General features: G+C 52.9%; 1 protein-coding gene across 1 annotated transcript; it reads left to right on the top strand.

Moving 5' to 3' along the window:
• The first annotated feature begins 4,984 nt into the window (after positions 1–4,984).
• LOC114203871 (voltage-dependent N-type calcium channel subunit alpha-1B-like) lies at positions 4,985–40,585 on the top strand. Its single transcript, XM_088026243.1, has 22 exons — positions 4,985–5,052; positions 5,521–5,583; positions 6,370–6,571; positions 6,853–7,017; positions 7,334–7,444; positions 7,862–7,945; positions 17,495–17,611; positions 18,012–18,077; positions 19,433–19,524; positions 21,753–21,897; positions 23,018–23,130; positions 24,832–24,928; positions 27,893–28,001; positions 33,945–34,052; positions 34,556–34,668; positions 35,675–35,802; positions 37,159–37,276; positions 37,397–37,414; positions 37,464–37,580; positions 38,966–39,173; positions 39,407–39,651; positions 40,055–40,585. Exons 1-22 carry the CDS (start codon positions 4,985–4,987, stop codon positions 40,583–40,585), a joined length of 3,018 nt encoding a protein of 1,005 aa, XP_087882369.1.
• The last annotated feature ends 21,779 nt before the right edge of the window (positions 40,586–62,364 follow it).

The raw sequence follows: 62,364 nt of genomic DNA, 5'->3' as shown, positions 1-62,364 counted from the left end.
TACTCCTTCTCTGAACGCTGGCCTGAGTTCCACATGGCGTGTTTTCCTTCTGGGTGACAGGCTGAGTCTTCTGGTCTTGCTGGAGCTGGCCTTCGCGGACAGATCCCTCAGATGCCTCCGTAGGGTGACGGTTAGGACCTGGGGCCACGGTAGGCCTGACGTGCAAGCACTGTAGCCTGCTCGGTGGGGTTTGTTTTGAGGGCGTGTGTCAGGGTGAGTGTCAGGATCATGGTCGGCCGCCAGAGGGCGCCAAATTTGTGCATTGGCTGGGATGGGCATTCCGAGTTCTGGTGTTCTGAATGCTCTCCGCAGTTGCAAGTAGTGTGTTTGAATTCTTTTCAGCAAGCTGAGTCCTCTGGTGTCACTCAGGTATTGCCATTCCTGGGGCTTTGGAGCCAGGCTTCTGGGGACAGAAATTCAGGAGCCAATCTAGGGATAGACTTATGGCCTAGGGTCATTTCATCCCTGATCTGCCCACGCTGGGGCAAGCTTCAGGGGGCGGGCGATCTGAGTTGGGGACATGGGATTAGGGTGAGTGTGAAGCTCAGGGTTTGCGGGCAGGGGCCATTGAAAGTGGCATTTCGCTGGGATGGGCACCCAGAGTTCTCCTACTCGGAAAGCTTTGCCCCAAGTTCCCAATGGTGCGGTTTCCTTTCTGGGAGACAGGCTGAATCCTCTGGTATTGCTCAGGTGCCCCTGATCCCTGTGGCTTTAGAGCCAGACCTCTGGGGCCAGAGCCCTCAGAAGCCCGCGAGGGATAGGGTTAGGGCCTAGGGGCACGGCAGGCCCGACGTGGCAGCATTGGGGGTTTGTCTTGAGGGTGTGGGTCAGGTTGAGTGTCAGGCTCAGGGTTTGCCGCCATAGGGTGCAAAATGTGTGCATTCCTTAGGATGGGCATTCAGAGTTCTCCTGCTCTGAATGCTTTCCGGAGTTCCAAATGCCGCGTTTTCCTTTTGGGTGGCAGCCTGAGTCGCTCGATATTGCACTGGTATCCCGAATCTGTGGGGCTTTGGAGCCAGGCTCTGGGGACTGACCCCTCAGAAGCCAATCGAGGGTGAGGGTTAGGACAAAGGGGCACAGGAGACCTGACCTCCCAGCACTGCGTTGAGGTTCCCGGGGGTGAGGGTTGAAGGCGTGGGTCAGCGTGAGTGTGTTGCTCTTCTTTTCGGCCGGGGGACCGCTGAAAGGGTGGGTGCGCTGGGATGGGCATGCAGCGTTCTCCTGCTGTGAATCCTTTCCGGAGTTCCAAACGGTGGGGTTTCTCACTGGGTGGCAAGCTCAGTCCTCTGGTATTGCTCAGGTGTCCCTTGCCTTTGGGGCTCTAGAGCAAGACCTCCGGGAACAAAGCACTCAGGAGCCAATCTAGGCTTGGGGTCAGGGCCTAGGGGCACGGCATGCAGAGTTCTCCTGCTCTCAGTGCTTTCGGAAGTGCCAAATGGTGCATTTTGCTTTGTGGTGTCAGGCTGAGTCCTCTGGTATTGCTCAGGTGGCCCAAATCCCTGGGGCATGGAGCCAGGGACCTAGGGAGAGACCTCTGAAGCCAAGCGAGGGTTAGGGTTAAGGCCCAGGTACACGGCACTCCTGGGCTGCGGGAATGATGGCGGGCTTGGGATGGGCGGTTTGTCTTGGAGGTGGGGGTCAGGTTGAGTGTCAGGCTCAGGGTTTGCCGCCAGGGGGCGAAGAAAGTGTAGTTTTGCTGGGATGGGCATTCAGAGTTCTCCTGCTTTGAATGCTTTCCGGAGATCCCAGTGGTGTGGTTTCCTTCCAGGTGGCAGCCTGAGGCCCTTGATACTGCTCGTGTGTCCCGAATCCTTTGTGCTTTGGAGCCAGGCCCTGGAGACAGACCGCTCAGAAGCCAACCTAGGGTGAGCCTTAGGACTGAGGGGCATGACAGGCCTGATGTGTCGGCGCTGCGATGAGCTTCCCTGGGTCTGAGTTGAGGCCGTGGGTCGGGGGGAGTGTGAGGCTCAGGGATTGTGGCATGGGCACGTTGAACTTGGGTTTTGTTGGGATGGACCAGCACAGATCTCCTGTTCTGAATGCTTACTGGAGTTCCCAATGGCACGTTTTCTGTGTTAGTGGCAGGCTGAGTCCTCTGGTAATGGTCAGGTGTCCCAAATCCCTAGGGCTTTGGAGTCAAGCCCCTGGGGACAGACCCTCAGAGGCCTCTAGGGTGACGCTAGGGCCTAGGGGCACGGCAGGGATGACATGTAAGCACTGGAACCTGCTCTGGGGGGTTTGTCTTGAGGCCGTGGGTCAGGTTGCGTCAGGCTCAGGGTGGGCCGCCAGAGGGCGCCAAATTTGTGCGTTGGTTGGGATGGGCATTCAGAGTTGTGTTCTGAACGCTCTCCGGAGTTGCAAGTAGTGTGTTTGAATTCTTTTTGGCAAGCTGAGTCCTCTGGTGTTGCTCAGTTATTGCCATCCCTGGGGCTTTGGAGCCAGGCTTCTGGATCCAGAAACTTAGAAGCCAACCTAGGGATAGTCTTAGGGCCTAGGGTCATTGGAGCACTGATGTGGCCAGGCTGGGGCAAGCTTTGGGGGGCGGGGGATCTGAGTGGGGGGCGTGGGTCAGGGTGAATGTCAGTCTCAGGGTTTGTGGGCAGGGGACTGTTGAATGTGGCATTTCGCTGGGTTGTGCACCCAGAGTTCTCCTACTCGGAAAGCTTTGCCCCAAGTTCCCAATGGTGCGGTTTCCTCCTGGGAGACAGGCTGAATCCTCTGGTATTGCTCAGGTGCCCCTGATCCCTGTGGCTTTAGAGCCAGGCCTCTGGGGTCAGAGACCTCAGAAGCCTGCGAGGGATAGGGTTAGGACTTAGGGGCACGGCAGGCCCCAAGTGCCAGCACTGTGGCCTCCTTCCCCCGGGGTTTGTCTTGAGGGCGTGGGTTAGGTTGAGAGTCAGGCTCAGAGTTTGCCGCTAGAGGGAGCAAAATTTGTGCCTTCCTTGGGATGAGCATTCAGAGTTCTCCTGCTCTGAATGCTTTCCCGAGTACCAAATGGCGCATTTTCCTTCTGGGTGGCAGCCTGAGTCGCTCGATATTGCTCCGGTGTCCCGAATCTGTGGGGCTTTGGAGCCAGGTTCTGGGGACTGACCCCTCACGAGCCAACCGAGGGTGAGTCTTAGCACATAGGGGCATGGGAGACCTGACCTGCCAGCGCTGCATCGAGGTTCCCGGGGGTTAGGGTTGAAGGCGTGGGTCAGCGTGAGTGTCTTGCGTCAGCGTGAGTGTCTTGCTCTTTTCGGCTGGGGGACCGCTGAAAGGGTGGGTGCGCTGGGATGGGCATGCCGCATTCTCCTGCTGTGAATCCTTTCCGGAGTTCCAAACGGGGGGTTTACTCACTGGGTGGCAAGCTCAGTCCTGTGGTCTTGCTCTGGAGCGAGCCCTAGGGAACAAAGCACTCAGGAGCCAATCTAGGCTTGGGGTTAGGGGCTAGGGGCCACGGCATGCAGAGTTCTCCTGCTCCCAGTGCTTTCAGAAGTGCCAAATGGCGCATTTTGTTTGTGGTGCCAGGCTGAGTCCTCTGGTATTGCTCAGGTGGCCCAAATCCCTGGGGCATGGAGCCAGGGTCCTAGGGAGAGAGCTCTCCGAAGCCAAGTGAGGGTTAGGGTTAGGGCCCAGGTGCACGGCACTCCTGGTCTGCGGGTATGTGGCGAGCTTGGGATGGGCGTTTTTTCTTGAGGGCGGGGGTCAGGTTGAGTGTCAGGCTCATGGTTTGCCGCCAGGGGGCGCAGAAAGTGTAGATTTGGGGGGATGGGCATTCAAGTTCTCCTTCTCTGAATGCTTTCCAGATTTCCCGGTGGTGCGGTTTCCTTCCAGGTGGCAGCCTGAGTCCCTTGATACTGCTCTGGTGTCCCGAATCCTTGGGGCTTTGGAGCCAGGCCCTGGCCAGCTTTGGGTTAGGCTTAGGGCTTAGGGGCATGACAGGCCTGATGTGCTGGCGCTGTGATGACCTTCCCAGGGTCAGAGTTGAGGCTGTGGGTTAGGTTGAGTGTCAGGCTCAGGGTTGGCTGCCAGAGGGCGCCAAATTTGTGAATTGGCTGCGATGGTCATTCAGAGTTGTATTCTGAAAGCTCTCTGGAGTTGCAAGTAGTGTTTTTGAATTCTTTTTGGCAAGCCGAGTCCTCTGGTGTTGCTCAGTTATTGCCATCCCTGGGGCTTTGGAGCCAGGCTTCTGGGGACAGAAGCTAAGAAACCAACCTAGGGATAGGCTTACGGCCTAGGGTCGTTTCAGCCCTCATCTGCCCACGCTGGGGCAAGCTTTGGGGGGTGGGGGATCTGAGTGGGGGGCGTGGGTCAGGGTGAGAGTGAAGCTCAGGGTTTGCGGGCAGGGGGCTGTTGAAAGTGGCATTTCACTGGCACGGGCACGCAGAGTTCTACTCAGAAACCTTTGCCGCAGGTTCCCAATGGTGCGGTTTGCTTCTGGGAGACAGGCTGAATCCTCTGGTATTACTCAGGTGCCCCTGATCCCTGTGGCTTTAGAGCCAGGCCTCTGGGGTCAGAGCCCTCAGAAGCCCGCGAGGGATAGGGTTAGGGCCTAGGGGCACGGCAGGCCCGATGCACCAGCACTGTGGCCTGCTTCCCCGGGGTTTGTCTTGAGGGCCTGGGTGAGGTTGAATGTCAGGCTCAGGGTTTGCCGCTAGAGGGCGCAAAATTTGTGCATTCCTTGGGATGGGCATTCAGAGTCCTCCTGCTCTGATTGCTTTCAGGAGAGCAAATGGTGCGTTTACTTTCTGGGTGCCAGCCTGAGTCCCTCGATACTGCTCGTGTGTCCCGAATCTTTGGGGATCTGTAGCCAGGTTCTGGGGACTGACCCCTCAGAAGCCAACCTAGGCTGAGTGTTAGGACATAGGGACACGGGAGGCCTGATGTGCCAGCGCTGCGTTCAGGTTCCTGGCGGTGAGGGTCAAGGGCGTGGGTCAGCGTGAGTGTCTTGCTCTTCTTTTCGGCCAGGGGACCGCTGAAAGTGTGGGTTCGCTGGATGGGCATGCCGCGTTCTCCTGCTGTGAATCCTTTCCAGAGTTCCAAATGGCGGGCTTTCTTTCTGGGTGGAAGGTGAGTCCTCTGGTATTGCTCTGGAGCGACCCCCTAGGAACAAAGCACTCAAGAGCCAATCTAGGGTTGGGGTTAGGGCCTAGGGGTTAGAGCGTAGTGGTTAAGGCAGAGGGGTTATGGTGTAGGGCCTAGGGTTAAGGTTAGGGTTAGGGCCTAGGGTAGGGCCAGGGTTAGGGTTAGGGCCTAGGGTTAGGGCGTAGGGTTAGGGGTTAGGGGTAAGGGTACGGGTTAGGGTATGGGTTAGGGTACAGGTACGGGTTAGGGTATGGGTTAAGGTTAGAGTATGGGTTAGGGGCTAGGGGTAGGGGTTAGGGTTAGGGTACAGGTTAGGGTATGGGTTAGGGTTAGGGTACGGGTTAGGGTTAGGGCACGGGTTAGGGTACGGGTTAGGGTATGGGTTAGGGTTAGGGTACGGGTTAGGGTTAGGGCACGGGTTAGGGTACGGGTTAGGGTTAGGGTATGGTTTAGGGTACGGGTGCTCTGGGTTCTGCTGACACTGTTCAGAGTGTCCACAGGAGAAGGGTGGCCCATGTGAGTGCTCACTGGCTCGTTGTAGCAGATCACGCTAAAGCAGAGGGGCAGCTTGGGCAGGGAGTCTCAAACTCTGCCTCCGTTTGTGTTCTAGTCTTCCAGCAAATACACCATAGGCTCTTGCACCCACCAGGTAAGACATGGCTCTGCCTTCTAGGAGCGGGCAACCTGGAAAGTGGACGAGATTAAGACAAAGTACACAGCATAGTGATCTCCTGAAAATCATTGTTGAGTGGCTGAAGGCCAGAGGGAGGATGGGTCTATTTGGTGTCTCCCTGTGCTACCCTTCTGGCCTCAGTTAAGGGTAGACAGAGGGATGTATGTATTCAGTGCCACATTAGATGACTGGGGACTTCCTTTGGGCCTGGGAGGACCACCGCTCAGAAGGTAGGATCAGTGCTGTGCCAGGAGCCCAGGGCTTTCTAAAGGCAGGTGAAGCTGGGTATGAACTGGTGAGCTGGGCATGAGCAGGTGTGAGCCAGGAGTAAGCAGGGCAGGGCAGAACTCCTGGGCCTCCACCTGTCCTGGGGTTAGGACCTCCGGTCCCTGGAGACCTCCCCTTGATGGCCCTCCAACAGCCCTGAGAACAAGCCCTATAGGGAGGGTAGTCTACCTCAGGAGACTGCGGTCCTGGGGAGCGGCCTGGGGCCCGCAGTGTTGAGCATCCCCTTCCTCTTACCATCTCTGGGCTCAGATATGCAAGCCTCACCTGTGATACAGGTCTTGACTTTCCCATGGCTCTTTCCTCAGGGTTCCCCCGACACTTGGGGTTTGCCTTTGGTGCAGGGTCCTGAAACACTCTGTGGCCGCCACCTATGAGGAGCAGGGCCCAAGCCCTGGGTACCGCATGGAGCTGTCCATCTTCTATGTGGTCTACTTCATGGTCTTCCCCTTCTTCTTCGTCAACATCTTTGTGGCCTTGATCATCATCACCTTCCAGGAGCAGGGGGACAAGGTGATGTCTGAGTGCAGCCTGGAGAAGAAGGAGGTGGGTGGCTCCCTCTTCTGCCCCATGTGCATGTGTGCATTGGATGCTCTGCTGGGCTCCCCTGATGGGCAGCATAGGTGGAACCACTGGACTTCCCTTCCGCATGGGACTCGCTCATCACCGCATAGCTGGTGGCCAGCACAGGGGCAGGGAGAGACCGAGTGTGGCTGGTCAGGGCTGCCTGCGAGGATGGAAGAGACAGGTGTGGGGTGCAGTGGGTGCTGCAGTGTGGGTTCCCCCCAACCCCACCATGTTCTCAGTGCTCCTTTGTCCCCGGGCAGAGGGCTTGCATTGACTTCGCCATCAGCACCAAGCCCCTGATGCGGTACATGCCCCAGGACAAGCAGTCATTCCAGTACAAGGCATGGACATTTGTGGTCTCGCCTCCCTTCGAGTACTTCATCATGGCCATGATCGCCCTCAACACAGTGGTGCTAATGATGAAGGTATGTTGGCCCAGCACGGGGGACAGTGGGTGCCAGCTGAGGTGAGAGAGAGAGAGAGAGAGAGAGAGAGAGAGAGAGAGAGCCATAGTTGCAGCTGATCACGTCCTGGTCAGCATGGGATGCCTACAGAAGCCCAGTGCCCTGGGTTCTCTGTGGGCTGAGATGGTGAGAGTGTCCTGGGAGGAAACGGGGAGAGCAGGGACAGGTATCCCTACCCTGGGCAGGCGTGCAGTTCTCTCTGCTCTGGCAGGAGGTCAAGGCTGGGGTGTCTTGGGGCAGCCGAACCTGTAGCCAATGGCACTTATTCCCCGTGCAGTTCTGTGACGCACCATATGAATATGAGCTAATGTTGAAATGCCTGAACATTGTGTTCACATCCATGTTCTCCATGGAATGCGTGCTGAAGATCATCGCTTTTGGGGTGCTGGTAGGTGCCTTGGCTCCCTCTTGGCCTTTTGGTGGTCTGCATTCTGGCTCCCTCTCTGTAGGGGGGATCTTCAGGGACTTGTAGCTTAGAGCTGGGAATTCCCCAAGCCCCCAGAGCAAATGTGACATTGCGGGGGCTCCTGAGGAAGGGGCTGCTCCAATACCCTGAGCTGCCCGAGCTCTGCCCCGAGCCCAGTTCCTGGAGACAGGCGGGGCCAGCCTCCTCCTCTTTGGACACACAGCTCTCAGTTCTGCACCTGCCCAGACCCACAGGTGTTTGCTTACCCAGCTGTGGTTTCCCCCCTCGGTGGCCCATCTGTCCCTTTGCTCCTTTCTTGATTAGGGGTACTTCCTGCAACTCCTTGCCTGGCAGAACCCTTACCAGCCTCTAGCAGTAACTGCTCTTTTTTGTCTCCAGAACTATTTCAGAGATGCCCGGAATGTCTTTGACTTTGTCACTGTGTTGGGAAGTATTACTGATATTTTAGTAACAGAGATTGCGGTAAGTAGTGTTTCCTGTCCTTCCTGCAGGGCCCCAGAATGGTTTCCTTCTAGGCAGTGCTCCTCAGTGCGCCTCCAGGTCCTGAGTGTTAGCCCCTTCTCTCTTGCCAGAGTTCCCCAGGAGCCCCTGGAAAGAAGGAGGCTCCTCTCCAGAGGTGCAGTTGGGGATTGTGTATTGTCTTGGGAAATGCTTTCTCTTGATAAGAAAGTGGTTTCCAAAAGGTCTTCTAGGCTGGTGGTCTGAGAGTCACCTGGGAGCTTCGTTGTAACTGACCAGGAAGACAAGAATCTTTTAAATCTGTGTGTGTCTGACAAATCTAACAACTTGGCACCAAAGTACATGAACTAAAACCAACAAGAATTTCGAATATTTTAGAATATTAGGTTTGTTTTACGTGTGTGTGTATGTAAATAAAATGAGATACTCATTCATATCAAACATACACAGATTATATGTAAAAACTGACCAAGTGCTAAAATATGAAATTGTCTCGACAAATTTCAAGGAATCTGAATCATAAAGCAATATTCTTTGAGTACAATGCATTATGTCAGCATTAAATGGCAAAAAATCTCATCTCAGTCCTAAGGTGACTTCTCCAGGAGCAGACACTTAGGGTGGGGTTCTTGTACAAGTCATTTCTTAGGAAGCACTCCCGGGCAAGACCATGAGAGGGAAGTTTGGGGAAATGGACAGCTAAGAGAAGGGGGATCAGAAATGGATCTGGAGCCAAGTGCCGGGGTGCGTCTGGGTCATCCCCGACGGGGGCTTGGAGACAGGGTGGTCACCCCTCAGAGCTGCAGAGCTCATGCTCTGTACGGATTAGTCCACCGCTAAGGGCTGCACCTGGGGGCTGCAGTTGTCAAATACCTCCAGCCCTTCTGAGTGCACCCCACGTGCAGGCAAAGCAGGCTCTGGCACCACTGGGGAGGAAGGAATATCAGACTCCTTGGTAACAGGACCGCACTGGAGTGCACGAGTGTCTGCTGTTACCCTGGCCCCACTCAGCTCTGCCCACGTCTCACACTGGGTTCACTTCCCTCGTTCTTCAGGATGATGCTGGTCACGATGTGTGGGAGAAGAGGGTTGGTAACCAGCTAGAACTAGTCTGGGTTAGGTTGATGTTCATTAACTTATTCTTCCTAACCCCTTTTGGGGTCCCCTGACTGGTGGCCAGCCTTCTGCTGCTCTAGTTGCTGGGCGGGATGAGGCAGCCCACACTGTCACCCTATGAAGCCCAAGTCCCTGCTTGTCACACCCTTGTGTGGTTCTGGCTGCCATAGTAGTCCAGTTGTAATTAAGACTGGTCATAGAGCACTAGAAAGGCCCTAGTGAACCCCCTGATTTCCAGATAGACTTCTTCCTACCCTATGTAATGGTAGCTCTGCCCTTCTCCATTCCCAGCATCCAGTACCCTGGCCAGCCTGGACACTCTCCTCTGCCTGCTGATCTTACGGCATGAGGAGCACAAGTGACAGGGGCCCACCATGACTTTGGTGTTCCACAGTGGAAGCCTTCCCTACCCCTTGAGCCAGGACCTCTAGATTTGCCAAACCTAAACTTATGGAGATGATAACAAAGTCTGACCTGGGTTGCTAGAGGATAGTGAGAGGGGCCACCCCTACTTCCACCACTTGCTTTCTGGATCTGTGTGACAGTTGGACACCCAGTACCATCTCTTGTTTGTCAGTTCATCCTGAAGGACAATATCCCAACCCTGTGAGGTACATCACCAAGCCAGCATTTAATCTGTGTCTTTAAGAGGCTTTTTCAGTGTTTTATGAGGTTTGCACCTCCTGAATGATGTTGAATATTATATGCCTGTGGATCCCGAGTCACCTGTTCCTTTTGTACCTGCTTCTGCTTGCTCATTTTAGAGTCGATGTTATGTGGAATCCAATATAGGTAAATCCCTGGTACTGGTGTGGGCCAGGGTATTCCATGGGCAAAGACAAACCCACACCCAGAGTATGAGTGATCCCAGTAGAGACACATCACTGCCATTTCCAGGTGAAAGGATTCTCATGGAAGCAAATTACCACCAAGTGGCTGGCTGACAGCCTAAAGCATGGTGCATTGTAGAGGCCTCGTGGACTTCTCATAGTGGGCTGGGTGTTTAGTAGTGGTCATGGCTGGATCAGCCCAGCCATGGGCTCAGGCACGGCCTTCATCTCAGCCATCATGGTCACTCCATTCATGGATCTACTATGTGAACACTGGGGCTGGTGAGAATAGAGGCTGGCTGTCATCTGTTGGGTAAACCATCTCAAGGCCTGGTTTTTAGTGCCCCTACAGCTGTGGATGCTCTGTGGTGGACACTGATGTGTAATACAAGGACCTGCATGTCGCATCCATTCCCTAGGCCCATCTGGATGCCTTTCCCCAACCTTTGTTCCCTCCGGAGCCCTGGCCAAGCTTTAGCTCTTGCCTAAGGTCCTGTCATCCATACCACAGGATTGGATTGGTGATGGAGAACTTCTTTCTCCATCCGCGCCATGGCTGCTCAGGTTCACCAGCTAGAACTCTGCCTCACCACTGTCTTCCAGCTCGTCTCTGTGTGGGGTTCTAGTGACACCAACGTATTGAGCCAGCCGCTTCATGTAACAGGCTTGAGTTTTTCCTCCTGGCTTTAGTGATCATCCCATGATATGCTGGGGTAGGAGTGAGTTAAGGAAGACAGGTGCAGCAAAGGTGCAAGGCCTGGGGCACTGGGCCACCTGCCATGAGACTGTGCCCTCTATTTTGAGTGAGGTAGGAAGAGGAGTGACGTGATCTGGCTTTTCAGACCAAACCTCTGGCTGAGAATAGAGTGCAGGGCACAGGCAGAAGCAGCTAGGCAAGTTAGGGCTTAGTTGGGTTATCCCAGAAACAGACCCCAAGACAGGAGTTCAATGCAAGTCATTGATTTGGGAGGTGATCCCTGGAATACTAGGGGGACAAGGAAGTGGGCCAGGGAGGGGGGCAGCCAGTACATGGTCCTATGAAGCCAGGTACCGCTATGGGTCCTCACTGGGAGCCCTGAGCCCCCATTATCCCAGCAAGGGGCGGGGTGACGGGGGTATTTTTCAGCAAGTGCTGTTAGCTACTACTTGAAGGCTGCTGGGGAGAGGGGGCCAGAGAATGTTAATTCTCATGTCCTGGCCTGGGAAAATTCTCAGGAAAAAAAGATGTGGATGCTGACAATTGAGTATTGGGCCTGTGAGGATGGGAGTGCCACCGAATGCCACAGCAGGGAGCCCGGCAGAGGGTCTAAGGTGAGAGACCGTCATTCTGGATGTATTTTCCAGTAGAGCTGCAGATGGACCACATGTCTCTGTGAAAGTTGAGCAAGAATGGCGTGAAAGTTGAGCAAGAATGTCATCAAAGTCTGAGCACTTGGGAACGTGGATTATCATTAATTGAAATGGGAAAGACTGTGGGTGGAACAGGTTTGTTGTGGACTGTTTGTACATGTGGACTGGATGCAGTTTGTACATGTTAGATTTGAGTTGCCTGTTGGCCTCCCTGAAGGAATCATCCAACAGGCCGTTGGACAGATGGGCCTGGAGTTTGGAGAAGAGATTCATGCCAGTGTCATAGGATTGGGAACCATGAGCATATGAGATGATATCAGATCCATGAGACTGAATGAGATCAATAAAGGAGAGAAAAGAATGAGCTACTGAGTTCTATGATGCACCAACATTTAGTGACAAAGGCGTGGCCGGAGGGCAGAGAGGTTTTCCAAACCATTAGCAAAGGTTAGTGTGCAGAATGTGCAAGGCTCTTCTGTGAATCATTAAGAAAAACAAAAGCAACCGAATGGAAAAATGAACTGAAGGCATAATTGGGCATTTGACTAAAAGAATAAGAAACAGAAATGACCAATTAACATAGGAAAAGCTGCTTACCCTTATTTGTAATTAAAGAAATGTAAAGTGAAATGACATTGAGATGCCATTTCACACCCTCCGGTTTGTCAAACGTCAAACAGGAGTTCCAGGCATGCCAATGGTTAGCAAGTGGGACAGCCAGAACCTCCATGATACTGCTGGGGGTGTTCGTTGGACAACATTTTCAGAAGTGTGGCAGTCCCTAGAAAGCTGGACATATGCATGCCTGCAGCGACATAAACACATAAGCCAGAGGGTGTCTGGGCAGGTGACCTGGAGACACTTTCACACAGAGGGTCGTGGCTACCTTGTTCACAGTAGCAGCGGAACACACTGATTGTTAGGGGATGTGAACGTAGTGAAGGGCCGCACGCACTGGAGGGTGGTGGTCTCCACATCAAGAAGGATGCTTTTCAGAAGCAGAGTTTGCTTGCTGTCAGCACAAGTTTGCCCAAGTCCACGAAGGCTTCATACGGTAGCGTCCCATTAAAAAGGCTAAGAAAAGTCAAGTATAACGCATTTTAAGAGTTTGTCATAAGACAGTAAAGAAAAGCAATTATTAACAAGAATTAAGGGTAGCTACTACATCTGGGGAGGAGAAAGGGAGACAGGACGGGCTTCAAAAGTAATGGTAACATTCTGTTTTCTTTAAGCTGGGCGATGAATATATGGACATTTTATGATTTTTCTTTGAAAATGTGCATCCGTACACATATACATATTCTTTTGTGTATGTGGTATGTTTAATGGTTTTAAAAAATTAGTAATCCAAATAATGCGGGGAAAGTTCTGAGCTGCCATTTTCACACAAAAACCAAGGATGTTCTGTCACACCAAACATTGGCATTGTGGCATTGCCCAAGTGCTTCTCATCCAGAAATAGTTCGTACCAGTGTGGTTTCTGGGAGGAGCAAGCTGGCTGCTGATCCTTACAGGCCTCGTCCTTGGACACAGGCATCTTTGTTCCCTGGATAAAGGGATCCAGACAGTGCGCTCCTGTCTGCAAGGGCACAGCTCTGGGGGTTTCCTCATGTGTGTGCCTCCTCGCCCAAGAGGGCGGACTGATGAGCAGGCATCAAGGGTGGGGGTGGCCAGACATGCAGAGAGCACGACGCCCAGCTGTCTTGCAGGGAAACCTCCACCTCCAGAGAGGCCCGCACGCAAGGCAGAGACCTTCTGTGGCGCAGGTGGCTGGAGCAGCCCAGTGTCTGTCCCTCAGCTGTTGGACACGCAGGGCCAAGGGGGCTTGTGGTTGTATCAGACCTTGCCTCAAATAAGCCCTCCATGGCCGCTGCCATCGGCCCCCGATGCCTAGCAGGGCCGGTGGGAGGGCTGAGGAGCCGCTTGGCTTGGAAGCTCTGCTGTGCCCTGGCCGCTGGTGCTCTCGGAGCTCAGTCCTTCACCCAGTCCTGCTGAGAGGGGAAAAGATGAAAGGAAGTCGTCATGTGGATTAGTGGTGTCTTTATTTTTGTTCATTTGTAGTCACTTCAGATGTTACTTTGTGATGTACTTTTTTTTCCTTAGGCAAAAAGATGAGTGTCAGTTCCCACCACCAACTTAATCAAAATAGAGTAATAGTCTTAACGAGGGTCACGTAGAGATAGCATTCCCAAGCAAGCATAAAACTGACATTGATTTCTTTGCCTGGAAATAAAAAAATAAGTATGAGTCATCTTTGGATTTGCATTACAAACAGGAATGCAAATGAATGCCACCCTGTCTGCATAACCTACAGATTTCAAAAATATGTTTTGATTTAATGCATTTTAAGCCAAATAGGCAAAGTTTACTAAAATCCTCAAATTTTCCAGTGAGGTATTCAAAGTTTGAGTTTTTGCTTGTGTTGATGACTCATTTTCTCTTTTGTTTTCTGTTTTTGTTCTTGATTTACCTTAAGCTACATGCTGACTCACGCCATCCAAACAACAGACAACGCGAAAACCATGTCTCCGTCTGTATGTTGCGCACCTGCTGCTCAAACATCCCAATTTGTAAATAATATGCAAATATCCATCCATGAAAACGTCACATATAGGAAACGGTTGGTTTCATGACTTTCAACAGTTCTTAAAACTCCTTGCTTTGCTTGCTCTCCTCCTGTTCTTCCTTCCATTTCCTGTGACCCCTCACCACTGCCTTCCTGAGGGGTGTGGTCAGAGTCTGGCAGTACACCCATCCCCTCTGGCCTCTTCTTCTTGGCTCCTGGGGTCCAGCAGGGGCTTCTGAAGGCCCTCCCAGGAGCCACTGGATTCAGGAGCGGGCCTTGGGTCTAGAGAGGAGGTGTAGGGTCTTCTGAGTGAAGCTGCTAAGTGCCCAGTGTTTCTTGTCGGGATCGGGCTCAGAATTGGGGAGATTTTTGTAGGACATGAGTTTGGACCTGATCCTACAGAGTCCATGGTTTCTCTTGCACCATCTCCCTTCTGCTCCCTTCCCCACCATACCAACATACAAGGCTGGTTCTCCTTGGTGGCCTCTGATGATGTCTCCTGTAACATTCCACCTGGACATGCCCTTGCATAGGGAACCCTCTCTGGGTCTCAGGGCTGGAGGGGATTGGAGATTTTGTCTTCATGATTCAAAAAGGGGTGGTGTAAGGCCTGATGGAGTGGGCAGAGTGTCTGCCCCCAGAGACAGTGAAGCTCAGGGCTCTTGCGCCCAGGCATCATTGATCCACTTGTGCACCCTTGCTCAGTGAGCTCGTGTGGAGTGCAGGTAGCATGAACTGGGGATTCCTTCCAGGCCTTCAGGGATGTTTGCAAGGAGAGCAAAGATTCCAGGAGCAGATTAAACTGAAGCTGTGACTGGAAATTCACATAAAGTAGCAAATATTTGAGATTCCTGTTACAAAACGAACATTAATGATAAAGTGTTTCACAAGTGGAGCAGAAGATCTTGAGTTGTGAGAAAATGCCATTTGACCCTGCAGAAATTTTTGACTCACTCAGGCCTTTTCGTGGCCATTTCCCGTCCACTTGGGAAGAGCACCCCCCACCCCCGTGCCCTTCCTCATCCTCCAGAGCACACATCATCACCTGACATGCTGCGCATGTTGGGGTGTACAGAGCTTTGCTTTTCTTCATCATTGTCCCATGAGAACAAAGCTGATTAGGAGAGCAGTTTGTTGCAGCATAGACTGTGGCCCCCAGCAGATGTGCACAGGTCACTTTTCTTGACCCTGACTGGAAACAGTGATGTACTTGGATGCAGGAGATGCCGATCCGGGTCTGAGGCCTGTTGATCCCCTTTGTGGGGGCCATGTTTCACAATGCCCGGCGTACCTTTAAATCCCTTAAATCTCAGACTCCTCACTGTCTGGGCACAATGTCCTAATGTCTCCATCTTGTGGATGAGGAAGCAAGGGGCTCAAAGGAGCCAGGGACCAGTGTACCCTCAAGGTGAATCAGCTACCACATTGAGAGGTGCGATGATGCATCTTTGGGGTGCTCTAGACCTGTCCTGATGCAGAGGCAGATGGCAATAAGGAAGGGCCTGGCTTTGAAGTAGTGGGGGAAGTAGTAGGTGCTCTCTGGTGTGACAGAAACCACGGACTCTGGGAGGATGGGGCAAGCTATGTCCATCTCCGAGGGGTTGGCCGAGGCCAGAGGCGACTGTGCATAGCCGTGGGAGGCTGCCGTGTGCTTGCTGCCCCCTGCTCTCCTGCATGCGCTCGCATGGCGTTGCCTGGCAGCTCCCGCCCTGGGCACAGCCACGGAGTGCTCTGGCTGCCACACTGTGCTCGGAGTATCTGTGGCTGCTGTCGCCATCTATCCTCATGGCTCTCTAGGGCTGGCTGTCTGTTGCCACCCCCACCCCTCTCCCGAATGCCCACTGGAGCCCCGAGAAAAGACATCTGGGAGGAGGGTTGAGAACTTGAGTCTCAATAAAACGTAGCAGGTGACTTGCTGAGCTTTGCGTTCATGCACCATGTGGATGGACAGTGCCTTCCCCTGCCTTGTCTTCCGTCCCTTCTTTCTCACCCAGAGCCTCGATTTTCCCCAATATCTCCAGGAAATCTTCTCGTCTGTGCCAGTGGCCTGAGAAGAGCGCTTTGGGCTGGGCAAATGATAACTGTGTTATCACAGTCTTGGCCCCTCCAGACCCAAGTGAGCAGGTGCTTTAGAGGCCGGGCCCTTGGAAGCTCCCTCCCGTTCCTCTGCTTTATTGTCTTGTACAAAGGATTTCCCAGCACTGTAGACAAAGTCTCCCTTCCATCTCTGTGCCCATCCTCCCGAGGTGACTGGCTCATTTGAGAACCTGGGGCCCACGGGGCAGGGGTGGATGTCTCTTGGCCATCCTGTACCACTGAGATTCTCTTTCCCCAGCACAAGCAGGTGAGGGAGCTCTAGGCAAACTGTGTGCCCTCCAGGGTCACACCTCAAGGTCCACTCCTGCCTTCTTGCTGATCTGGACCACAGTCAGCACCTCCTTGTGACTACCAGACCTCCCACCCCATGGCTCCAACATCTAGCCCTCCAGCAGAGACAGTCTAGTCTCCAGCCACCCGGGTGGGAACTGAAGAGGCAGACAAGGGCTGGGTTGGGGCCACTGTCCTTAGAAGTAAGAGTGAAACCTGCCTCTCCACCAAAGGCCTCAGCCCAGCCTAGAGCAGATGGGCAGCCCTGGAGGGAGGGCGGCCAGCTCTCCCCAGGCTCCCCATGCCTCCTGCACGTGCTCTCCTACTGCTGCTCTCATTCAACACGTCGTGTTCTTTTCTCTTCATCTGACCACTGAATCTGGTGATACAATGTGTCTAGGCCTGAGCTGCTTGCATATGTTAAAACACCAAAGTGGCAGGAAGCTGCTGTCAGGCTGCGTGCGGGCACCTGGTCTCCAAGCAGACAGAGGGTGGGAGACTGCCCAGGCCCCAAGCACCCCCACGTCATGGACACCGTCCAGAGCCGTGCTCCCTGAAAGGGATGTGCCAATAACTCAAGGCGCCCCTGGGCCAGGGTGGAAGCCTCCCTCCCAGGTAATCTGTGGAGTCCAGAGTTTATTGCTTCTTTTTGTGCTTGATTTTGAACCTCTTGGATGAGGGAGCAGTGCTAGATACCCTGGGAACTCTGGAGTTGAGACCATTTGCGGATTTCATAAGTGGCTTCCGTGGTGTGGGCCGCAGGATCATCAACACTTACCTTTCCTATGGTGACTTGTCTGCAGGCACCAGGAGCAGCCCCAGAAGAGATGTTTGCCCCTCTGCCAGGTCCCAGGCAGCAGGGGCTTTGCTAGCCGTATGGAGAAGCGAAGGGCCCTTCAGAGGCTCTAGGTGAAGAAGCAGCCCTGCCCGGCACTTGGACGGCTTGGCTGTGTCTTGCAAGAGGCTGTCAGTGTTAGAGGCCCATCCACAGTTGGTCTCCTGGCTCCACCTGGCAGCAAGGAGCTGCTTCTGAGAATTTTTCTCTCTCTCCCTCCCTGTTGGGTGCAGGGGAGCCTAAAGCGGAGGGGTTTCTTTGATTTGCTGCATGAGAAGTGATTTGCAATGACAAGCTTTACTTTTGGAAGGTTTTCTGGTGGCCGATTGCTGCTTATACCGTAGAGCAGTGACGTTTTGTTTGATCTCTCTTTGTATCCACTTTTCTTCAGGACCATAGCACGCCAGGGAGAGGTAGATGGGGAGCAGCACCTGCAGTTGCAGGAGGCTGGTCTCCGCAGGTTAGAGAACAGCCTCTCTTCCCTACAGAACAATTTCATCAACCTCAGCTTTCTCCGCCCCTTCCGTGCTGCCTGGCTCATCAAGCTGCTGCGCCGAGGCTACACCATCCGCATCCTGCTGTGGACCTTCGTCCAGTCCTTCAAGGTGAAGCCCAGGCACGGCCCTCGTGCCCTGACCCTCCCCTGTGTGATGCACAGTGCTGTGGCCACCAGCTCCTCCTTGCCACCAGAGCAGACCCTCCTCGTGGAGGCTCCTTGTTGGCACCCGTTATCCTATTGTAGTTTACAAAGACATTTTAAGTGATCCAGAGAGCATCTTGGTAATGCTCACTGACTCTGAGGTGGGTTCTATGACTGATTATAGACGAAGGAACTGAGGCGGTCTCTTGGTGGAGGGGCTTCATGGTCAGTGGGGGTGGATTTGTGGTCGCTGGGGTCTGGGTGACCCCAATGACCCGGCCACCGTCCACTCTGCAGACGAGACCCAAGCAAGGTAGCTGGGCAGCCCTCCCTGGAGCTGCCCTGTCCTCTGTATGTCTCCACAGGCCCTGCCCTACGTGTGTCTGCTCGTCGCCATGCTGTTCTTCATCTGCGCCATCATCGGCATGCAAGTGGGTGCGCCTGATGGGACAGGGAGCAGAAGGGGCCCCTGTGCCCTGGGGCAGAAGGGCACTGATCATGGTCATCAAATGGTATCAATGACAGATTGGCACTTGGGGAACATTTCTATGTTTGAAGCACTTTATGAACTTAATTCTCAGAAAGGCTGTTCTACCGATAAGGACACGGAGGCTGGGCACCGCAGGTTTGGGCCTGTCACCCAGAGTCCACTAGTGAGGTGTAGCTCCACCATCTGTGGGAAAATGCTCTGCTGTGCTCCTGAGTGGAGCCCCATTGGGCTGTTAGGGTGTTGATGAGCATGTTTGATTGGGTGCCGGGCCCCCATGGTGGTGGAGCTTTTGAGCACATCTGCCTGGTGCTGAGTGGCCTGCAAAGCACCAGCTGGTCATTCTGTTAGTCCAGAGAGTTGACCTGTTCCTTTACAGGAAGTTATATATTACAGAAGAAAAAAGTCAACAGGATCACAGCAGATCACTGTACTGTCAAGTTCAGCTTGGATAAGTTAGATTGCCTTTATTTTGCCAAAGAACCTTTTGTCAGCTACTTAGAAAAACATTTAAAAGAAAAGCAGTGTTCCAGTTTTAAATCTTTGGCATCTGGCCACTTTTCAACAGTAGGATGGGAGATGGATCCAAATGTTAAATTATAGTGGGAGAAGCCTTTGTCTTAAAGGTTAGCTGAAAACTGATTTTTAAACTCTACTTCAGGGATTGAAAACGTTCCCTTCCTTTAAAATTTGCTGAGATCTGATGCTATTTAAAAATATATATATATTTGTGCCTGCTTTGGTTTGGGAATTTATAAGACCAGAAGGGTCACTGATCTTTGTTTTTGGTGAATATGTGATAGTTCATAAATTTTTCAGCCAGATTCCAGATTTTAAGCCAAGTACAGTTACTGACTTGTTTGCATTCCTAACCCTAAAAATAAATCAATTAAAATGGATAAAAAGCCCATTGTGATATTTGCACAGAAATTTAGAAAGAAACTTTCAAGTTGACCTCATAGCTATTATCAATAAAATTACTGCTTCGGAGTCATTGATGACGGGGTGAAATTTCAAATGCTTCCTGTCTTATATATAGCGCAGCCCATGTAAACTTAGCTCCGGGTGGCATTTTTACTTGGCATGCGGACTTGCAGGTGTAGAGATGCGGAGCTGGGGGGGGCGGGGCAGTGACGTGTTTGGCTGGAAGTGCTAGCCCCTCCAGCCCCTGTGCAGTGGTGGTGGCTAAGGGCAGCGTCCTGTGCCCTGTGGGTCCTCACGTGCACACATCCTCTTCTGCCTGGCCACAGCTCCTGAGGACCCAACAGTACCAGCCTGCAGCCTTCTTTCTCATTTCAGGTTTTTGGAAATATTGCCCTGGATGATGACACCAGCATCAACCGGCACAACAACTTCAGGACGTTTTTGCAAGCCTTGATGCTGTTGTTCAGGTGTGTTGTTTGGGGAGTCAGCGCAGGCTCAGAGGCTCCTCTGTTCAGGAGGGACAGGGCGTGTGCCGACCCAGAGGGCCACCCCCTCCGACCCCAGCTAGTGCTGGCTTCCCTCAGTGGGCCTTCCCAGCTTCTTCTCCCCTCTTCCTCCTTCCTTCCCTAAGGGTTCCTGGGCCTCAGGACAGATGGAAGGGAAGTCCATGAGGGAGGTCAACCTGAGAGCCCCAGGTGAGGCTGGCCTTGACCACCTCAGCTCAGATCCCTGGGGGTGGCCAGAAGGCCTCTGGTGAAGCTGCAGCCAAGGGTCTGGGAGGACAGAAGGTGTCCAGCAGGGCCTTTTTCAGTGTGCTGGCCATAGGCTTTGCATCTGCTCACCTTGTTGACTGCAGGATCTGTGGGATCAGGGCCAGGGGCGGGGGCAGGGCAGGGGGACACAGAGTGTGCTACTCAGGGACCCAAGGAACTCAACTGGCCAGAGTGAGTGCCTCCACCTGCCCCGTGGCTCACACCACTGCAATCCCCTAGGCTCCAGGCTCCAAGGCAGTCAGAGTAGCTTGTTTCTGGCTCAGGTGCCTCCCTGTGTGCTCAACAGGGCTGCATGTCAGCTTTTGTTCCGAGACGTGACACACTCTCTGTGGCCCATCCTGGTTTGGGGGCTGTGGGGAGGGGGTGAATGTGTCTCACCGCCTCCAGGGTCCCCTTCATTAAGGCAAGCCCACCACATGACCCTGGGAGGGAAGAAAGGAGCTCTTCGTAGGGACTTGTGGAGGAACGATGCTGACATAAAACCCTGCCTGGGGCTCCTTCTTGAGGTGCCCACACGCGTGTTTGTTCATGCAGATGCACCAGGATGCTGTAAGGCCTGTGCTGGGAGATGCCCAGCACGGTTAATCCCAGGCAGATGCATTCCAGGGCCCGTGGAGGTTCTTATTTTTCTGGAGGGAGATCAGACCGATCTGCTTAGCTAAGCTGCCTGGAGAGAGTTGTCTGACTCTTGTTTTTTTAATCAGACGGACAAGTATCCTTAGGCCTACACTTTCTCCAAATGACATCATTTCTCTGGACTTTAGCTATCACGTTCATTTCATCTCTTCATTTATTAATGTCCTGCCTTGTGCTACAAGAGTTGAGGCAGGCCTATGAAACCAGCCTTAGTTTTAAGTCTTTGTTCTCAAAGATCTCTTTTCCTCCCTGGTCTCTGTATCACGTATGAGCACCAGTATCAGTCAGGCCTGCTATTGGACAGCTGCCCTGCAGGAAAAGCCCCCTACTCCTAGCCATTGTTAATGGGAAGTGGGCTCCACTTGTGCCGAGAGCTGACCATGCAGGCACACCCAGTGTCGGGGGGAGGCAGGCCTCTGGTCTGCCTGCAAGTCTAGTGCACATCTGGCCCTCATGCTGGCCGCACACCCAGGGACAAAAGTCCATGAAGAAAGCTCCTCCAGGGTGGCTACTCAGGCTGGTGGGGCCGTTCTTGGTGTGTTTAGGAAACAGCAGAAGCTGGTGTGGCTGGAATGGACTGAGCAGAGACCACGGGGAAAGAGCAGGCTGCGAGTTTCACAGAGCTGTGGGCAGTTGTGTGAATGTTGGCTTTTGCAGTAAGTGAGGGGTCATTGAGAGGAAAAGTGACCTGATCTCACCTGTGTGTAGTGGACCCACTTGGTTGTTGGGTGGGACAGAGCAGGAAGATCCGTGAGGAAGCTATTGCGGCAGCTCAGGGGAGGTGGTTGTTGCTTAGCCCAGGGTGCTGAGAAGTGGTAAGAGTCTAGCTGGTTTTTGAAGGTAGATGAGCTGATGAAGCTGGTGAGAAGGAATGGAGGCAGGGATGCCTGCAGTATATTTGGCCTAAGAAACGGAATGGTGCCCCCATTTCTTGAATCAGGGAAGGCTGGGATGGCACATGCTGGGTGAGGGAGGCCAGGAAGGGCTGTGTTGGCTTTGAGGTGCCAGAGGTCCATGAAGGGGCGCTCACCACAGTGCTGACTTTTGGTGCAGTGTCTTGTTGTCAGTAACTAGTTCTTTCCGAGTTAATGATCAGTTTGAAAACCTAATGCCAGAGGATTCTTTTTAAGAAGCAGGCATCTCTTACCTAGACCTTACATATGAGTGGGTTCTCTGTGGGAGGGAGCCCAGGGAGGGTATGCACTTGAGCCAGCTCTTCTGAGATTTCTTCTCAGGCTGGCCTGGGCCTTCCTTTGTGGGTCTCATGGCTCTGCCCTTCTTCTCAGGGGTGCCACTGGGGAGGCCTGGCATGAGATCATGCTGTTTTGTCTCAACAACCAGGCCTGTGATGAGCACACCAATGCCAGTGAGTGTGGGAGCGACTTTGCCTACTTCTACTTCATCTCCTTCATCTTCCTTTGCTCCTTTCTGGTAAGTCCTGGTCACTGTGCCCATGTGTCCACCTGTCTCAATCCATCCCAGGCCCCCCCTACGTCTCTCACTGATCCCTGATACTGATTCATGTCACATTACAAGCGGATTCTGTGTTGATGGTCCTGTTTCCCCAGAGACGATGACCTCTAAAGGACCCACTCTGTAATGAGCTCCTGTGGGCCTTGCCTTTCCTTCTCAGAAAGGGTTTTAAGTTTCCACGGGACAACTGTCCTTTAGTCTTTAGCCTCTGCCATGGTGATGAGTTACAAAGAAGCAGCACTCCAGCTGGTGTGCCTGGGGCAGATGAGCCTCAGGAAACGGGTCGTTGGGGTGGTAAGTGGACTAGGTCCAAGTCAGCAGACACCTCTGGGAAACTTTGAGCAGGGGCATGACACAATCTGGTTGATACTTTAAAACCTTGCTCTGGCCTCTGGTCAGGAGAGGCTGAAGAGTGGTCAGGAGGTGGCTGGAGGTGACAGTGCCTAGAGAAGGGTGGGGATGAAGGGGGTTGAGCTGCACTTTAAAGACAGAGCCAACATGACTGATGAGTAAGCACACGCATGAGAGAAAAAGAGAAAGAAAGCCGCACCTGCTGTTTGCTGGGGTGCTGGAGAAACAGGCGCTCGTTCATGGAATTCGATGGTGGAAGAGAGAAGATGAGCCAGAGAACAGGCTGTGAATTGGGTTGGGTGATTATTGGGGCTGGGGGCTTCACCATGCTTCTAGACCCTTCGTCATGATCCTTTAGGTCCAGTGAGGTAGCAAGCACCTTGGGTGAGGCCAAAGTGGGGCTTCCTCTTTCTTCCCTCTTTTCCAGAAGTAATTTGGAGCTGACTGGATAGGAAAGAGAAACGTCAGTGTTGGACAGGGTGCCCACCCTGGGACTAGGGGGTCCTTAGCCAGGCCAGCAGACTCCAGGAGATGCAGGAGGTAGAGACGGTCAGGAGAGCCAGGCGTGGGGTCTCCGGAACTCAGGGAGCGAGAGCAGGGGCTGCCAGAGAGGGTGGGCGAACAAGACCCGGGGGGAGGCGGACCAGTGGTTCCAGTGTGTGCACAGTGGGGACTTGAGACAGGGGCCAGCACTGGTTCTGTATGGTGTGCCTCCTGCCCGCGTCAGGCTCTGGAAATGGTCTTGGGATTGCCCTGCCTCCCGGGGCTTTCTGAGCCCCAGGATTCCCTGCAGGGAGCTGCCTGTCCAGCGGCCCGGCTCCTCTTCCTGTCGCAGGCTGGGTGGGCGGGCGGGACGGGCTCATCGTGCCTTGGTTGCCATAACCTGTGACATTTCCTTTCCACTTGCCGGGTTCATTGTAAGGATAAGTACAGTTTGTTGCGTTGTATTGCGCCACCCGTCGGCTTAGGGAAGAACTGCCCTCGTAGGTTGGCCTACAAGGTTTGCAACTCAGAGCCTCCATGGGACATACCCTTCCCTGCCCGAAATGCAAACACAGCGCACACTCCCTGCCTGGTTTGGGAATGAGGACACCTCACCTCTCTTTCCTCCTGCCCTGCCCCGCCCCGCACTCCAACCTCCTGGACGCTCTGGTGCCCCATCTGATCTCCCGACCCCTCCCGCTGGCTGGGGAGAGGCCGCCTTCTGAGGCGGTGCACACGAAGCTTGCTGGCTGGGCCTGGAGGGCAGGGGTCGGCTGCTGGGTGGGAGCTGGGGGCCAGGCCCTGCCTGTGCCCGAGGAAGCAGCTGTCTTTCCCGGCTTTGCCTCCAGGCTCTGCAGGGTGGGCTAATGGTCAGACAGGCTGGAGGCCAAGGGCCCCAGAGGAGGAGCGCATGGGCACAAGCAGGCCAGGAGGAGCGGCCCCTCCCAGTCTGAAGAGCCTGACAACCGAGGGGCTTCTGGTCCCCGAGGGAGGCGAGGGCAGAGGCAGTGGAGGCCCAAAGACGGGCCCTCCTGCTTCACCTCTGGATCGATCCACTCAGCCAAGGCTGGGAACCCTGAGAGGAGGGCCAGGCCCTGGGGCAGCTGTGCCTGCCAGGAAAAAGCTGTTGCCTTTCTCTCCTGGGTGGCCTGAACCCGACCTCGTCTCTGGGACCCCAAGCAGGTCCCATAGGCAGGTGTCCCCAGGGGTGGAGGTGAGGCTGCAGGCCTGGTGGCCTGTCTACCTCGGAAGACACAGTCATCGGCCCCCAGACACCTCCCTGGATCCGCAGCCTTGTCCCGTGTGTTGGGGCCAGCCCTGCCCCTGGTGTGGACAGGAGGGTGCAAGAGTGGCTCCAAGCCACACCCCACCCCAGCTGCCCACCACGCCCCTGCCCCCTCCACCCGCCCCCCCCATCTCCCATTTCCTGCCCAGCCCTGACTCCCAGCAGCAGCCCCGCCCTGGGCGGCCTAGGGTGTCTCTGGGCTTGGAGCAGGACTCACCGGTCAAGTTTGTCTCTAGAGCCTCGGGGCTCCCCCAGCTCTAGTTTTCTGGCTTGTTGTAGAGTTTTCTCCACTTCTTTAGCCTCTAGGCTAACTTGGAAGCAAATTGAGCGTGACGGAAAGCTATGTTTCTGCCGTGGTTCTCGGGCCGGCCTCATCAGTCACGTAATTCTGTCTGCCGGCTCTCCCGGCATGGTGAAGCAGCTCTTCTGATTTGGCATTATCTGTGGTTTCTAAAAGTGTAAAATCAGAAGTTGACAACCCAAAGCCGCCCCGATGCAGCCCTTCCTCATCCCTCCATGTTCATTAGCTCAGATGTCACCCCTGCCCGCTGCCCTGCGTGGGGCTGGAGTGTGGAGGTGAGGCTGGGAGGGGCAAGGAGGGGATCGGGTCAAGCAGAGAAGTCCCTCATTTTACGTATTTTGACTTTTGGCGTGTAATCGGACACTGGTTAACTGGATCTGTTTTCTTGTCTGCTTCCTCCCCCCACCCCCTCCCGCCGCACCCCTTCCTGTGGACCCCACCCTGCCTCTGCCTCCCTGGGCCGGGTGTCCAGTGGGCGCATCAGTTACAATGACATGTTTGAGATGCTGAAACACATGTCCCCACCCCTGGGGCTGGGGGAGAAATGCCGTGCCCGAGTTGCATACAAGGTAGACCCCGACCCTGCACCCCGAGGCTGGCTGTGCTGGGGCTGGTCTCCCGTCTCCTCTCGGGGCTTGTCCGTCTGTCTGCCGCTCTGCTGTCTCACTGTTTCTTCCTTTTCTCTGCTCCAACCATGTCCTCTACCTTTCCAGACAGAGGGACACAGATACCATGATGGTGTCTGCACCCGCCCCTTGTGCCCGCAGGTCTGCCCCCTTGAGAGCCCCTGAGAGGCTCAGGAAGACGGAGCCAGAGCCCTCCACCTGCCTTTTTTCCTTTCCTTCTCTTTCCCGGAAATTAGGGGACAGGCCACCTTTCAGACAGAAGCTGTTTTTGTTCCGGGCTCAGGACCGCACTCAGCTTCTCTGTCCCATAAGCACCTGATGAGGGTGGAGGTATCCAGCCCTTTGGGTCTGAGCCTGGGGTAATAGGGGCCTGCAGGGCCTCTGGCACTTCTGAGGAACCCCCACTCAGCTCCGCACATGCAGAACTTCCCCAGGTCTGGGCTGCTGTCAGCCTGGGGAGGCAGCATCCCCAGGGCTTTGTAAGTTCCACAGCGGGAAGGAGGCGCTGTGGCATTAAGAAGGAAAGGATGCCAGGGAGAGGCATTCTGCTGTCATTCCTGGGGCTTCAGAGACTGCTGCAGGGTAAGGACAGGTAGTCCCACGCCCCCTCCCTCCATAGCTGAGGAGCCCAGGAGGCTGAGCGGCAAGGAGGTGGTAAACTGAAGGACATCTCCAGGCCTCCCTCCTTGGGGGGCGGGCAGGTCACATGACCCAGCCCCAAGCCTGCTCCCACCTGCCCCATGTGCCCTTTGGTGTGTCGGCACCTCCCATCCCTCCAGCACCACCCCCCACCCGTCGCCCCACACCGAGAGCCCTGCTGCAGCTCCCATTGCTCCCAGAAAACAGAGCCAGCCCGAGTCGTGCGGCTCCACCAGCATGTGTCTGCAGCCTCTCTGCCACCGTCTTCTCTCTGAGCGAGCTGCCCAGCAGAGCTTTCCTCTCTCTGGTTCTGTCCGCGCTGTCTGTCTCTGTGCTCTCAGTCTGGGCCTGCCTCTGTCACCTGGCTCAGCACAGCCTTTGGAAGCTAAGTGGCTCCTTCAGGCCATCGGCAGATGCCTCTGCTGTCCTCCTCAGCCCTCCCCTGCCTGGCATGCATGTTGCACCTACCTGAGGCCTGCATGCAAGACTGTAGCTTTGTTCCCAAGGAGGAGAGTTCTGTCCACACTGATACCTGGGGCCAGGCTGGGCATGCAGGGCTCTGATGGGCTAGCCTTTAGGGCCCCTCCCCAGCTGTGCTGGCCAGTTCCAAGGTTCTGGTCATGAATAGACCAGGGGAGGCCTCAGGGTGGGTAGGAATGGATGGGCTTGGGGAGCTGGGGAGGGTCCAAGAGATGCTCAGGGTGCTATGACCAGGAGGTCCTAGGCCCAGGGCAGAGATGCCTGTCTGTTTACCCTGGCCTTGTCCTTCTGCCACTTCCAGAGATCCCTGCCCTTCTAGGGCCTGGACAGGCAGAGGAGAGCCTCTGGTGAAGGTGCCCTGGACAGAGCTCTCTTCTCTTGGAAATCACCTGCTTGCTCCTCCTTCAGGCTGGTACCCAACTCCCTGACTTCCCTGGAGAGGAATCCCTCTGCCTCTCCTCCTGCCATCAGTGCTGGTCTACAGGGATCCTGGTGTGCATCACAAAGGTGATGTGTGAGGTCCTGGGACCACGATTCGATGTGCCAGGTGGGGCTTTGCCAGCATTCAGGGGGGCAGAGTCTGGGCTCGTGCCTCTAGCCACCCGGTCTCTACTAGGCCGAGGATTGGATTTAGGGCCCAGAGACTGCGGGCAGGGCTGGGGCCCCCCCTAGAGGGGAAGAGAGGCTGCTCTGTCATGGGATGTGGGCTTGGCAGAGGACAGGCACAACCCGGGGAGTGGCCCTGTGCCCCCTTCTCTAGCTCTGTCTTATGGTAGACGACAAGAGAGCGGTGAGAGAAGACAGGTGGGTCACGGTGCCCCTAGGGCTCTACCTGGTCAGCTAGGTGACCTCCCAGGCTGAGACCATGCCAGACACACCAAGGGTACTTTTCTTCCTGGACACCACCTAAGTTCTCAGAGCCTCAGGCTCTGGGCAGCTGCTGGCTATACCCGGAGGTCTGTGGTACAGACACACATCTGTCTCCCGCTCTTCTGTCCTTGAAAAATGAGGAGAGAAAAGGGGCTGTTCACCTGATGCGGAAACAGGGAGCAAAGCAGCAGGGCACTGCTCCCAGTCTGGTCCGAAGTACTTTTACTCCTGTGCAATGGCCCTGAGCCTCTCCCTACCAGCCTCCACGCTGGCCCTGTGCAGTACCATCTGTTCTGGGTCCTTCTGACTGGAAGGTGCTGGTTGCCTCTTCCAGGCCCCCTGGCTGGGTGGTGAGAGGCAGAAGCCTTCCTGGGGTGAAGGGATGCCTCACTGGGAGTGGGAGCTCAGAGCTGTGCTCTTGGCTAACCCGCCCCTTGTCCAGTGCTCCAGGCTGCCGGTGGAGGAGATGACGTTGGGCAGAACTGTAAGGACAGGGGTCTTCCCTCCTGTCTGTGGGCCATCCCAGGGTGCCTCGCCTCTGTTCTGCAGCCCAGATCCCTCCCTCTTCAGCCCAGGCCCCACGCCCCTTATTCCAGCCTTGGGCAGGGGTCCTTCTGGCTAAGCATGTGCCTGTTCTTTCAGAGGGATCCAGGCTTCTGGCTTGGTGCTATGCTACAGTCTTTACCTGGACTTCTATTTTTCCGCAGCTAGGAGAAGGAGGGACTGCTCCAATGGGGGGGTGGTCCAAGGGTGAGTGTGAATGCTGGCAAAACTCCCAGCCACCCAACTTTGCCTGGGCGCCTGCAGAAGCCACCCCCAGGAGGTGAAGCCCAGCCTCTAGGGGCCTCCAGCACCTTGTAGTCCTGTGGTGGAGGGACCCTGGTAGGCCTGGCCCTGACCTGCTCCCCTTGTCTCTAGCTCCTGGTTCGCATGAACATGCCCATCTCCAATGAGGACATGACCGTCCACTTCACGTCCACGCTGATGGCCCTCATTCGGACTGCACTGGAGATCGAGCTGGCTCCAGGTGAGCAAGGCAGCATCTGGGGAGGGCACCAAGCCAGGACCGGGCGGTCCTCAGTCCAGAGCCACCCCCAGGTGGGTGTGCAGGGAAGGGGGGTGAGGAGGCTTGTCTGGAGACGACCAAGGACAGCTGCTCATGGCGCCTCTGTTGGGCACTGACCTCATCCCCTGATAACCGCCCTGCCTTTGAGCCTTGTAATGATCCCATTTTCATGTGCGGGAGCTGAGGTGCAGGTTAAATGACCTGTCCAGGTTACCCAGAGCATGTGACGGCAGAGCATAGGTTCACATGAGGTAGCACCCTTCCAGGGTGCAGCGTCTGTGTGCCTTCTGTCCACTCCCCGTAGTGACCCCGGGCCCTGTCAGGTCCTCTCCTCAGCTAACTGATAGGACTGCATAGCCTGTGCCAAATCTAGGAGAGAATAAACCTCCAGTGTATCCTTTCCACCTTCACCCTCCTGTGAAAATTAGAAAAATTAGAGCCACCAGAGGGGATCTGCACTGTCTCTGCCCCCACACCACCCTCCTGGCCGCACTCGAGCCCTTGAGCTCAGCCATTTCGTTTGTAGCGGATGAGTCAAGGCCAGTCCCGTACCCTGCCCCCCTTGCCCTCTAGGTCCCGTTCTCATCATCTACCCAAAGATGTCATGCCAGAAATTCTGCACCCTGCTTCTTGCCCTGTCAGTTTTTTCCTCCCTATTGGATTCTTTGTATCAACTTATAAACAAGCTATGATCTCTCCCGTCTTTAAAAGGTTTTCTGCTCCCTCCATTGGCTTCCCTATGTTTATTCTTCCCCTCCTCGCGAACAACTCCTCGAGAGACTGGTCTGCATTGTCTGTCTGGTCTCTCTTGTTCGGTCTGCAGGTGGGTTTCCACTGCAATGCTGCAGGAGCCGCTCTTGCTGAGCTGTTCGGCGACCTCCGTGTGCTCGGTCCTCATTTTATCTAATCCACAGCTCAGCCTTTCCTCCGTGGTCGCGTCCGCCCACGGCTCAGCCCTTCCTCCCTGGTCGTGTCTGCCCGCGGCTCAGCCTTTCCTCGGTGGTCGCGCCCCCCCACGGCTCAGCCCTTCCTCCGTGGTCGCGTCCGCCCGCGGCTCAGCCCTTCCTCCGTGGCCGCGTCCGCCCGCGGCTCAGCCCTTCCTCCGTGGTCGTGTAGTTCTTCTTGAATCCCTTTGATGTTTCCTGTTCTGTTTTCTCATGTCTCCCACCCTCTGAATGTCACTGTGCCCCTCAGACTGTTCCCTTTGCCACGTTTGTCATTCCACCTATTTTCATGGCTCTAAATACTGGGAATTCCAACTTTGTGTTTTTAGTGCAGGCCTCCTCCTGAACTCCAGACCTGCATTCTGCATTCTCATGTGAATTTTTACTGTCTCCACTGGGAGGCGCAGGAAGCATTCCAAATTCACTTGCCCAAACTTGATCGCCACGTGTTCCCCATGATCTTTCCCGTCTCCATCAGTGGAAACTCTGTTCTTCCAGTTAGTCACTCAAGACAAAAATCTCGGGAGTCATTCTTACCTCCTCTTTCTTTCTTTCTTTCTTTTTTTTTTTAATCCTTTTCCCAGTTTTGATCCATATATGATCTCCTGTCATATCTCTTGACTCCACCTTCATAATATACCAGAATATGATCACTTCTTTGTCCTCTCCCACTGCTAGCTCCTGGTCTAAGCCACTCTCTCTTGGGTCTTGACTCGATTCTTAGAGTAGCTTCCGACTGGTCTGCCTCTGTTCTTGTCTGCCTGCAACAGAACAGGTAGAATGGTCATGTTAAAAACCAAAGCAATAAAATTAATAAACCTCTGGCTAGACCAATCAAGAAAAAAAGAGATAGAAATAACCAATATAAGGAATGAAAGAGAGAACACCACTACAGGTCCTGCTGCCATTAAATGGATAACAAGGAAATTTTATGAACAACTTTCTGTCAATAACTTCAACAACTTAAATGAAATGGAAAAATTCCTTGACACCAACTATCAAGCTCATTCAAGAATGGATAACCTGAGTGGGTTAAAAAAAGGAAGAGAGAATCTGAGTAGCACTATAGTTATTAAAGAAATTAAATTATAGTTACAAGCCTTCCAACAAAGAAAATCCCCAGCCCAGTTAGCTCCATAGGTGAGGTCCACCAAACATTTAAGGGGGAGATAATACCAGCTCTATATAAACTCTTCCAGAAAATAGAGAAAAAGAGGACATTTCTTAACTTACCATAGTGTGCTGACATTGCTCCTACACCAAGATGAGACAAAGACATTATAGGAAAAGAAAGTGACAGAGGCTGTATATATATCTATTTGCTTGATGACAAAAGTAGGGTTTATCCCAGGAATGCAAGTTGAGTTCAAGTATAAAAAATCAATCAATATAATTTAATATATCAAAGAAGTAGAACTATATGATCATCTCAATAGATGCAGAAAAAGCATTTCACAAGAATTCAGTATCCATGATTTTAAAAATTCTGCATAGAGTAGAAACTGAAGGAAGCCCCCTCAATCTGATCAAGGATATCTATGAAAAACCTTCAGCGAATGACACACTTAACAAAGAAAGACTAACCCCTTTTCCCCTAAGATCAAGAACAAAGGAAGGATGTCTGCTGTCACCATTCTTGTTCAACATCATACATTAGGTCCTAGCCATTGTAAGGAGTTAAGAAAAAGAAATAGGCATACCAATTGGAAAGGAAGAAATAAAACTGCCTGTATTCACAACTGACGTGATTATCTATGGAGAAAATCTGAAAGACTCTAAGAAAAAGTGAATAAGATGGAGGCATCTACGGGCCAAGGAATGCCAAGGATGGCTGGGAGCCACCAACATCTAGAAACAGGCAAGGAAGAATTCTTCACTAGAACATTTGGAGGAGGCACGGTCATGCTGACACCTTGATTTTGAGCTTCTGGCCTCCAGAACTGAGATAATAAATTTCTGTTGTTTTAAGCCATTAAAAAAAGTAAAACCATCCACAAGTACAGAGCAAGGTCACAGGATACAAGGTCAGTGTGCAAGAAGCAAATGTATTTCTATATATTAGCAATTAACAATTGAAATGGGAAAAAGTTCCATTAAAATCACACCAAAAACATGAAGTACTTCTTTGTTGTTGGATAACTCTAAAAAGTATATATGTGAGATCTCTATGTTGCAAATTTCAAAACATTGAAAGAAGCAAAGAAGATCTAAAAATTAAGCACTGCATCATCTTCATGCATTGGAAGATTCCATATTGTCATGATGTCAATTCTTCCCACATTCATCAATAGAATAAATGTTCCCCCAATCAAAATCCCAACAGGTTTTTAGGTAGAAATGTACAAACAAATTCTAAAATGTATCTAGAAAAGCAAAAGAACTTGAATAACAAGCAATTTTGAAAAGAGAACAAAGAAAACTTACTCTACCTGAATCAAAGACTTTCTATAAAGCACGTCAATTGAGGCGTATCATGTTGGTGACAGGACAGAGACATGGGTCAGTGGAACACAAGAGAGACTCGTACTTACATTGCCAGTGGATTTTTGATGAAGTTGTAAAGGCAATTAATGAAGAAAAGATAATTTTTTCAACAAATGGTACTTGAAAAATTTAGACAAGTATCCAAAAAAGGGAAAAATCTTGACATTTAGTGTCTTAGTCTGCTTGGGCTGCCAATAACAAAGAACCACAACTGAGTGGCTTAAACACAGAAATTTATTTCTCACAGTCTGGAGGCTGAAAGTCCAAATAAAGTTGCCAGGAAGGTAAGTTTCATTCCTGGGCCTGTTCTCCTGGTTTGTAGGGTGGTCACCTTCTCACTGTGTGCTCACATGGTCTTTCCCTGAGTGCATACAGAGAGTGAACGAATTTTCTGGTGTCTCTTCTCATAAGGACACTAACTCTCTGGGTCAGGGTCCCACCCTTCTGACCTCATTTCACCTAATTGCCTCCTTCTTGGCTTTATACAGTCACAATGAGGGTTCCGCTTCAACATGTGAACGGGGGCAGCACACAATTCAGTGCATAGCACATACCTTTTACCTCCTACAAAAATTAACTTGAAATTGATCATAGACATAAATGTAAAATGTAAAATTTTAAAACCTCTAGAAGGAAACACAGGAGAGAGATTTTGGCAATTTTGAGTTTGGCAAAGATTTTTGAAGACACCAAAAGCATGAGCCATAAAAGAAAAATTGAAATATTGAACTTTATCAACATTAAAAACTTTTGCTCTTCAAAAAGGCATTTAAGAAAATGAAAAGACAAAGCTAAAGCATTGGTGAAGATATTTTTGAACCATGTATCTGATAAAGGATCAGTTTCCAGAATAGATAAAGGTCTGTCAGAACTCAGTAATAAGAAAATAAACAAGCTAATAAAAATGGGCAAAGGATTCGAATAGACCTGTCACCAAAATATATATATGGAAGGCAAAGAAACACCTATAAAGATGCTCAATATCATTAATCATTAGAGAAATCCAAAATGAAGTCTACAGCCATACCACCCTGAACGCGCCCGATCTCTTCTGATCTCGGAAGCTAAGCAGGGTCGGGCCTGGTTCGTACTTGGATGGGAGAAATCCAAAATGAAGCCATAATAAGATAACACTACATGGTTATTAATACAACTAAAGTACTTTTTTCAGTGACAATATTAAGTCCTGGTGAGAATGCATAATATGGAATTCTTGTGATCCTAGTTTGGCAGTTCCTTACCGTACGGCCCAGCCAGCCCACTCCTAAGTGGGAAGAAAAGAAAACATACATCTGCACAAAAACATATATGCAAATGTTCACAGCTTTATTTCAAAATCACCTCAAAATGTAAGCAACTCAAATGTTCACAACTGGTGAATGGATAAACAAACTGTGGCCTATCCATACCACAAGGTAGTACTCCGCAATCAAAAGAAACAGGCTACTTAGACACTCAACAACGTGGACTGAATCTCAAAGGCACCACGCTGAGTGGAGAAGTCCTACTCAAAAGCCAATACACCCGATGACGTTGTTTGTGGGGCATTCTGGAGAAGGCAAAACAGACCGAGACAGAAAACACACTAGGGATGGGACGGGGTGAGAGGAGGCCAAGGGGTCAGCTACAAAGGGAGCACAGAGGGACTTTGGCAGCGGGGCCATATACCATGACTCGATTGTGGGGTGGATGCGCGGCTTTATGGATTTACCAAAGTTCATAGAATGGGATAACTGAAAAGGGTGGATTTCATTGTATGTACATTATACCATAGTAAACCTGATGCTAAAAAAAGATGAATCAGAGTATTTTATCCCTCTGCTTATCACCCTCTGCTGCTTCCTATCTCAACATCTGCTCCCTGCAACCCCTCACCCCCACCCCCTGCTCAGTGAGCCTTGCCTTCCTGGCTGGTTATGTGACACACCAAGGCCTTTGCACCCCCTGGTCCTTTTCTGCCTTCGGGGTCTTACACACACACCACCTTCCCATGAGACCTTTCCTGACTACCCTGTCCAAAATTTCAGCCCTCCTAATATTTCTCATCCCTCCCTACTTAAGCTTTTTCTGCACCCAACACACTAGGTTTTGAACTTACTGCCACTTTATTGTTGAGTCAAGCCACATGGTGCCACAAAGGCGGCTCCTTTGCTTTTGTTCCATCACCTAGAATAGTCCCTGGCACGGGAGGGTGCTCACTTGATAGTTTTGAATGGCTGGACGAACAGCTGGACCACCACCATATCCCTTCTCCACTCCCAGGGCCCACGCACACAGGCCTCTGTCTCTGCACGTGCCCATCAGGGACGCTCTGACAGCCGCCGTGGCCGTGCTTCTCCCCGCTCTGCCCTTTCTCCTGGCACGGTCCTTGCCCCATTACCCCTCACACCACACCTCTCCCTGCCGGCTCCCCCAGGGGGCCCGTGAGACAGCTCCTAACATCTCTCTTCCCCTCCACACCCTTGTCCTGCCCCAGCCGGCACCAAGCAGCATCAGTGTGATGCAGAGTTGAGGAAGGAGATTTCCTCTGTGTGGGCCAATCTGCCCCAGAAGACCCTGGATTTACTGGTGCCACCCCATAAACGTAAGTGAGGGCAAGAAATTCTCCTTGTTCACCCCCCTTTTGTGTCCCACCCAGAGGCAGAGCCAGGAGGCCTGGGCCAGGGTGACCTCGTCAATAGTCTAGACTTACTTTCCACCTGCAGGGAGAACAGTCTTACCAGTGGGTGTGTAGGGACTGTGGGAAGGGATTCCCTGGGCTTTATTCTGTTGACCACAGTCACCCACATTCCTGGTGGGGGTGTATACTTAAAAAAATCCAGAGAACAGCAGGGAGACTCCTACAGTTAGAGATGAGGTGCTTAAAGATTAAACCCCACATCCACTTCACTGGGAGGAGATGGAGGGCCCTGTGGAGAGTCAATACAGCTCCAGAGGACACGTGCTCAGTGTCCACAGATGCAACTTCGGCCAAGCCCTGTGCCCTTCCCTGAGCATGTCCAGGAGTCCCTGTGGTGGAGGCTGTTCCCTTGCCCCCCACCTCCCCTTCCTCCTCCACACCCCACCCTCTGTTTTCTCTCCCTCCAGCCGATGAGATGACCGTAGGAAAGGTGTACGCAGCTCTGATGATATTTGACTTCTACAAACAGAACAAGACCCCCAGAGACCAGATTCACCAGGCCACGGGAGGCCTGTCCCAGGTACCGAGTTCCAGGATTTCCAAGAAGTAAACCTCAGATTCTGGCACCGTCAGTTGTTTTGACGGCAGAGGAAACCCACATCCTTCCTGGGGATTGCACGGCGGGAAAAGGAAGATGAGAGGTTCCTACTGTAGCCTCACTCTCCGGCCCCAAAGTCAGAAACCCCATACAGCCTGCATGCTTTCCAACGGCTGGTCTCTTGCTGGTACTGGGGGCCCCCTGACATGGAGACCTAGTGTTCGGGAGCAGTAGACAAGGGGTGAGGACATGTTCCCTGGAGATCCCACTGTTTTAAGTGGTAGAAGAAAGAAGTTTGAAGAATATTTGAGGAGGTTGTTTGGGGAGGTTCGAGGAAAACCTGATTACCGTGCACATTGGCAAGGACCAGAGAGAATCAAACTGATGGGTCCAGGGTCATGATTTCTTCCACTCATGACTCTGACTGAGCTGGTTTGGGGCCCCATCTTCCTGACGTCATCCTTCAAAGATAACAACTTTCCCATGCAGCCAAACCATCAGTGACCATACGTAGACTCTGTCTAGAAAGTTGCCTGGTTTGGAGCTTACAGGGACATTCACCCATTGTGGGATGGGAAGTGTCTGATGCCCACACCACATCCCCCGTTCCCCTGTCTGTTGCAGACACCCATCATTGCCCCCCCCGCCGCCCCCCGAGCCCTGAAGTGTCCTTAGAATTCTGCTCAGTCCGGGGCTCATGCAGCCTCTACCCATCAATCCAAGTTGATGATGAGATGAAATCTTTTTAGCATTTGTAATTGGATGAGGTCCCCAGATTGTAGGTAGGGAAACTGAAGCTCCAAGAAGTGAAATGACTTTCCTGATGTCACTCACAGGCCAGGTTGGGAGTAAGCCCCCGCCTACCTCCTGTGTAGGGCTGGGGCAGGGCAGAAGGAGCACCAACCCATGCTGTGGGGGTCAGGCCAGCTTTCTGGCACACCTGTCTGTGCCCTTAGAGCTCTTCCTCTTCCCTGCGTCCCTTCTACAGATGGGCCCTGTGTCCCTGTTCCACCCTCTGAAGGCCACGCTGGAGCAGACACAGCCGGCTGTGCTCCGAGGAGCCCGGGTTTTCCTTCGGCAGAAGAGCTCTGCGTCCCTCAGCAACGGCGGGGCCGTGTGAGTACCTGGCCAGGGTGCGAGGTGCACGGAGGAGGCAGGACTCCTGGTTTCTCCCCCTCCCAGAGGGGCTCCCTGTAGGCTGTGCTGCAGGACATGGAGCCCTCAGGTCCCATCACCACTTTGGGAGACTGGCCTCTCTGTTCCACCCCGTGCCCACCTCCCCCCAAATGGTTCCCCGCGGATGCTGCCTGAAAGCTAGTCCAGGTGGGCTGCTGGAGCGGTCCATGGTGGACTCCAAAGCTAATTCCCAAAACGTTACACGGGTGCCTCTGATGGCACTGAGGTCAGTGGATTTAGACAGTCGGTGGTTCCCACTGTCACCTCCCATTGTGCGTGCCCATTTCCCTTTCCAGTGAGGGGCCTCTGCCTCTGCTTCCTCACTGCCCGTTGAGAAATGATTTGTTTTGACCCCATTCTGTTGACGGCCTGTGCGTGTCTAGTCTTCTTAACTCCTCTAAGACATTTTTCCTCAGATCTCCACTCCAGTAGTGATTTCTGAAGCAATTGTATTTTGTAGACAAATTGGTAACGTCCTTGTTACCTAACCCCTAACTCTTGCCACAATAATTCTTGGTAATGAACCACCCAAAACCAAGTGTTGCGAACTAACAGTCACCTACCTGTCTTGCACCGTGTGTTGCTGGGGGGTGGTAACAGGCAGGCTCCTCTCAGCCACTCCCCTCAGGGCCAGCAGGGTCCCAGGTCTGCTAACACCCTATTGGCTAAAGGAAATCATTGGCTGAGCCCAAAGAGGGGGGCCTGTGCTCTGCCTCATCCAGCAAGGGCTATGGTGGGGGCCTGGTACCAGACTGGGCACAGCAGGCATGTTTAGGGCTCCTTGATTTCCTCCTCATCTGTACATGTCTGGACGTTCTTTTCTGCAGCCTGGTTGTGGGTCTTGGACTGTTAATCAGGTAGGTTTCCCTGAGTACTACACTGCCCCTAACGTAGTGCTCAGGGCTTGCTGTGCACCAGCGTAGACAGGATGTCCGCCCTCTGCGTCATGCATGCTGTGCACATGTGGCCTCCCACTACTCCTGGGAGGCCCTGTCTAGGACCGAGGAACCTGCCGGGTGTCCCTAGACCAGCAAGCGGTGGGCCCAGACCTCCCTCGGACTCATGTCCGGGGGCCCTCTCTGCCCATCTGCTCTGAGCCCTGGTACTGGGTCCACATCTCTTGCTCTGTGGCCACTTGAGAGCCTGCACTTGAAGGGCCTCACGCATCTGGGCTGCTTCTAACCCAGAGTAGAAGGGGCCAGTATAGGTTCCTGGCAGGTTGGAGCCAGGTCCTTGGTGGACCTTCCAAGGCCCACAGACCTCTGAGCCAACAGCACAATCCTCTCTTCTCTACAGACAAACCCAGGAGAGTGGCATCAAGGAGTCTGTTTCCTGGGGTACTCAGAGGACCCAGGAGGTACCCTATGAGGCAAGGACACCCCTGGAGCGTGGCCACTCTACAGAGATCCCAGTGGTGCAGCCAGGAAACCCGGGGAGGGCTCCCAGGGCTGGGGAGCCAGGCTGGGGATGGGGGATGAGATAAGGATTGGGGTGAGACGGGGATGGTGGGAGATGGCAGGAGTGTGGCGGGGAGCCCAGGATGGGGGGGAAGGTGAGAGTGGGGTGGGGGCCGGTGTGACTGCGGGCTGCTGTGTGCCCAGGCTGTGGACGTCCAGATGCAGAGCATGGCCCTGAGCGGTCCTGACGGGGAGCCCCAACCCGGACTGGAGAGCCAGGGACGCGCGGCCTCCATGCCTCGCCCGGCTGCAGAGACTCAGGTGGGTGGTCTGGGAGGGCCAGGGTCATGGGAGGGTGGGGGCGTGGGGGATGAGGAGCCCTGGCTTGGGGAGGGCTTGTGTCCCGCGTGAGGGCTCCCTACCTGCACGGCGGCCTGGACACTGTCAGCCCCGTTGGGAGCTCCCAGGACGATGGTCTCAAGAGGTGCAGCCAGAGTCCTCGGAGGCCTGCCAGGAATCCCCACCACCCACCGGTGCTCAGCCTCCTGCTATGGCCCTGGGGCTTCCATCTCCCAGCCCAGGGTCCCTGACCCAGACTCTCCCTCTCTCTAAGGCATCCCTCTCCCATACCAGCCTGCATTGCCCCCCCGGCCCCCCCGCCATGCACACGGTGCCTCACAGCTTGGTCCTCCCTTTTCCCCATCGATGCTCTGGGGAGGACCTGCCCTGTTCTTTTTTTCTTTTAAAGATTTTATTTATTTTATTTGAGAGAGAGAGCACATGAGAGGGGGGAGGGTCAGAGGGAGAAGCAGACTCCCTGCTGAGCCCAATGCGGGACTCGATCCTCGAACTCCAGGGTCATGACCTGAGCCGAAGGCAGTCGCTTAACCAATCGAGCCACCCAGGCGCCCGACCTGCCCTGTTCTTTCTCTGGACTCTGGAGCCGGCACCACCTCCATCCCCTGCTCCTTCGGGGATGCTTTGAGTACCGAGCAGGAAGCTCCAGGGCAAGGGGGCTGTGGGCCCATTCACAAGGACTCAGAGAGGGGCCTGCAGACCTGAGGCTGTGTCAGGGGGCCCTGCTTTCACTTCCTGGGATGGTGAGGGGCTTTAGAGGGGCATGTCCTCCACCCGGGGACCTTCAATGTTTGCCTGGGGCTGGCCCTGTCCCTGCCTCCTTTTGTGGTTCCTGGTTCTGCACATTCCAAATGACTTCATTCTCTAAACTTGTCTCTGCCTCCCATTGGTGGTGGCTCCCACCCTCTTCCCCTTCCTGATCCTGGCCCACTGGGCGGCCAGCTTGAGGACGCCGAGTGGAGGCTGTGGGTCAGCTCCCCTTGGAGAGCCCCTGTCTGCAGGTCCCGATTTCAGCCCAGGGCAGGAGCCCCATGGCCCTGGCCCAGCAGAGCCATCACACGCAGCCACCCCTCAGGGTTCTCCCAGCCAGGCCCGCAGGCTCCCTCTTCCTGGCATCCTCCCTGTCCCCCAGGGACACTGAGGCCAACAGCTCTCTGGGCCCCGCTGGCAGAGACGGACAGCACCTTGTGCAGCGTGCTCTGGGAGAAAGGGTGGGCCTGGGTGGGGAAGAGCTTTCTGGGGAGAGGGAGGGGCCTGGTGGCTCCTGAACCCCAGGCCTGCAGTGCCGCCCTGGAGCCTGCCCCAGGCCCCTCTCTCAGACTGTGTGCCAACCCACATCCCACCCGCAGCTGGACCCAAACGCCAGCCCCATGAAGCGCTCCATCTCCACACTGGCCCCCCAGCGTCCCCACGTGGCTCATCTCTGCAGCGCTGCCCTGGACCGTGCCCCAGCCAGCCAGGCTCCGCTCCATCACCACCACCGCTGCCATCGCCGCAGGGACAGGAAGCAGAAGTCCTTGGAGAAGGGGCCCAGCCTGTCCGCAGACACAGATGGCAGTGCGTGCGGGGGTCCCTCCTATGGCCAGGGCCTGAGGCATTCCTTTCTGTGCCTCCACCATCCAAACGGCCTGAGTAGGGGGCTGTGAGTCCCAGTTCTGGGGACCAGGCAGGATCACTCACGCACCTCAGCTCTCCCCCTGGGTCCCCCTGCTGGCCCTGGGGACCGGGTCTGGGCTGGGGTCTGTCTCCCCACCTGGCTCGCTGTGCTGACTTCCTCTCTTCCTGGCCAGCACCCAGCAGTGCTGCAGGGCCAGGCCCACCCCCGCGAGAGGGGCCCACAGGCTGCCGGACGGAGCGCAGACAGGAGCGGGGCCGGTCACAAGAGCAGAGGCAGCCCTCTTCCTCTTCCTCGGAGAAGCAGCGTTTCTACTCCTGTGACCGCTTTGGGGGCCGGGAGCCCTCGCAGCCCAAACCCTCCCTCAGCAGCCACCCCACGTCACCAACAGCTGGGCAGGAGCCAGGACCCCCAAGACCGGTAAGACAGGACCCCCCTCACTGCCCCTCCTTATGAGCCCCCCCCCCCACCATGCTCCGAATCCTCCTTCATGTCCTGGTTCCCAGGCCCGAGTCTGCGCTCCCCCCTCCTTGCTCCATTCCTCCCGCACCAGCCCGATCCTCCCCTCCCAACTGCCCTGGAATGGCCTCTGGTCTCCCTTCTCCCTGAGCTGTGCCTGTCCCTTTGTTCCCCACTGGTCCCCAACCACCTCCCCAGGCCTACCGGCACCAGCGGCTTTTCCTCCTCCACCACACACCCTACGGGTCCCCTCCCAGGGTGCCTGCCTCTCTCCATGCCTCACCCCCCACCTCCATGGTTCTCACCTGCATTGGCCTCTGGTCTGGGACTTTGATTTTTTTTTCTCTGTTCTATTTTCTTGTAGGGTGGTGGTTCAGTGAATGGGAGCCCCTTGTTGCCAACATCCGGTGCTAGCACCCCTGGCCGTGGTGGGCGGAGGCAGCTCCCCCAGACTTCGCTGACCCCCCCTTTCCAGTGTCACCTACAAGATGGCCAATCTTCGCTTGTCCACTTTGCTGGGGCACAGACCAGCCTCCCCACCTTTTCCCCAGGCCGGCTTAGCCATGGCCTTTCCGAACACAACGCTCTGCTCCAGAGAGACCCCCTCAGCCAGCCCCTGGCTGCCGGCTCTAGGATCGGTTCTGACCCTTACTTGGGGCAGCGTCTGGACAGTGAGGACACTGCCTACACCCAGCCTGAGGACACGCTTACCTTCAAGGAGGCTGTGGCCACCAACTCAGGCCGCTCCTCCCGGACTTCCTATGTGTTCTCCCTGACCTCCCAGTCGCACCTCCTCCGCCGCGTGCCCAACGGCTACCACTGCACTCTGGGGCTCAGCTCGGGCGGCCGGGTTCAGCATAGCTACCACCACCCCGATCAAGACCACTGGTGCTAGCCGCACCTCCGCTTCACACCTGCTCAGTGGGCACGTTCCAGCCGATGAGTTTTATCATCCACGCTGGGCTCCCAGGGACGCGCAGGGGCACCGAGGCAGGGGCAGCAGCCCCTGGTTGGAGTGACCCCGCCTTTGGGGCCAGCTGGGGGGAGGCCCCGCGGCTCCCCCCCCCCCGCCCCCACCTCCTCTTTCGCGCTGGACCAATTCCTAAAGCCCTTTCGGAGAGGGACGTGGCTCTCTCTGTCCCCTTGTATGCTGCCTGCCTGGGTCTCGAGCCACAGACCCTACACGGGAAGTCACTGCATGTGCTGAGTGGGACCCTGTCAGTCTGAATCCTGTGTGATGGCTCCCAGCGTCTGGGGGGTGTGCCTGGGCCACTTTTAGGAGGTCTGGATCTGGTAGAGACCATCCTTTATCCACGTGTGTGGTACGGAGCCCGGCATGTTTACACGCCTGGCCAGATAAGACAGAGTTGATGGTCAACAGCAGTAACCTCAGGAGCCCGGCCTGTGGCTCCGTGCATTCTTGTCGGCGCCCACAAACACAAACACATCCAGCTTGGCTCTTTGTACTGAAACAGCAGGTGGACACCAGAAATACACTCACACACACTCTGTCCTCTCCCAGATGCTGTCAACCTTGACAGGGACCAAATCTGGAAAACATTCTTGCTGTTGGTTTTGGTTTTTAATCGAAACACCCTTCCCTCTTTTGTCAATTCCATATACTTGATCTAGAAAGAAGAGAAAAACAGAAAAATGGGGAAGGAAATAGTAACAGAACTTAAAAAAAATCCAACCTGTAGGAAGCTCTCAGCTCTTTGGGGGGGGTGGTGTCTCTCTCTCTCTCTCTCTCTCTCTCTCTCTCTCTCTCTCTCGTGCAAGGAGATGCTCTTGCGTCCAGCCTGGGTGGCCCCCCAGCTCCCCTGGCTTCTGCTGCTCTCAACCAAGTGCCTGACTTCTGAGCCCTCTTGTGCCAGGCTCCTGGGGGCGGTGACGTGAAGCCTGTGTGAAGCGTGGGTGAATCCTTGGAACTGTTTCCAGTTCCAAATATCAACCAAGTAGAAAGCTGGTGTCCATGGAGAACACTCATATGACATCCAGTGGGACGGTTGTAGTTGGAAACGAAGCGACCATTTCCCTGTTTTCCTCCCACGAGTGGAAGGGTTTCCTGGGAAGCCACAGAGCAGTGTAGAGCCTGTCCTTGTATGGGGTGTTTTCAGTCTGTTCTACATCTGAATCTCAGGGACGGGATGCCTGCCAAAGAGGGCGTGGTATCTGTTGTGAAAGTTTCTTTTCAGATAAGGCCAGAGAGAGGGAGAGGTCGTGGGAAGAGGGAGAGGTGGGGGAGTGGAGATGGACCCGGCGGGCAGGAGGGAGGGCCTGTGTCTGTGCAGGTGCGGGCACTTGGGACGGCCCGACTGAAATGAGGCCAAAACTCGGAGGAAGCGATGGGGCAAGGAGAAGCTTGGCGACTGAGGTTCAGGTAGGAGCCATCTGAAGCCCAGCACTGTGGCACAAGACACGGGAAAGCAGGAAGCGAAAGGGAAATCCAACCTCATGGCCACTGTCAAAAGGGAAACACCGTAGGTAGGAGGCTGTGCATAAAATGCCGGGAGACCCTTTGTTTTGTGAACAAAAGGAATATTTAGATGATTAGATTTTGGTGCATCCTCCGTGTTTGGAAATGTCAGATGATCTCTTCGCTGGATCATTTGAGTGTTCCCATTGGCTGTTGCCCCATGACTCACCTTAAAGAAACCTGGCCTGTGACTTGTGTGTGCGTTTCTCTGTGTGGAGGTGTGTCCCAGTGAGTGGATGTTGTTAACCCATAGGGCTATGCAACAAAAGACACACATTCTATAGAAATAAATCACGTAAGACCACCACCTGTTCTAGGGTTTCAGCATGATTGTGACCAAACCATTTTATAGAATCTCCTTACTGGAAGGCACAATACTCTGAAACTTTAAGATTACAGAGTATTTTACCGCAATAGGAAATAATAACTGGAATGGTATCTCAGACTCTGCATGAGATAGCTCTGTTCCTGTTGCAGAGCAGAAGGATGTGTATTTTGATACTGATGTTTCATCTCTGGCCCACGTTATTGTGAATGTATCCATTCTGTGCAGAACCGCAGCTGCTTCCCAGGCCATGTTGGGTGGAGAATCACTGTTCTAGCCCCACACAGCCTCACCAGTCTGTCTGGATTCTTCTAGACACTGGAATTGGTGAAAACTACAGGGAGTGGGGGAAGAGATACTGTGTCTTGTTTTCCTGACTTTGGGTTTTGTTTCTGTATCCTCTCTTCTCAGCTATCATATGTTTCCACTGAGATCTCATAGTGAGTTGCCAAATTTGAAATGCATTAACCAGTTGTCTGCATCTGGACCAGTCAAGCAGTGGCCGTAGTTTGAATAAGTTATGTGTGCATGTAAAATATATACATATATACAAGTATGTGCATGAAATGTATATCTTCGTACTTTTTGATACAATGTACTCATTTGTTAATTTTTAATTATATTTGACATAAGTCAAAGGTTTGTTGCAAAGCTTTATATTTAAGAACAGTGTTAAAAAAAAAACCCAAAAAGAAGTCCCAACCATGCAACACAACTGGGACCTGCTTTAAAACAATTCTGTGATTGACGAGTTTGCTGCCTGAGTAATATTGATCACCCAGACTTTGGATTCTGGTATTGTTTCTACAGTGACATTTGGTATGAATCAAAGTCCTTGGATTAAAATAAAACTTAGCAAAAAATCAAAACAAACCTCACCATGCTGCTGGGTGATGTATGCAAGAGGTGTGGGAGTCAGCAACCTGTGCGTCCTCAGGAGGCAGGGCCACCTCCATGGGCATGTGGGCAGGAGTACAGAGCTGAGCAGCTCTCTGGAGAAAATAACCCCCTAAAACTGATTTGGGCCTGTTCATGATGCAAGTGTGGATCAGCCTGAGAATCTGGGTGGGGTTGGGGTGAGGGTCATGGGTTGGGGTCAGGGCCAGGGTCTGGATCGGGGTTAGGTTTAAGCATAATTGGCTTTCTTCGCCCTCCTCCAACTCCCTGGGCCTCCAGGGTAGACAGGACTCACCCAGGGTCACACACGAGTCAGAGGTGAGCTGGAGCATTGGTTTTCAGCCCTTCACTCCTGGGCTCAGACAGAAGAAAAGTGAAATGTCCACCTGATTCCTGACAGTTTGAGATCCAACTCATCCCCAGTCAGGGGTTATAGGGGGACTCAGAGGTTATAAAGGGTTCTTCTGCCTTCCCACCTGGGAAGGGTGCTGCTGGCCCCACTCTGCCTGGGCAGCCACAAGTTCCAGCATGGCCCCACCCCACGAGGGCACTCTGTAGACACGAATGGATTCATATAGGACTGACTGCCGTGGCCTGCCCGCCCCCATGTACAGCCTTCTTCGGGCTGTTGGGGGGCCCTCCCCCGGCGCTGGCTAGATCCTTCATCCCATCTGAGTGATCGGCAGGAAACAGGCAGTAGACAGGACAGCCCTTGGCCTCTGACCATCCAGGGAGGCATCTGTGGCCCTCCAGCTCAGGCCAGAAAGGGTCCTGACAACCCCCACAGCCATTACTGAGCTGACTGTGCTCCTGGCAGTGTAACAGGCCCATGGGCAGTGTAGACAGCCCCACAGGATGTTTCCATTCCCAACGTCTGTGTGGTTGAGACAAGGGCTTCCTCCTTCACAGTCTCTTAACCCTCCAAATGTTGGATGTGGCCCTGTCCACAGCAGCCATACAGCCATTCGGCAGACTGACCCTGCAGTCCTTTGGCCTCCCGATTGTGATGTAAACCTTTGACATACGTATTTGTTAAGAATTAAGGTTATGGGAGTAACTGTGCCTCCCAGCAGGCAGTTTCTCAGTGAGGCTGCCTGGTTTCAGAGAGTCACATGCATGATTCAGGGACTGTGGCCTCCAGAAAGTCTGCCATGTGTGGATTTGTGGTGTGGAATAATCCTTGAGCCTCCCACTGTTTCAATGAGCGATACTTTCCTTATCATCCTCACATTTGCTCTCTGTTCTTCATAAAGGAGAGAGAAGAGACTGGAGAATGAGCCAGTTTGTTCTCTGGGGAGGAGCGATTAATGTGGGGGGCAGGTGTGAGTCCGGGGCTCCTTCCTCCCAGGGAGAAGAGTGAGGTCTGTGTGCCTTCCAGTCTCTGAGATGTGAGGACCCAGTATCCAAGGCAGGAGCCTTGAGTTTCCTACCAACAGCAAAGTTGCTTTTTCAGCAAGTAGGAGAGCGCCTTGCCGTCATGGGAAAATAGCAAGAGCACTGGATGGGCGGCTGCAGCCCGTGACCCTAACGAAGTGACCCCTTCCTTCCTTGGGCTTCAGATTCCAAAGCCGTGCAGTCAGTCACCAGTGATGCGGAATCTGCTGCTTTCCCAGCCTGGCATCTCTTCTCACGTCCAAGTCCAGCATCTCAGCTTGCCTTTGGGAACCCCATGTCACCTGCCTACCATCCAGACAGTTCCAGAGGGCAGACTCCACTTTCCACCCACTTCAGAGATGGGTGTATGATCCAAGTCTACCCAACCCCTTGCTCTATTTTCTGGGTGCTCTGATGGCTTCAAGGATGAGAGTGTGACCCAAGCCGGGCCAAAGACAGTTAAAGCCATGACTTTTCATGGAACCCAAGGGAAAGAGAAACCCTTCCCAGTAGAATGGATGGTGAGTGGGTGTCAGCCTGGAGTTGTGGGAGGCCCCAGATGCAGTGAGAGAGACTGTGCCTATGAATGGGGCCACCCCAGAGCACTTAGCAGGATGGAGTGTTGGAGTGTGTCTAGGTCACAGTGTGAGAGTGTGAGCCTTTGGGCCTGCCAGGTCCAAACCCACTCTTGTCTCTTGCAAGTATTAAGGTATTTCTACCATTAAAAAATATTAACTTCTTTTACTTTAGTAAGTGTGTCCAGTCCCTTGCCATCCAAAAAAGAACTGGGTGACACATCAGGATCCACCATCCCTGAGACTCCCCGTGCACAGTGTCCTCGCTGAGCAGGGTATGGCTGGGGGAGAGGAAGACAGTGAGTGGGGTCGGGTCTAAGGGCAGCTCCAGAACAGTTCTGTCCCTGTTCCTTTTCTGTCCTAGGAGAGGAAAACCCCAGAACAGTGAGAGGAGAACCAGCAGTAAGATGAGGCCCTGGATGGCTAATTGGTCTGCCTGTTTTTTCCTTATTTTAGGGTCCATTTTATTATTGTGCATTTTTATTAGGAAATCACCCATTTCCTCTAGGCTTCCAGTCCGATGCAATAGGTTTCCCTTATTTGACCTTTAATGTCTGTTTTTTTTTTATAAAGATCTTATTTATTTATTTGACTGCGAGCGAGCGAGAGAGAGAGCACAAGCAGGGTGAGCAGCAAGGGAGAGGGAGAAGCAGGCTCCCGCGGAGCAGGGGGCCCGACGTGGGGCTCGATCCCAGGACCCCGGGATCATGACCTGAGCCGAAGGCGGACGCTTAACTGACTGAGCCACCCAGGTGCCCCTAATTTCTCCTCTTTTTCTAGTTTTCTACAAAATTGTCACAATTAGTGAACAAATATTGATATGTTGTTTTTAGCGGGAGTCCGTATTTTATTCAGGTTTCCTCTGTTCTACCTTTTCTCGCTCCAGGATCCCATGCAGGGCACCACGTGACATGTGTTCATCATGTGTCTTTAGGCTCTCCTTGGCTGTGACACTTTCTCAGTCTTGCTTTGTTTCAGTGACCTTGGCAGTGTTGAGGAGGACCGGTCAGGCATTTTGTAGAAAGTCCCCCATTGGGATTTACTTGTTTTCCTCCTGATTAGACTGGGGTTATGGGTTTTGAGGAAGCAGATCAGGGAGGTAAAGTGCTTTGTCGTTACTTTACAACAAGGGAACACTTGTCACTGTCCATGTTAACGCTGGTCACCTGGCTGAGGCAGCATTGGTCAGGCTTCCCCACCAGGAAGTTACTCTTTCCCACGTGCAGGAAGACAACTGCCCTGAGCCCCCACTTTAGGAGAGGAGAGTTAGCTCCATTTACTTGATGAATGGTTATCAACATCTATTAGTTGGAATTCTTATAGGAGAGGTCTATGCAATCCCGCTTATAAAAAGCTATGTAATTTGTTAATAAAAAGGCAACAAAGTAATTTAAAAGATCCCAGTCCCATTGGCTTCATTGAACAATTCATGAAACAGGCAGCATCCCATTTAGCAAAAAGAAAGGGGCTCCTTTGAGCTGCAGGGAGGGGAAGGATTTTAAAGGCAGAGAGGGCATTGAAAAAAAGAAATTACTAGAAAAGGATGCACTATTTTAGGCAATGTCCCCCTCCTAAGGGGAACAGAAGGGGCCATTCAGTTCATTTTCCAGGTTGACCGGTTAAAGTTTACGTGGAGGTGAGGGTGTGTGGAACTGCAGTTAGGTCAGGTAGTAAGTCTTGGTTTGCTGGCTTGGGTCCCCTGACGTAAGTGACTCCATTTTGGCCCTGTGGTTTCTTTTTAAAAAATCGTCTATTTGGGGGCACCTGGGTGTCTCAGTCAGTTAAGTGTCTACCTTCAGCTCAGGTCATGATCTCAGAGTCCTGGGATCGAGCCCCACGTCGGGCTCCCTGCTCAGTGGGGGGTCTGCTTCTCCCTCTCCCTCTGTCTCTCCCCTCTGCTTATGCACTCTCTCTCCCTCTCAAATAAATAAGTAAAATCTTAAAAAGAATCATTTATTTTTACCAGCACGGACACCCGGGTAGGTTATGTTCCAGCACTACAGTGTTTGGTCGCTGGCTCATTCCTCCTTTGGTGATGGAGAGCACTTCCCACTGGCTCCTGCTTTCCATTGACATCATTCCATCTCTGTGGCTCTTTTCTTGGTACTTCCTTACTTTCTGATACGTCAAGATTGTCCTGGCTCCTATACTTACTGTCCAAGTTCTAGCGTCAGCAAGTTCTTTAAGGAGCTCTGGGTAGTAGAGAACGGTATTAAAGTCTTACACGGGGGAGCTAAATGTCCATGCTCAGTGGACAATGCAAGGCAATATATGCCTGTATTCCCACCTATGTCGACACACCTAATGATAAAGATTTCTGTGTGGAACCGTCTGCGTCCATGTTAAGCTAAGGATGAGTTTATACTGATGTCTCCAACCTGGTCCGCCACCACATGGAGATTGTGATCTTCTCCCTTTGCTGATCTGTAACTTCCTACTCTAACAGCGACAAACCTGGCTCTCACCACCGGCCCTTTATTTAATTCATTGCTCCATTCCAGATTACAGATGTGGTGTTTTCAGAACTGTTAGCTACCACTCTGATGGCAGAGAACTTTATCAAATGGAGTCCACTGTGTACGTACAGTACATTTTTTCTTTAATCTACGGATTCCATTCATTTCCAAAGTTACTTAGGTCAGCACCTTTTGTCATACAACCTACAGTGAGGGTTTTTCCCCCCATATGTTTCTAATACAGTTAGACTATGTGTCACGTTCTGTATTCCATTGAAGGGGAGGAAGAAATTGTCCTTGGTCCAAGGTTCTTACCGCGGGATGAAGAAAGAAATTGACATGAGACAGATAAATAGGAGAAAAAAACCTAAAGTGCAGTGATGTGCACATTTATACTTTTTGGACAAAGAGAAACTACACCTGTGATGAAATCACAGGACAAAGAAAACTTAACCTTGGGAGCTTCAATTAGTAAGGAATTCTAAACAAAATTTGGCCTGGGGTTGTAAATTAGTAAAAAGTAACAAGCGTTGTTTATACAGCCTTATGGGCTCCAAATCTCCTGTCTCTGGTGATGTCAAAATCTCTTTACCTCCTGGTACAGGGACATCCTCACATGGGAAATTGATTTCCTTTCCAGGGGGACAGAGGAGGGTCTAAGTGTCCTCATTGCATAGGCTGTCTCTTAAGTAACTTTTATTTAAAATGATCTGTATGTCAAAGTGGCAGATTTGGGGCAGCCTGCCCTTGGCCCCCACACCATTCTGTGACACTCCCACATCCTAAACAACTTACTTTCAGTAGATTATTATTTACTCTTTGGGATGTAGAAATGTTTGTATTTTTTAAAGATTTTATTTTTAAGTAATCTCCACACCCAACATGGGGCCCGAATTCACAACCCCAAAATCAAGAGTTGCATGCTCCACCAACTGAGCCAGCCAGGTGCCCCAAAAGGTTTGGGTTTAGGCAAATGCATAGTGGCAGGTACAAATCATGAAAGTATCACGGAATTCACTCCCAGATCCTTATATCATCTCTAGTTTTGCCTTTTCCAGAATCTCCTACAAATCGGGTCACTCAGTGTGCAGCCTTTTCAGACTGGATTCTTTCACTTAGAAAAATACATGTAAAGTTCATCCATGTGATTGTATGGGGTGATGGTTCATTTCTTTTTATTGCTGAATAGATTAACAGGAGAAAAACAAGTCAAAGTTTAATATCATGCATATGTCCTGTATTCATGGGAGATACCCAGGAAAATGGTGTAATTCCTTGAAGTGGCGCAGCCCTCACCCTAAATGCTATCCTCAGCTAAAGACCAAAAGATTTTGGGTGGTGGGAAGGCCAGTTAAGGGATGTTATCAGGTGAGCACAGTAAACGAGGGTATGGTTGTTACACAGCTTTAAGTCTGTGCCTTCTCTTTTGGTAAGAGTTTCTTGAGATTTAGTAATTCTGTTCCTGATACAGAGGGAGACAGGCGTACAAATGGGGCGTTCCTTTATAAGTGTACATTTCACTCACCAAATGGCAACTTTTACCCAGTTTTCAGAGATTCTCCCATGTCTGGCGTTTCTTAAAATTAATCAGCCCAAATATCCCTTGTGCCAAAGAGGTATATTTTGCATGGCATATTCTTCTTCCTTCACATGGATGCACTTAGTTTGCTTATGGATTCATTAATGGAAGGACATCCTGGTTCCTTTAAGTTTATAACCATTATGAATAGAGCTACCGTGCATAACTGCATGTGAGTTTTTGTTCGGAAATAGTTTTTCAAAGCAGTTGCTAAATACTAGAAGTGCAATTGTTGGATCTTAACATGAGACTTACCTAGGTTTGGGAAAAATGGCCAAAATGTCTTCTGAAGGGACAGTTGCTGCCATTCCTCACCTTCCAGCAATTGGTGTTCTTGTTTTTGGAGTTTAGTATTTGTGATAGGTGTGCAGTGCTATCTCACTGTTGTTTAAATTTGTACTTTCCTAATGATGATGTCAAACATATTTTTGTATGCTTATTTTGTATCTTCTTTGTCCAGGCATCTGTTCAGATCCTTACCCATTATCAATTAGGATGTTTGTTTCCTTATCATTGAGTTCTGATAGTCTTTTGTATTTTTTGAATACAAATCTTTTACCAGATTTGCGCTTTGCAAATATTTCCTCCCAGTTTGTGGCTTGTCTTTTAGTTTTCTGAGCAAGGTCTTTCACAGAGCAAAAGTTTTTTGTTTTTAAAGATTTTATTTATTTATTTGACAGAGAGAGACACAGCGAGAGAGGGAACACAAGCAGGGGGAGTGGGAGAGGGAGAAGCGGGCTCCCCGCTGAGCAGGGAGCCCGATGTAGGGCTCGATCCCAGGATCCTGAGATCATGACCTGAGCCAAAGGCAGACGCTTAACGACTGAGCCACCCAGGCGCCCCACAAAAGTTTTAATTTTAGGAAGTTCATGTTATCAATTTTTTTCATTTGTGGATTGGCTTTTGGTGTTGCTTGTTAAAGCTCATCACCGAACCCAAGACCATGTGGATTTTTTTCATTTTCTTTTTTTTTTAAAGATTTTATTTATTTATTTGACAGAGAGAGAGAGAGAGAGAGAGAGCAAGCACAAGCAGGGGGAACAGCAGGCAGGGGAGAAGCAGGCTCCCTGCTGAGCAAGGAGCCCGACGGAGGGTTGATTCCAGGACCCTGGGATCACGACCTGAGCCGCAGGCAGCCGCTTCACCGACTGAACCACCCAGGCGCCCCCTTTATTTTGATTTTAAATCTATTTTAAATTTATGTACAATTTTAAATGAATTTTGGTGTAAGTTGTAAAGCCTGTGTCTGCATTTCACTTAATTCCGTACGGTTTCTAATTAATAGTTTCTATTTCTGGAGAAGTCAGGGGATAATTGGACTCCATCTCAGTTCGAATTTCCCAAATGTAATGGATTCAGCTGGACCCCAGAAGGGACAGGTGCCTCCACGCAACTGAGCGCACCGCATCCTGCACTGCCCCCACCTCCCGCCGGGAGGCGCCCGAGTCCCGCCCCGCGACCCGTGCGGGGCATGCGCGCTCAGCCCTCCTCCTCCGGGGCGAGGACAGGTGTTCCAAGGCCTCAGGACCGACCCGCTGTGCTGACGCCCAGGCTTCGGGAGGACTTGGGGCCTCAGCCACGGTCAGGAGCCGGGCCCCTCAGGACCCGCTGTGGGGACTTCGGGAGGACGTGGGGCCGCGTCCACGCTGACGGGAGCCGGCCTCCTCAGGACCCGCTGTGGGGACTTCGGGAGGACGTGGGGTTGCGTCCACGCTGACGGGAGCCGGCCTCCTCAGGACCCGCTGTGGGGACTTCGGGAGGACGTGGGGTCGTGTCCACACTGACGGTAGCCGGGCCTCCTCAGGACTCGCCGAGGGAGGAGAAGGTGAGGAGAAGCCGCCTGAGCGGGGACTGCGGAGGGGGTGCGAGCTCACAGGACCCCGCGGAGGAAGGGCGCGCTGTGTAGACGCGGGGTGCCTCAGGGCGTGTTACCCCCGACGGGGCGCTGTCCCGCGGACCCACCACAGAACCCGACGTGAGGACGCCATCCCGGTGCCCACGTCATAACCCAGGCCACGGGCCCACTTCCGCTGTCGCCACCTGCCCCACGGTCTGACGCGTCCTTTCCATTCGGATCCAGTTCTTTCTGGAACTGCTCCCGACACGCTGCCTTATTCGGGTGACCTTGGTGGATGTAAGGAGCGCGATGGGTCCAGTGGGTGGACGGTCGTGGCTTGTAACGGGGGCTGCTTTCAGTGGCCGTCCCCGTCGTGACCTGCATCGGTCCCTCATTCCCGTGTTCACTGGGACTAAACATAGTCACAGTGACCCCTCAGAACGTGTCCGGTGCGCCGTTCCCGGCCGTAGCTGGGGTCCCGCGGGGGCACGTCGTTCTCCAGAACTTCTTCCTTCTCCCCGAGGGCGGCTCTGTCTGCGGGAGACGCCAGCTCCCCGTCCCCTTCCCCTCGGCCCCGGCAGCCACGTTCTACTGTGTGTCTCGGGACACTTCCGGTAAGTGGGACCACAGGGCGTCTGTCCTTCTGTGACTGTCTGATGTCGCTCAGCGTGATGACTTCCCGCTTCATGCGTGGTGTCGCCTGTGTCGGAGCCCCCTTCGTTTTTAAGGCTGAATCGTGCTCCGTGGTGTGTACACCGCGTTTCGTTTATCCATTCGTCTGTCAGTGGACACTTGGGTTGCTTCCCCCTTTTGGCTGCGGTGACAAATGCTGCGCTGAATAAGGGTGCTTCTCCTTTCGATTTTGGGGTATGTATCTGGGAGTATAATTGTTGAACCATACGGTCGTTCTACTTTGATCTATTTGCCTAAATGCCAAAATATTTTATACGTAGACTGCACCATTTTTCACAAGCAAGGTGTAAGGGTTTCCGTTTCTCAACATCCTTTCCAAAATTTGTTATTTTAGTTTCCTTGATTATAGAGATTCTCTTGTGTGTAAAAGGACACCTAACTGGTTTAAACCTTCATTTCCATAAAGACTAAGGATGTTTAACATCTACTCATGTGCTCTTCACCATTTGTATGATTTCTTTGGAGAAAGGTCTATCCAAGTCTTTTGTCTATTTTAAGAAATGGGTCGTCTTTTTGCTGAGGAGTTGTAAACGCTCTTTACATGTTCTGGGCAACAGACTCTTAGTAGATACATAATGTACAAATATTTTCTTCCATTCGGCGGGCTATCTGTTCACTTTCCAGATAGTATCTTACGATGTACAAAGATTTTTAATTTTTTTTTTTACATTTCTTTTTTAAGAGTGAGTGAGTGTGCGAGTGGTCAGGGGCAGAGGGAGAAGGAGAGAGAACCTTAAGCAGGCCCCACACTCAGTGCGGAGCCTGACGTGGGCTCGATCTCATGACCTCGAGATCATGATCTGAGTCAAAATTAAGAGTCGGACGCTTAACCAACTGAGCCACCCAGGAACCCAGAACAGATTTTTAATTTTGAGGATATTATTTTATCTATTTTTTTCTTTGCTTTCTTACGCTTTGGTGTCAGATCTGATAGCATTGCTAGATCCAAGGTTATGAAGATTCATCCCCACTTATTTCTTCTAGAGTTTATAGTTTTACCTCTTACATTTAAGCCTTTAATGTATTTTGAGTTAATGTTTATATGTGGTGTGAGGTAAGGGTCCAGTTTCATTCCTCTGTACACGGATAGCCAATTGTCTAGCACCCTTTGTTGAAAAGACCCTTCTCTCCCCCCAGTGTAATGTTGTCCACCCTTGTCAAAATTCAGTGGACCATAGATGAAGGGGTTTATTTCTGGGCTCTCAGTTGAATCCCACTGATCTGTATGCATATCTTTTTTAAAAAAATTATTTATTTTTAAAAATGTTTTAAATTTAAATTCAATTAACATATAATGTATTATTTGTTTCAGGGTGAATGCATACCTTTATGACAGTATCAAAATGTTTTATTTACTGTTGCTTTGTATTAATATTTGAACTTTGGAAGAATGACCTTTCACCTTTGATTTTCTTTTTCAAGATTGTTTTGGCTATTTTGTGGTCCCTTGAAATTCCATATGACTGTTAGGATTAGCTTGTGCAGTTCTTTCCAAAGGCCTTTGTGAATTTTCTTGGGAACACATTGAATTTCCACATTGCATTGTGCACTATTGCCATCTTATCAATAGTATGTCTTTTCATCACCGTGGGGTCCTCAGATTTATTTAGGTTTCCCTTTCTTTCAGCAATGTTTTGTAATTTTCAGCGTACAAGACTTGCACCTTGATTACATCTATTCCTAAGTATTTTGTCAATGTTAATGTTCCCTAAAATGGAATTGTTTTCTTAAATTATTTTTTGGATGATTCATGGCTAATGTATACAAATAAGAGAGATTCTTGTGTATTGATATTAACTGGCTGTAATCATTTGTGGATTGTTTAGGAAGCTCTGTGTATAAGATGATGTCATCTCTGGTCTCTGAATAGACCTAGTTCTACTGTTTTCTTCCACATGTGGATTTCTTGCCTTATCATTCTGGGTAGAACTTTCAGTATGATACTGAGCAATGAGTGAAAGCCAGCATGATGGACTTGTGTTTGATTTCAGAGTAGAGCTGTCAGTCCTCAAAATTGAGCATGATGTTTGATTAGAGTTAGGGTTGGGGTTAGGGTTAGGGGCTAGGGTTAAGGGTTAGGGTTAGGGTAGGTGACCCTGTGACCCATGAAGCCCGACAGTCAGCATGCTAGAGCCAGGAACACTCCCCCTGTGCTGAGCTCCCCGGCAAACCCTGCACGTCCCCTCCCCTGGCTGACTCCCTGCAGGTTCTGTCCCCACCTGCCATGAGTTGAGCACCTTTGGGCACAGCCCTTGTTTCTATGGCCTACAGACTGGGTAGAATCAGCTGCACGGGTTTCTAGCCTCTAAGCCTCAGGCTCCCCTTTGTAAGATGGGGTCCTGATGGCTCCCATCTCTGGGAGCCGAAGGTAGGGAGGCCCCACCAGCAGACGCGCTCAGGCCAGGCCAGGAGGGTGGCTGTTGCTTAAAGCAGCCCAGGGCCTGCTCCCCTTGAAGAAAGTGCACACGTTCACGGCCCAAGTTTTGGGGTCCTGCCGCCAGCCTCTGGCAGTGACCCTCCTCCAGCCCTGTCCCCTGTCCCTGTGGATACATGGTCTTCCTGGAGATGTTCCTGCAGAGAGTTGAGAAGCAGTTCATGGTGGGACACAGGGTCACCTACTACGTCTTCACCAATCAGTTGCCCGCCGGGTCCCATGTGCCCCTCCGGGAAGGCCGGAGGGTGGTGGTGCTCGAGGTTCCCGGCACCCCGCTCTGGGAGGACGCGTCCATGCAGAACACGTGATGATCCGCCGCTTCTGTAAGCAGCTTTTCCCGTCATCGTGCGCTGAAATAAAGTTCTCAGACACCAATCTGAGCGGCCATGCAGGGCTGCCTCTGCAAGTAGGGCAGCAGCAGCTGGGTTCTGCACATCGCTTTTACGTCATTTTTTATCAGAAAAGCAAAGGCAGACGCCTCAAAGCATGGGAAAGGAGGACAAAGGTATGGCAAGTATCCTGAAGCTGTGAAGCAGGCCTGCACCCTCCTCTACGCGCAGGCACGCAGGGAGGCCGTCATGGGATCAGGGAAGAGTGGGATGTTTGTGCTAGCAAACGCCAGGTGCAGGAAGGGGGGCAGGGAGGGTTACATTCTTTCCTGGCTCCTAACCTTTGCCCTGCCCCTGGGGATCATGGGATCCTGCTCCTACCGGGCCATTGTGGTCAGTAGCCTGAGAACAGGAACGCTGCTCGCGTTTCAGCTGCTTCCACAATCACTCCTTAGGGCTGACAATATATTTTCTAAGATTAACTCCACAATTCCTCTGTGAGGTGGACTACCTGGTGTGCACAGAGGTGGACATGAAGTTCCGCGACCACGTGAGTATGGAGACCCTCTTCGGCACCCTGCGCCCCGGTTTCTACCAGGCGGCCCACAAGGACTTCAGCTACGAGCATTGGCCACAGCCTCAGGTGCACATTTCCCAGGGGCAAGGGCTACTTTGACTACAAGGGGGCCTTTTCTGGGGGGTCGGTGGTAGAGGTTCACCAACTGACCTTGGCCTGTCACCAGACAATGGGGGTCAACCTGGCCAATGGGATCGAGGCTGTGTGGCACGACGAGAGCCACCTGAACAGGTACCTGCTTGGCCATAAGCCCATTAAGGTATTGTCCCCAGAGGACCTGTAGGACCCACAGCTGCTGGTCTGCCCCCAGAGGACCTGTGGGACCCACAGCTGCTGGGCTGCCCTCCATCATGAAGAAGCTGAGATTCATGGCTGTGCCCAAGAATCACCAGGATGGCAGCAGTGGTTAGTACTTGAGGAGTCGTTTTGGTGCCCACCGGGTCTTTCACTCGAGTTAACAGATGAGTCAGAAGGAAGGACGTCATCAGTTAGGAAGTATAGACGAAGGTCAGAGTGGAGATGGGCAAAGGCCTCTTTCAGAGAGCGGGGAAGCTCTGAGCTGCTTCTATACACCTTGCCCTGCTCATCGCTTCTGGCTGCCTGGCCCTGAGTTCTGTCCTTTCAATGAATTGGTCATCTAGTAAGTAACATGTTTCTCTGAGTTCCATGAGCCACTGGAGCAGATTATTCAAACCTGAAGTGGTTGTGGGGACCTCCAATCTGTAGCCCATAGCTCGGAAACAGGGGTGACTTCTCTGCCCAGCCACTGGCTGACCACTAAGTTAACAGCACAGGGATTCAGTAGCCATACACACAGCAAAGAATACAGACTTGACAAAGTTAGTTCAGAAAAGTCCTAAACCAACAGTAGCAACTACAACGAGCAGCAATCATGAAGCCTGGTGTGGGGAAGGTCTGATGTTTGGGATGCTTCCATTATAATAATCATAATCACACCCTGGACTTGTCACTGGGGCCAAGTCCCCTGGCTGGGGGCCAAGTAGCTCCTACATGTTCCATGTGCCTCTCTCCCTGGCTCCTCCAGCCATGCACTGTCCTGTGCTGCTTCACAGTAGAGGTCCATTTTCACCAAAGCCAGGAAGATGGGATGGGTTTTTCTGACTCTGCACCCCCCACCCCACAGTGTTGCAAGAGAGGAAAAAGTTTTCCTCAACCCTTTTAAGGTCCCTGGCTGAGTCTGGAAATTGACAAAGACAGATGGACAGGAGAAAAGCAATCAAAATGTATTGATTGTTTTGGTGGGAGCCTCACAAGACCATGACGACCAGCAGAGGTGACTGGAGCAGACAGCTCTTCTACCTTTTAGACAAAGAAGCAGTAAGTGTGTGAAGAATTGACAGACACAGGGGTTTGGACTAGGGCTCGTAAACGGTAAAGAAGTTAACTAGGAAGATAAGGGTTCGTTTAACCAGGTGTGTTCGTATAGACCCCGTGGTCCTAAATTCCTTGACTCTGGTGATAAGCACGTCATCCCTGTGGTCCGGGGAGAGAAAGTTCCACATGGGAGTATTCTGACCTGCTTAAGGGAAGAAGGGCTGATGGCTGGGGGTCAGAGAGACCTTCTTGCTTCTGCTCTATGCAAAAGTTCTTTTAGCTTCTATATTGAATTTGCCAACGTGCCATATTTAGGTTAGTGTGTCCTGACCCTCACTGGCCTGGTGCTGTACTCTGTCTCCTAGTATCCAGGATATTGGGTGTGCTGCTGTGGAGACCTCCCAGCCCTGGGGTAGCCCCTTGTCCAGGGAGGCACCTGCCTCAAGGGGAGGGTTGCTAAGGGTGGCCGCCCCTCCTCAGGGAGATTGGGTGGGAGAGTGCAGATCTTGCTTTGAGAAACTGACTTACATTTCCTAAAAAGGTCTACCTGACAGTGGGATCATACAGGAGTTCTATTTTTAGTATTTTGGGGAAAATCCATCCTTTTCCCAGCATGGCTGTGCCAACCAAAGTCAATTCCGGATGATTTTTACCTATAAACCAGAGATTTTTTAAGAACTCCAGCAGAGAACATGAGGAGAACATTTTCATGACCTTAGACAGGCAGAGATTTCCCAGGATGCAAAGTATACTGACCGTAGGCACAAACCGGTGACTTAGAAACTATGAAATGAAGAACTTGTTCTCCTTCTTCCATTTCTGGCTAGTGTGCTGGTCTGTGGCTCGATCCCACCTCAGGCAGCTGGAAGGTTGACCTCCCAGGTCAGCTACCACTGAGATGGCTACTGTTTCTAGAAATTCTTTGGGTGTGGCCAGGTTTCCCCACCTGTGCACTGATCAAGTCGGCGACCTCTAACAGTGGAGCCATGGGTCCTCCAGGCATGGTCCCCCCCAATCCCCCAGTAAAGCCATCCCACTGAGGGTTTAGGGGGACGGGAGCTGCCCCTAGGCAAAACTGGAGATTCTCACTGTCCCTACCTGGCCTTCAGATGCTACCTCTGGTGTATTCTTGGAACCCTGACCTGTCATTTTTCGGACAGCTGGTCCAGTCGTACCCTCACTTTCTGGGAGGGGGATTTGGTGGAATCTGCAGTGTGTCCTGCAGCCCCACCAGGATCGCTTTTTGAAGGCACATCGTCTGGGCCATCTGAGGACCCAAGACTGTGGGTCTGTGGCCTGGAGGGATTCTGAGCAGCGCTGGTGGGATGGGAGGGCTGCAAGGCCCAGAGGCAGGTTTCCAAAAGCTGTCTGGGGTCCCCGGCATCCTACCATTTTCGAATCAAAGCCCTGAGATCTTTAAAATGCCAGCCACGGTACAGCATGGGCCACAAAAACAAATGTCCCTGTGCACCCACCCCACCTAAATTATTGGCCATTTCTTGTCACTTGAGCTGAGTTTAAAGGATTGGGAGTTGGGGCTTGAGGGGGAATCCTGGGCCAGACTTTGTATTTGGGGGACAAAGGCCATCAGACAATCTTGTGCTGAGCCTGAGGATGGGGTCTGTGTGGAGACCCCAGCTGCAGGCACTGCTGTCCACTGATGCCCCCTCAGGCTGTCCAAGTGCCCCTGCTGCTGGGGGAGCACCTGCCCCGTCCTCTCTGCAGAGGGCTCTCTCCTGCCCCAGGTGCGCCTCCTCCTGCGAGTCACTGTCAGCCTGCAGCCTGGGAGGGTGGCTACCCAGAGTTCCTCCAGCTGCTGGGGGAACACCTGCCCCCTCCTCTTTGCCTGAGAGCTCTGTCCTGTACCAGGTGCCTTCTCTCCTGCCAGTCCCTGCCAGCCTACAGCCTGGGAGGGTGTATACCCTGACAACCTCCAGCCCTGGGGACAGAGCCAGTACGATGTGGTCTCCCAGCAGGTCTGAGCACCAGGCCCGTACATTGCTCACTCTCCTCCTGTGGGATCACTGTGCCACATCCTCCCTCAGGCTCCCTGGGCCCAAGTCCTCCTCTGCTCAGGGACCACTCCCTGCCCAGGCTCCACATGGTGAGACTGGGAGCAGGTCATCTGGACCTTCTGGACTCTCGCTTCCGTGCCCGTGACATGGGCACAGTGCAGCCTCACAGACTGCTCAGAGGAGACCCAGCGCAGGAAGACGCAGGCCGCTGCAAGGGAGATGCCAAGTGACCCTAGAGGGAGCGCACGGGACTTGCACAGGCCCACCAAGGTGCTCTCCCTGGAGGACCTGTGGGACCCACGGCTGCTGGGTTGGCCCCCATCATTCCCCGGGTCATGAAGAAGCCGAGATCCATGGCTGTGCCCAAGAATCACCAGGACACCCAGAACTCATGAGGCACTGTCCCCAGAGGAGCTATGGGACCCACGGTATTGGGCTGTCCCCTGAAGGACCTGTGGGACCCGCGGCTGCTGGGCTGGCCCCTGTCATGAAGAAGCTGAGATTCGGGCCATGCCCAAGAATCACCAGGACACACAGAACTCATGAGGGGCTGCCCCCAGAGGCCATGCAGGACCCGCGGCTGCTGGGCTGTCCCCTGGAGGATCTGCGGGACCCGAGGTTGCTGGGCTGGCCCCCCATCATTCCCTGGGTCATGAAGAAGCTGAGATCCATGGCTGTGCCCAAGAATCACCAGGACATCTGGAAGTCACGAGGGGCTGCCCCCGTCTCCATCAGGGGGTGCTGCCTTGAGCGGAGCTGTCAGAGCAGATTCCTACTTCTGTCCCCTTGAGGGAAACTGTGGAGCCCAGCACTGCTTGCATGGGCACGCCAACGCCCCAGGCACCCCTGTGCACAGGAGGCCTGCCTGGGGGCACACGTTCTTCTCTTTGTGGTCACTACATTTTGATCATTTCGGGGTCATTTGCAACTGTGAACAGCTCCAGTTTTATGTCAGAGGTTTTTCTGTGTCAATGCTGAGCAACCATCTTTAAAAAGAAAAATTGAGGGAAAAGGTTTTCTTTCTGGTTCTAAACAGACATTGCCTGTTGGGGCTGGGAGCAGCCCTGTAGCAGCCATGGAGCCAGAACAGGTGCTGGCCGGGTCTTCCCTCCCAGTCCTTACACCTCACCCCAGCCATGGGGCTTCAGGGTCAGGGTGCGCCGGGCCACCTCTCAGACCCCCCAGTGCCCTCACCACCAGAGGCCTTGGCCGTGGCCAGTAGCTCGGCCTCCAGGAGCGTGGAGCCCTCTGGGCTATATAAGGTTCCTGCCTTGGTTTTAAATGGCTATTTCTGGGCGCCTGGGTGGCTCAGTTGGTTAAGCGACGGCCTTCGGCTCAGGTCATGATCCTGAAGTCCCAGGATCGAGTCCCACATCGGGCTCCCTGCTCAGCAGGGAGTCTGCTTCTACCTCTGACCCTCTTCCCTCTCGTGCTCTGTGTCTCTCATTCCCTCTCTCTCAAATAAATAAATAAAATGTTTAAAAAAAATGGCTATTTCTGTGCTGGTGTTTGTGAAATGTGGGCACTCGCTCCATCTGGATGCACGTCCCCTTGGGATTCCTCAGTGCCCACCAGTGGGTTTGCACTTGTGCACTTTCTCTGGACCAGCTGCCTGCACTGTGTCTTAGCAAGCACTTACTGAGCTCAGTCACCCAACAAGGGGCAGAGCGTGAGAGCGAGAACTAAGATACAGGCTCCCTGCTCCTGGGCCCTCCAGGGATTTGTGACGGCCCCGACGTCCTGACTCACTTCTTTTGTATTGTGGTATAATGGACATACAGTTGATACCATGAAGCGCGTTTCAGTGGCAATAAGTATATTCCCTGTTCTGCACCGGCTACCTCCGTCCATCGCCACAATGTTTTCATCATCCCCAACTGAACCTCTACCCACGAGACCCTAACCCCCCATTCCCCTTCCCCAGCCCCGGCACCCAGCAGCTCCTTCCACCTCTGTGATGGGAGTGCTCTCCATCCCTCACAAGTGGGGTCCTCCAGTGTCGGTCCTTTAGGGACTGGCTTATTTCACATGGCATAATGGCCTCAAGGTCTGTCCCTGTGAGCCTGAACCCGACCCCGCTTTTCCCCCAAAAGTGTGGCTCAGCCCTCTCCTGTCTGAGCCGAACCTCCTCAGTCCCCTCTGTTCCCCTCACCTTCCTCCTCAGCCTGAAGATGATCCCAGCCAGTCTGCAGCTCTGAAGACCTGTTCAGTCCGGATGCGAGGCACATACCCCGGGGGCCTCGGGCCTCACCTATGCCCCATCTGTCCACGTCAGGTGCCTGCCCCCCTCCCCCAGCTGACCACCTGCACCTCCCACAGGTGTCCCCATCTCAGGAGAGGGAAACACCAAGTCCAGACCCTTGGAGTCCTCTGGGACTTCTTGCTTGCTACCAACTTTCCCAGTAGTGAAGTGGCTACTGGAGGACATTCAATGTCCAAAACATTTAAAGGCATACGTGAGTCTCTGCTGCCTAAGGCAATGGATAACAGTTGGGGCAAATAGAAACCAGGCAGAATCACCGGAAGAAAGGCTGAGGAATGAGGAGCTTTAGGGAAGAAGGGTCTGGAAGCTCTGACGGCCCCTACCTGACCTTCAGATGCTCCTCAGTTACTCCTGTGCCTCTGGTATCTTCCTGGAACCCTGACATGGCTGTTTTCAGACAGCTCGTCCAGCAGCACCCTCAGTTTCTGGGAGGTGTATTTGCTGGAATCCACAGTGTGTCCTGCTGCCCCACCGGGATCGCTTTTTGAAGGTGCATCGTCCGGGCCATCTGAGGAGCCAAGACTGTGGGTCTGTGACCTGGAGGGATTCTGAGCAGAACTGGTGGGATGGGAGGGCTGCAAGGCCCAGAGGCAGGTTTCCCGAAAGCCGACTGGGGTCCCCGGCATCCTACCGTTTTTGAATCAAAGCCCTGAGATCTTTAAAATGCCAGCAATGTTACAGCATGGGCCAGAAAAGCAAATGTCCCTGTGCACCCAACCCCACCTAAACTATTGGCCATTTCTTGTCACTTGAGCTGAGGTCAAAGGATTGGGAGTCGGGGCTTGAGGAGTGTCCTGGGCCAGACTTTGTATTTGGGGGACAAAGGCCATCCAGACAAGCTTGTGCTGAGCCTGAGGAGGGGGTCTGTGTGGAGACCCCAGCTGCAGGCACTGCTGTCCACGGATGCCCCCTCAGCCTGCCCCAGTGCACCTGCTGCTGGGGGAGAGCCTATCCCCTCCTCTCTGCCTGAGGGCTCTCTCCTGCACCAGGTGCCTCCTCCCCTGCCGGCCACTGCCATCCTGCACCCTGGGAGGGTGGCTACCCCGAGTTCCTCCAGCTGCTGGGGAAGCACCTGCCCCCTCCTCTCTGCCTGAGGGTTCTCTCCTGCATCAGGTGCACCTCCTCTCCTGCCAGTCACTGTCAGCCTAGAGCCTCGGAGGGTGGCTACCCTGACACCCTCCAGCCCTGGGGACAGAGCTGCTGTGGGTGAGATGCGGTCTCCCAGCAGGTCTGAGCACCAGGCCCACATAGTGCTCACTCTCCTCCTGCAGGCTCACTGTGCCACATCCTCCCTCAGTCTCCCTGGACCCAAGTCTTCCTCTGCTCGTGGACCATCCTTGACCCAGGCTCCACACGCTGGGACTGGGAGCAGGTCGTCTGGACCTTCTGGACTCTCGCTTCCATGCCCGTGACATGGGTACAGTCCGGCCTCACAGACCGCTCAGAGGAGACCCAGCACAGGAAGATGCAGACCACTGCAAGGGAGATGCCAAGTGACCCCAGAGGGAG

Source organism: Eumetopias jubatus, unplaced genomic scaffold (genome assembly GCF_037043125.1).
Source record: "Eumetopias jubatus isolate StellerSeaLion01/CBP00866 unplaced genomic scaffold, mEumJub1_p1.0 scaffold_9, whole genome shotgun sequence".
Classification (NCBI taxonomy): Eukaryota; Metazoa; Chordata; class Mammalia; order Carnivora; family Otariidae; genus Eumetopias; species Eumetopias jubatus.
The sequence above is the reverse complement of the archived record's forward strand: the minus strand, read 5'-3'. Positions and strand labels throughout refer to the sequence as shown.

Bases quoted from the DNA above. Each gene is read 5' to 3' on its own strand.
- LOC114203871 (XM_088026243.1), top strand. From the start codon at position 4,985: ATGCCGCGTTCTCCTGCTGTGAATCCTTTCCAGAGTTCCAAATGGCGG. The intron at 5,584-6,369 runs GTGAGTGCTCAC...CCTTTGGTGCAG, and splicing joins ACAGGAGAAGGGTGGCCCAT to GGTCCTGAAACACTCTGTGG. The intron at 18,078-19,432 runs GTGGGTGCGCCT...TTCTCATTTCAG, and splicing joins GCGCCATCATCGGCATGCAA to GTTTTTGGAAATATTGCCCT.